Here is a 72,089-nt window from a genome sequence, read left to right as displayed (position 1 = left end):
ACGAAATTGGCTAGTATCTGTCCTTTCACATCACTTTTTGGTATGTAGCTGATGTCGTACTCACTTAGTTCAATTGACAATTTGATTAGCCATCCTGAGGTGTCTAGTTTCTGCAACACCTTTTCTAGAGGCGACAAAGTGATGACCTTTATTGGATGGGCTTGGAAATAAAGTCGTAAACGCCTCGCTGCTACTACTACGGCGAAGGCAACCAACTTAATCTTTGGATACCTAGCCTCTGCTCCTCTCAACGCCATGCTTACGTAATACACCGGCTTTTACTCCTTCCCTTCCTCTCGTATCAATGTAGCAAACACTACATCTGGAGTTACTACAAACTACAACGATAATGGCTCTCCTGACTTAGTGTGACTGAGCAATGGCGGCTTAACCAGATATTCTTTTAACTATGTAAATACTTTTTCGCACTTGGCATCTCACTCTTGTGCCTTCTTAAGCACTTGAAAGAAATGAAGATATTTATTCGTTGATTGGGATACAAACTTGTTCAGAGCTGCAATCTTGCCTGCCATTTTCTGTACTTCGTTCAAGTTTGTGGGCGACTTCATCTCTATTATTGCTCTGAGTTTCTCAGGATTTGCTTCGATTCCTCTCTTTGACACCATAAAACCTAGAGATTTTCCTGACTGCACTCCGAATGCGGATTTCATTGGGTTGAGTTTCATTTGGTGTCGACGTAAAACCTGAAAAGCCTCCCATAGGTCTTCTATGTGTTGGTCAAATTCCTTGCTTCCTACTAGTAGATCATCGACTTATACTTCCATGCTTCTTCTGATCTGGTCTTTAAACATTTTGTTTACCAACCTCTGGTAGGTTGCCCCAGCGTTCTTCAAGCCGAAAGGCTTCACCTTATAGTAGTATAGTCCTCGGTCAGTTATAAAAGTGGTTTTCTCTTGATCAGTCTTCTTCATCCTGATTTGATTGTATCTCGAGTAGGCATCTATAAAACTTAATATTTTATACTCTGTTGTTGTGTCTACTATCAGATCTATACTTGGCAATGGGAAACTGTCTTTCAAGCAAGACTTGTTGAGGTCGGTAAAATCCACACACATTCGCCACTTCCCGTTGGACTTTTTTTTATCAATACTATGTTAGACAACCACTTTGGATACTGTGCCTCTTTGATGAATCCAACTGCTAATAACCGATCCACTTCCTCTGCAATTGCTTCATACTTCTCGGTACTGAAGTTTCTCTTCTTTTCGTTTTATTGGACGTACCTTTGAGTCTACATTCAGCTTGTGTTCAATGATTTCCTCGCCTATCCCTGGCATATCCTTATGACTCCATGTGAATACTTCTTTATGGTCTAAAAGGAAGTCTATTAGTTGATGTCTCTCTTCCTGTGCTAATTTTGTCTCGGTCTTCACATGGCTTTAGGGATGATTCTACTCAAGGGTGACCAACTCTAAAAGTTCATCTGCCTCCCCGTGCTTCAGGGTATCTTCATTTCTAGTCTCTAACTCCGTCGCCATTACTTGTGGTCCTAGTGGGAGGACTGTTTGTTCCTCAGTATCCATGATATTGACCTCCTATTGCCCTTGTTTGAGCTCTTGCACATAAAATTCTCTGGCTAAGACCTGCTCGCCACGCACTTTGCCTATTCTTCTTGGTCTGCGCACCTCGCCTGTCAGGAACTTCATTTTTAGATGATAGGTTGAGGTAATGGCCTTTAATACATTCAACGTGGGCCGCCCAATGATTGCATTATATGCCAATTGAGTTCTCACTACTAAAAACTCAGTCATCGCCGTGGCGACATAAGGGTCTGTCCCTATAGATATTGGTAACGAAATGGACCCCATTGGTTGCACCGCATCCCCAGTGAACCCTTTCAACATAGTTGGTGCTGGTTTTAACTGTTCTTCGCCGATTCCCATTTTGGTGAAAGCATTCTAGAACAAAATATCTGCTGAATTTCCATTGTCAATCAATATCTTCCTAGTGGTAAAATTTGCCACCAACATTGTTACCACCAAAGCATTATCATGGGGATATACAACCCCTTGGCAATCTTCCTCTTCAAAAGATATCATGGGGGATCCTTGTACTTGGGGCTGTTTGACGGACCTCTCTACGTTATAGACTTCTTCATATCTTGCCCACCTTGCATAGGCCTTTCTTCCTGATGAAGTTGGGCCACCTCATGCATATCCGCTGGCGATAGTGTGTATCTCGCCCAGAAGTTGGTTTCTTTGGTTTTCATCTGCTCTCGTTCTTCGATCCCTAAGTTCATTTGACCTCCTCTCTCTTTTTGGTGATTCCCGTCACTTAGGCTCTTACTTCTTCATTTTTTGTGCTCATTCTTTCGTTGGCTTGTTCGTTGTGGGGGGTGATGTTCTGAGCGATCAATCGTTCCAACTAGTCATTGTTTCTCATTTCATCTAATTTTTGTTTTAAGTTGTAGCAGTCCTTAGTTCTATGTCCCCTTGTTTTATGATAAGTGCAGTACTTCTCGGTTTGCCGTCCATTCTCAGTTGATTCTTCTTCCTTTGTTTTATTCTGAATAGTGTACATAATCGCCACTATGCCTTCTTACATTACCATCCCACCTTGACTCTTGTTGGTCTCTCTTCGCCTTTTGATCTCCATCTCGGTCTTTCCTCTATACTCCTTTCGTTTCTCATTCACTCCTTCTTTTTGGTTGGGTGGTTAAGGCGATCAAGGTGTCTTCAGCATTAACAAAATCATCAGCCCTATCCATGAACTCTTGTAAGGTGGAAGGGGTTTTTCAAACCAACTCGATCATGAAGGGCTTCTCGGCCAAACACCTCCCAATAGTGCTGCTAGCATGATTTTCTCGTCTTGGTCATCGGTCGTCATTTTTTTCTTTATTGAAGTGTGTCAAATATGCTTTCAAACTTTCGTCCTCCTGTTGCTTGACAGTCAACAAATATGCGGTGGGTCTTTTGCTCTTTCTACTCACTGTGAATTGGGTCAAGAACTGTCGGCTCAGTTCTTCGAAACTTTCTATGGAGTTTGGTTGCAGCGCACCAAACCATCCTCTCGCTGATCCCTTTAAAGTCAAAGGGAAAGTTCTACACGCACTTTCCCCCGGGAAGCCGTGAAGCGACATATGGACTTTGAAAGTTTCAAGGTGCTCCACAGGATCTTTCGAGCTATCATATAGGTCCATTGATGGTACTTTAAATTTCGTGGGGTGGGGTATCGTCAGTATTTCTGTAGAAAACGGTAGATTTGTGCTAGACAACAACTGATTGATCGAAGAAGACGTTCCTATCTTTTTTGCCATCTCCTCATATTTATCCATCAAGTTACGTACGTGGTGGTGCAATTTCTTTGCTTCCTTGTTCTCTTGATGGTCTTTTCCTGCACTATTTGCTTCCATCTTTACCTTGTCGGCCTGACTGGGTGTCGCATCCTCGCCTGACGGCCCATTTCGTGACTTAAGAGTCTCATTTTCCTTACGCAGGAAATCCACCTCCGTGGAAAGCTACTTTATCATTTCCTCAATTTCTGCAATCTTCTCCTCCATATTTTGTGAAGTTTCTCCCTGATCTCTAGTTACCTGAGACCGATTAGTGATGGGTATGTGAAAAGCATGCAAAGTGTGAGACTTAACAAATCCCACAGACGGCACCAACTACTGTGGATGTGTTTCACTACCATTGCCTCATGGTCACCTACAACCAAAGTGTAAAGAGCACGGGGGTTCAAGGAAACGCCTCCGATACCGAAGTTAGTAATTTGAGGATAATAATAATAATAACAACCATTTGATCCATTTACTTACTTGGATTTTTCTCTTATATGGAGTTCCATGAGTTATCTTTCTTTTCCTCATTGGATAGTGGTTATCTTTTATTTGAATTCAAATTTAGAGATGATGATTCATCTTTTAGTAAATTTGAATTATAACCTCCTTTATTTTTTTTCATTGACTGGATAGTTATCCAGTCGGTATTAGCCATGGGCTGGGTTCCCCTTGTATTGGGCTGGGCCTCTCGATTATGATGTGGGCTTTAGTTATTAATAAGGGCCCAGGTCCATCTTAGGGGCCAACCGGTCAGGATGTCCCCTCCAATAAATATATCATGATATAACTCTTACCTATTACTCTTGAATGTAGAGTAAATCTAATTGTTAGTATTGATTATTAATAAATACTAATTCACTAGTGTCTAACTAAATGTTATTATGCTATAGTATTACAATTTATGTGTTATTAATTTATTATTCTAAACTTATTTCTATACTAATATCTAACTTATTTTTATATTATACTTTCACTATAGTGTCTAATTACATGTTATATGTTATTATACTATAGTATTACATGTTATTAACTCATGATAATATTTTATGCTAATGTCTAACTTATTCCTATTATAGACTTGTACTATAGAGTTCTATAGTACAAGTCTATAATAGGAATAAGTTAGACATTAGCATAAAATATGCTAAATTTATACATTAGTATTACATGTTATTATAAATTTATAGATTAGTATTTATACATTAGTATTAAATGTTATTATTATACATGAATATAACATGTTATTATTAGTGTTGCATGGTAGTAATAGTATGATGTTTATATATACTAAATTATTGTTAGTCAATTTAGTCTTTTCATATTATAGTATAAGTATGTTTATAATAATTAGCTTATACTACTATTGAGATGCAGCATTTGAGTTTGTTGAGCACCATTGAAGTCTTTTACTAAACCAACTATTTATCAAACGTCTAGGGGCCATCCCTGACCACTCTCTCTTTATCCTTAACATCATCAAATTCTGCAATCAAGAAATTGGAATCTGGATTTTGAATGCGCATCATCTTCACAGGACGCCAAATTCTTCGCAGCATCTCCTTCAATGCTTCTTTATTATAGTGTTTTAGTGTCAGCAATTGAATTATCAAACACCGTTCGCCCCGATAAACAGTATCTCAAACCACCTCTCCATCGATGAAAACTATTTCTTCCTTAGATTCCGTCAAGGACAGCCTACCATACAGACCTTCCAAATCATCAGCCATACGCCCCACAGATCACAAACATGAGAGAAACCTACAAGAGAAAAGAGAAAGAGACGACCGTAACTCGCAGTGGGCGAGAGAAAAAACCTCTACTCGCAGTGGGCGAGAGAGGACAACACTTTTGATGACTATTATTTCATTATTATTACGTGGCCATATCAATATGCTCATGAGTTGTAATTCAAAAATTAAATTACATAACACATGAGACATGTAAGGTTCGTAGCTAATATGTTAAGATTAGTAAGCATATTTATAGGATATACTCATAGATTATTAGTTAATTAGATTTTTAAATTGTACCTATATGATTAACAGATTATGAAAATTATCAAATTAATAACTATACTTACTGAAAGCATATTAACGAACAAATCTTTTTGGTAAAAATTATAATTATAATTATAAGTATATCATGATATAACTCTTACCTATTACCCTCGAATGTACACTAAATCTAATTGTTAGTATTGATTATATATTAATAAATACTAATTCACTAGTGTCTAACTAAATGCATGTTATTATGCTAGCTATAGTATTACAATTACCTGTTATTAACTTATTATTCTAAACTTATTTTATATTAATATCTAATTTATTTTTATACTAGACTTTCACTATAGTGTCTAATTACATGTTATTATACTATAGTATCATATATTATTTCTAGTGTCTAATTACATGTTACATGTTATTAACTCATTATAATATTTTATACTAATATCTAACTTATTCCTATTATAAACTTGTACTGTAGTGTTTAATTATATGTTATTATATTAGTTTCTAACTTATTTCTAACCTAATTATATACTAGACTTAGTATAATATGTTATTATACTAGTGTTATTATACATTAGTGTACATGTTATTATACATTAGTATTACTTGTTATTATAAATTTATACATTAGTGTTTATACATTAGTATTACATGTTATTATAAATTTTTATATTAGTGTTTATACATTAGTAGTAAATGTTATTATACATTAGTGTTTATACATGAATATAACATGTTATTATTAGTGTTACATGGTATTTAGTCATCATTAATGTATAATTTTGCCTCATTAATTGTTGTTGTCTTTTAAGATCTTTTATATTATCCATCAAGATTTGTAGATCCATTCTTAAATTATATTCTGTACATTTTAACTCATACAAATCGCGAAATCCAGTACTATGAGCATAATAAAAATCCATCGTAAATATCAGGAAAATAAGATAGAAATATCAATCTTGTTTATCTGTAAATCTAGATTTTTAAATTGGTTTTCAATATTACTAATTTCAGAGTCAGATATTACGGGTGAGTCTATTTTGCTTAATACATTAATATGTGGTTGTTTTGAGGTGGTGGCAGTGTTGCTAATAGTTAATTTTTCTAGTTTACTAGATATCTGTTCCAATAAATCATTTTTGTTTTTGGAAAATATTGATTTTAAATGGGATGGAATTTCGTGGGGAACAAATAAGGGAGTTTCTTCTATTTCTTTAATAGTGGGTTTTATAGGAGATATTTGGGTTTCAATCCTTTCTAATTGCTTACCCATGATTTTTAAATATAAATTAGTATAATTGTTTTGTTGTATTATATTATCAAGGTTTTTCTCAGTATTTGCAATATTATGTTTTTTTATTGGTGTAGCCAGAATTTGAGTATTCCTTTGATTGTACTTGATGGCTTCAAAAGGGGGATATTCTTCATAAATAATTTGGTTATTTTCTCCTTTAATCCATTGATTAGTAGTCCTGTTTATGGTAGATAATTGGTTTGATTTATATATCTCAAACCATGTAAAGAAAGGAATATTGATCTGTATTTTATCTAAATCTTCGTAATATCTTTCTTGAATATAATCTCTTTATATTTTTGTAAAGGTTGAGAAAAATGTTATTCTTTTGTGACTATTTTCTTTTTTCATATAATCTTGTTTGAGATATTCTTTGTTAATTTTAAATTCTTCTTTATTCAGGGTATATATTTGGGCATCATTTCCAACTACTTGAGAATACGTTGGAGAAGAGGGTTCTTTTTCAGGATTTTGGGAGGTAGATGCTCTATCAGGATTCCTAATAGCATATACTGGTGTATCAATAATGTTTCCAGGAATGATCCCTCGAATCTGGGTGTCAAGATTTTGGGATCTAGTATCAAAAGATCTGGTGTCAAAATTTTGACATTTATTTCTAGAAATTGATGTAAGAATAGATCTGGGTGTATGATAACTGGAAGGTGCTGGAGAGGAATAATGTGAAAAAGATCTTCTGAAAGGCTGAAAAGCTATTTGAACCGTCCCATCCGTTTTTTGATCTATATATTCGAGATTATCTTTAGAATTATTTTCTATTTTGGGTATTGGAGTGATATTTTCTAATTGCCATTCATTAGGAAGTGTGACTTGATTCCAATTGATTTGTTTAGGAATTTGTATACTAGAATTTTGTGTGCTAGATTGTAATAATAATGCATATCCTTTAGGGCTAGTAATTAAAGCTTGTGGTTCTAATGTTGTTTTCATTAATTTATAATGAATCCTGTAAACTACTGTTAAAGCATGTGACCCTTTCATCATTTGATAGCCATTTGTTTTAATATTTAGTATTAAGGCGTGTAAAATGTTACCATCAAATAATGATAAAGAGTAATTGGGATAACAGTTAAAATAGACCGGTCCTTGGAACAAGCTGGATTCTACCATTCCAAGTAATGAATCATGAAAGTTATAATGTCTTCCGTCTCTTAAACAAAGCAATACTGAGGTATTTAAGCCGTTTCGAGTGAGTGGCTTTATAGCTACTTGTACTAATCCAATATGGATGAAAGAATAATTCTTTTTGTGTTGATCAATAGCCTTTTTTGTTAAGAGATGTAATGATTCATAATCATTATTTAAATTAATAGTTTTCTCTACTGTTTTAATTGTGTAATTTGTAAGGAATGAAAATTTAGAAGAAAAAGTTGAGATTTTATATATTTAATTGTTTGGAACATCGGGAATTGTCCAATCTTGTAGATTTCTTTCTATATCTAATATACTATAATCTTCTTGATTAATATTATCAGATTCTATAGGGATGCTAGTGGTAGATTCATTAGGTTTGAATAAATAATTCATTGATTCAGATTTTCAACAAAAATTTCCTATTTCCAAAGAGAAATAAGTAGATTAAGAACTTGAGGGAACACCACCGGGACCACCCTGAGAGCCCTCTGGCTTAAATGGGCTGACCATCGGTTTTTCTTGGCTTACCAACACAAGCTTCCCAATATACATTTTTCTCTCTAGTTATGGGTTATCTTTGTAAAATTTGTATCAATGATTCCTTTACTCTTTTTTTTTTTTTTTTTTTTTTTTTTTATAAAGCAAGTATTTTTAGATGGTTTCTTATGGCATTAATTTCTTTTCTAAGGAAAGTGCAGTCAGCTTCATAGTATTCTATTGCAGACTGCCTACTTTGATATACATAGTATTTAGTCATCATTAATGTATAATTTTGCCTCATTAATTGTTGTTGTCTTTTAAGATCTTTTATATTATCCATCAAGATTTGTAGATCCATTCTTAAATTATATTCTGTACATTTTAACTCATACAAATCGCGAAATCCAGTACTATTAGCATAATAAAAATCCATCGTAAATATCAGGAAAATAAGATAGAAATATCAATAGCAATAAAATAAAATAGTAATAACAATACTATCACCAATGGCTCTGATACCAAAGGCGTATATCCCAGGTATAATATAATAGAACAACAATGTATTAATAGTAGTTAAAGGCGGTAAGACCGGCCATATGCATGATGGCAAAGTAGGCAGGCGGTATAACCGACCATATGCATGAGGAAATAAAAATTAAAGAAAAGAGATATGAAATAAACTTCTTCATTAAAAATATAATACTTACAAGGAGACTAATTCTCAAAGGAGTTGGGAGCTGAAGACATGAGAGAAGGACGATTAAAGATTTACAGAGAGAGGAGGACAGGACTAAGGAGGACAGGACTGGACTGGAGAGGTTTGGGCGAGAGAGGAAGGGATCAGATTAGAACTCTGAATGCCCTTCTTGCCTCGTGAACCCCTTTATATAGACACTAAAACAGTAACTTTAATAATACATGAACAGTGCCGGCCGTTATAAGAACAGTATTAGCAGACGCTAAAGACAAACACAGTACCGACCGACATTAAAGACAAGAATAGTGTCAGCCGACGCTAAAAACAAATATAGTACAGAACACGTAATCTAGTACAGAATTATTTGTCGCTTTGCTGGGCAATAATCTGTCGCGAATAACTTTTTAGAGGGATAATATCTGCATGTCATGCTGATTAATCAGATAATAATTTTTTGGAGTTACAAATTCTGAGGATCAAAATTTGCTAATTCCAGTTCAAACGGGTCTTGGGAATCCATCAGTTGTACCGGATGGTAAGGTGAATAATTTTGAGAAGGAGATGCAGCTTGGTTGCCTTGAGATTGAGAGGCCTGTTGAGAAGGAGAGGCTTGATGAGCTGGTGATAATGCGAGTTGCTGTGGTGGAGTTAATCTGGGTTGTGCTTCTTCTTCATCGTCACTGTCTGATATTTGTGACATTACTTCAGCTAATTTTTTCAAATCTTTTTTGTTTGTAATGGATGCCAATTGTGCTTGAAATCTGCTTTGCTGGACTAGGACTTCCGGAGCTTTGGTAACTTTTGAAAACATCTTCAGTACATGATCATAATTGTATTTTTCCCACCATTTGATTGAAACTTGGCGGGCTAGGAACATAATGGTTTTGAGAGAGGGATGAGGTTTGATAACGTATTCCCATTTCATAATCCAATTTAATTTTGTTTTGAGAAAGAAGAGCAAGAGGGGTGAGCAATGGTTTAATGCTGGTGGGCTGTCATTTTGTGAGATGAAATTTTGGAGACTTTCCTGAAGGGGAAGAGGAAGGAGAAGAGGTTCAGGTCCATAATATTCCCACCATAGTGAGAACCATTTTGGGAGTGTTTTAATTTCCTGTAGTTTATCAAAATGAAGGAACCATGAATGACGCAAATTTTTGTTTCGTTTTAAAAACATTTTTATCCATGCTTGCTGGTAATCGTAATAATCATAATAAGGAGGATCATAGGGATGAGAGAATTTTCTTGTCAAGTAGGGATTTTTTCCCCATTGTTCCAGGGTGAGAACTTGCTTAATAGTAACTTTATGAAAGGCAATAATTGGAGACGCTGGTGGAGAAGGTTGAGTTTGAAGGGAACAAGGAATTTCTGAGAGAATAATTGAGTCAGTATCTACTAATATAAATTCATAAAAATGCTGGGTTTTCTTAATGTTTTGTGGAACATAATGCCAGTCCGGTAGGAGAAAGGTATCAAGTAATTTCTGAGGGTCAGACAGATGTTGTATTTCAGATTCAATAGGAAAGACCGGATGCCAATGAGATTTGATAATAATAGGAGACGAAGAAGGTTGAGATAATAATGGAGGATTAATAATTTGGGAAGGAGAGGAGGAGAAACAGCTTTGGAATAGGTTGGTAATTTTGGAGAGGCTAATGGTGAAAATGGATTGTAAGAGGGTCTAATATTTTGTGGTAATGATCCCAATACCGTATAAGGTCTTGGAGTTGCAGAAGGACAAGGTGAAGGATAGGGAGGAGATGGCGGCCGTGCGTATGAAGATTTGGACTTTATTTTGGACTTTGAAGATGACATGATTTTCCCTGTAAGAATTCTCGGGATAGAAAATCAGGAAGAGAATTAGATTCTCCTTTAATATGCTCAATATCAAAATAAAAAATACTTGATCATGTTAATAACTTTTCGGCTAGAGATTCAAAACATCATGTCTCTATTACTTGTAATTGGTATCCCAGACCTACTCCACCGGATATGCAATTCGAGGAAAGAGAACATATAGTAAGATCAGCCTTCGCACCAGAAGTATTATACGAATGGAATATAGACGGATTATCTGAATACGAAATACTAAATCATTTTCAAGAAATGATTATGGTAGCCAACGTCTATAAAATTAACAGAAAAACTGATCATCAGGTAGCACACATTATTGTTACTGGATTTACTGGCCAACTAAAGGGTTGGTGGGATCATTATCTTTCATATGATGAAAGGTCACGTATATTAACAGCCTATAAATATGATGAAAACATGCAAATAATTAAAACGAAAAATGATTTACCCCTAGAAGATGCTGTCAATACATTAATATATGCATTAACCAAACACTTTGTAGGTGATCCCGTTCAATTTAAAGAAAGAACTAGTGATTTATTGATTAATCTTAAATGCCCTCAATTATCTGATTTCCGTTGGTATAAAGATGTATTTCTAACTAAAGTTATGATCAGAAATGATTGTCAACAGCCATACTGGAAGGAAAAGTTCATAGCCGGACTTCCATATTACTTCGCCCAAAAGGTACGAGAATCATTATTAAGATCAAACGGTACTATTGATTTTCATAATCTTACATATGGTGATATAATAAGTAAGATTAATAGAACTGGATTAACTATGTGCAATGATTTAAGATTAAAAAAGCAAATGGAAAAAGAAGAGAAGTTTGCTAGAAAAGAATTAGGTACTTTTTGTGAACAATTTGGTTACACTCCTTTATTAGCCCCCTCAAGAAGACACAAAAAGGAAAAAAGAGTTTATAACAATTATTCCAATAAAAAATGAAAATACAGAAAACCTTATAAAAAGACAAAAGATAAACAAATATATAATAAGCCACTAAAAAATCCCAAAAAGACTAATAAAAAGAAAAAGCAGATTGTTTGTTATAAATGGGAAAAACTTCCATGAAGAAAAACATAATATGGAACAGGGAGAATGTTCAACATTAGATGAAACAGACAATTTCATTAATATTCTTAATAAGATAAATTTTCAAAAATGGTATGTTGAAGTAACAGTTTCAATTAATCAAGAATTCTCTTTTACTACAATTGCCCTATTAGATACAGGAGCAGACTTAAATTGTATACAAGAGGGATTAATACCTTCTAAATATTTTGAAAAAACAAAAGAAACATTATCCCAAGCCAATGGAACAAAATTAAATATAAATTATAAATTATCCAATGCACATATATGCAATAATGGACTTTGCTTTAAAACAACATTCATCTTAGTAAAAAATATTAATACCAAAGTAATCTTAGGAAATCACTTTCTTGCACTACTTTACCCTTTCTCTGTAACAGAAGAAGGAATCTCTACTAAAATACTTGGACAAGAAATACAATTTAAGTTCATATTTCCCCCAGTACCAAAAGAAATTAACTCTTTAAAGAAAATTTCATTAACCAGAGAAATTAATTTCTTAACAAAAGATAAAATTAAAAGAAAGGAAAACCAAATGAACTTCTTAAAACAAGAATTAAAATATAAAAGAATTCGAGAACAGTTAAAAGACCCATTATTAACCCAAAAAATTGATAATTTCAAAATTACAATTGAAAACGAAATATGTGCTAACCTACCCAATGCCTTCTGGAATAGAAAACAACACATAGTAGAATTACCCTATGAAAAAGAATTTTCTGAGAAAAACATACCAACTAAGGCTAGACCTATCCAAATGAATAACGAATTACTAGAATATTGTAAAAAAGAAATTAATGATTTAAAAACAAAAGGATTAATAAGAAAAAGTAAATCACCATGGAGTTGTGCTGCCTTTTATGTCAAAAAACAGGCAGAATTAGAAAGAGGAGTTCCTCGTTTAGTAATAAATTATAAACCTTTAAATAAGGTATTACAATGGATTAGATACCCAATTCCTAATAAAAAAGATTTATTATCCCGATTATATAATGCTACAATATTTTCAAAATTCGACATGAAAAGTGGGTTTTGGCAAATCCAAATCGCTGAGAAAGATCGATATAAAACAGCTTTCACAGTCCCCTTTGGACATTTTGAATGGAATGTTATGCCCTTTGGATTAAAAAATGCCCCTAGTGAATTTCAAAATATTATGAATGAAATCTTTACTCCATTCACTTATTTTTCAATAGTGTATATAGATGATGTATTAATATTCTCTTCATCTATTGAACAACATTGGAAACATTTAAATATTTTTGTTCAAGTTATCAAACAAAATGGATTAGTTATCTCCTCATCGAAAATAAAACTATTCCAAGAGAAAATTAGATTCCTTGGACATGAAATTTATCAAGGAACTATTACACCAATTAGTAGAGCAATAGAATTTGCTGATAAATTTCCAGATGAAATAAAAGATAAAAATCAATTACAAAGATTTCTAGGAAGTCTCAACTATGTTGCAGATTTTTACCAATCTCTCAGACCATTATGCAAACCATTATTTAAAAGATTAAAAAAGAATCCACCTCCTTGGACAGAAAAACATACTAGTATTATAAAACAGATTAAAGCTCATATTAAGAAATTACCATGTTTAGGGCTTCCATCTCCTCATACTTTTAAAATTGTTGAAACAGATGCCTCTGATATAGGTTACGGAGGAATTATGAAACAAAAATTATCATCCAACTCGGAACAAATAGTTCGATTCCATTCAGGATGTTGGAATCCTACTCAAAAGAATTATAGTACTATTAAAAAAGAAATTTTAGCTATTGTATTATGTATTTCTAAATTTCAAGATGATTTGTTGAATCAAAAGTTTTTACTTAGAATAGATTGCAAATCAGCCAAGGAAGTTTTAATTAAAGATGTGAAAAACCTGGCTGCAAAACAAATATTTGCCAGATGGCAAGCTATATTAAGTATTTTTGATTTTGATATTGAGCATATTAAAGAAGAATCTAATCTTGTTTATCTTGATTTAGTGAATTAGTGTTTATACATGAATATAACATGTTATTATTAGTGTTACATGGTAGTAATAATATGATGTTTATATATACCAAATTATTGTTAGTCAATTTAGTCCTTTTATATTATAGTATAAGTATGTTTATAATAATTAGCTTATACTATTATTGAATTTAACTAATTTTATAAGTTAGTTATATAAAATATATATGATGAATGTATAGAAAAATACATATATTTTTATAACATATGTACAATATCAACGTTGGGTTCGGAGTCAGAGTTGGAGGGCAAAGTTAGAGTTGGTTCAACTCCACCACCGACTTTTTGGGAGAAAAAAGTTCCAACTCTGATTCCATAGTCAGAGTGAAGTCGGATTTTGAATTTTTGCTCAGCCCTAATACCAATTTGCTGAGTCATGGGGAACATATTGGAATTATTTCTTAAATAGTTTAGAGTATTTATTGAGTATGGTTCTTAATTTCTCATTTTTTTTTCAAATTCAATATTAAAAGATGAATTATTCTATTCTCAAGATAAATTATTTTAATTTAATTTGAAAGATAAATTTTAAAATTTAAATATTACGAATCAAATCTTACCTAATTATTGACTGTTATTGTTTCAAATTTAAATTTAACTTGAAAGATGCTTTGGGATCTGGGATGAAGCGTATATTTTACCTATCTATTTTATATTGATAGTATTTTTGAAAAATAAAGATATTTTCACTATTTTTTTTTACTAAGATACCTTCAATTTAAAATAGAATTAGAAAATAATAATAAAAGAGCGCTGTGTCTATATTGCTTTCCATTGGGACTATTAAAGCGGGCTCATTAATAAAATCTCATCTCATGCAAAATTAAGTACCCAATTCCATTTCTTAATAATTAACTACTCAAAGAACAAGAGGGAATTAAATCTAAGAGACAAAGGTGAAATTAAATTAAGAGGTATGCTTTCGAAAGAGAGTGGAAGCTGCCCATTGTGCAAAATAGTTAATTATTTATATACAATTGACTCTGATTTATTTGCATCAATTATGAATGAACGAGTCTTGTTAAGAAAAAAAAAATGCTCAAAGAAGAGGGGCCATAAAAGGAGCTTCTGTAAGTAAGCGTGGAATTAGTATCAATTAGCTACTCTTTGCAGATGATTGTATATATTTTTGTAAATCAAATATGAAGCAGTGGAGATCTTTCAAACAAGTTCTTGACATATATGAACATACTTCTGGGCAGAAGTTGAATATGCATAAAACTTCTATTTATTTTAGTACCAATAGTAGTCCAACTGTTAGAGATGAATTAGTACAAGACATTGGGGCAAGGGTCTATGACTATGTGGGGATGCTGAGAAATACCTAGATTATCTATGTTAAGGAAGAAGAGAAGGCTAATATACAATCTGTCAAAGCAGAGGAGAATAACTCCCATAGCAGAGAAGCACAGCAAAAAACTCTCACAGCAGAGAAGTCGAAAGCACAGTAGAGGCATAGTGATTCTTCTAGAATTAAATGTAAAGGACAGGTGTCATTTAGTCCTAGACTTGTGGAAATCTGTTAGAATAATACACTGTAATATTTGTCTATATATAGACTGTGAATAGTCGATAGAATGTAGAAAAAACACTGAATAGAAAAGACTGATTTTTCCTCTAAGCCTTGTCTCGAACAGTTGATATTCATCTTGAGAATAAATCTCTTTATGGTATCAAGAGCTCCTTAAGACCAACGTCTTCCTTATTATTTTTTTCTTTCTTCTTTAGATTCACAAAGTCTCATGGCTTCTGATGACTCGTCTCCTATTTCTACCACCCAGAATCCATCCCCCACTTTTACTCCTCCGGTTCTCAACTCTGCCAGTAGCTTTGTCACGATCAAGCTCACCATAGAGAACTTCCTCTTATGGAAGGCACAGATGGTTCCCTTTCTCAAGGGCCATCAGCTATTCGGTCATGTGGATGGTTCTATTCTCATATCATCCTCCATGATTGACAACAGTCCAAATCCAGAATACACAGAGTGGCTCCTTCGTGACCAACGTATTCTTTCAGCCATAAACTCGTCGCTATCTGAACTAGTACTCTCCCAGGTACTCGAATGCACCTCTGCTCGTGATCCCTGGGACACCTTGAATACATTATTTGATTCTCAGTCGGCTGCACATGTTATGCAGACCCAATACAAGTTAGCCACCTTAAAAAAACGTCTTGAGTCCATTACAGAGTATTTCAATAAAATTAAAACCCTCACTGCATCCTTGGGTGCGGCTGGTCAGTCGCTTTGTTCCTCCGAGTTTTCGGTATACTTGCTTGCAGGTTTGGGCACTGAATATGATGCCTTGGCAACCTTTCTCACTACCCGTGCTAATCCCCTTTCCCCACAACAAATCTACAGTTTTCTTCTAAATCATGAATCACGACTTGCACATCAGACCAGTAATCTTCTTAGTGGGACACCCCTCTTTGCAAATCTCACTACTTCCAAACTTCCTTCTCATTTTACTGGGTCTCGTGGTTCTAGTGGTAGGGGAGCTCGTGGTGTTCTGGGTCGACGTGGAGGAGGCAGGCTGAATCCCACCTTCTTCTCCACTCAATTTGATAACCGACCTCACTGTCAGGTTTACAACAAACCTGGGCACTCAGCCCTTTCGTGTTATCACAGGTTTGATCATAGTTACCAAACTGCCCCTCCTGCGTCATTATCTGCCAATTTCACCATCATCCCTTCTCCTCCACCGTATATCAATTCCTGGTTTCTTGATACTGCTGCCACACACCATTTCACTTCTGATTTTAGTAACCTTAACTTGGATTCTTCATCATATCAGGGCTCCGATCATGTGAGCATTGAAGATGGCTCAATCATGCCCATACAGAACATTGGCTCTGCAAATCTTCAAACACCTTCTGGCAATTTTCTACTTTCTAAACTCTTGCATGTTCCCTCCATCACAAAAAAATTATTATCTGTTCGTTAGTTTTGCCACGATAATTTGGTTTATTTTGAATTTTACTCTGATTGTTTTCTTGTGAAGGATTTACAAACTCGGGGGGTTCTACTTCAGGGCACCGTTAAAGATGGCTTGTATGTCCTACCTGCAAAGGCCACAATTTCATTGCCACAATCGGTTCCTCCTCAAGCCACGTCTTCATTTCAATGGCATCTTCGTCTTGGACATCCATTCCAACGTACCACTGCCTTCACTATCCGTAGTTTTAATCTCCCCACTAGTTCACATGTACCGATTCACACTTGCACAGTTTGTTTACAAGCCAAAACACTTGCACTTCCCCACCCCTTATCTCCTTCACGATCCTCGCAACCATTTGAATTACTTTTTCTAGATGTGTGGGGTCTGGCCCCAATTCTATCCACAAACAGTTGTAGGTTTTACTTTTCGATTGTTGATGATCATTCTAAATACATGTGGCTTTTTCCTATTCAATCAAAATATGATGTTTGCACGATTTTTATTGCCTTTCTAAGATATGTGAGTAATTATTTCTCTTCAAATGTAATGGTGATACAATCTGATTGGGGCAGTGAATTTCGACCGCTTAAAAAAAATTCTTCATTCTTTTGGTATTGTCGATTGCATTACATGTCCTTATTGTATTGTCGATTGCATTACATGTCCTTACTCACATGAACAAAATGGTACTATTGAGTGTCGCCACAGACATATAGTTGAAATCGGATTATCTCTTTTAACTCAAACATCAATGCCATCTCAATATTGGTTGGATGCTTTTCAAACATCTGTTTATCTCATAAATCGAATGCCTACACCTGTATTAAAAAATAAATCGCCATTTCAAATCCTTTTCAAAAAGATTATTGACTATAATTTTCTTCACACATTTGGTGCTGCTTGTTGGCCAAATTTAAGGCCTTATAATAAACATAAAATGGATCTGAGATCCACTCTCTGTGTGTTCATGGGCTACAGCCTAGATCACAAAGGCTATAAATGCCTTCATCTTCTATCGGGCCGAATTTACACATCTAGAGATGTAATTTTTAATGAATCTCATTTCCCTTTTTACTCTAAGCCCAACCCGGTCTCACAAAGTCCACCTGCATGTCCACCTACAATGTTACCATCTTTTATTACAACTGGGCTTGCTCCTCACAATAACCAACCTACTCCAGCCCACTTCAACATCCCGTCAACTCCAATTAGCCCTTCATCTCTATCTCAACACAACTTTCCTAATTCTAGGCCTACGTCCCCTACACATGCACTTCGGCCTCTTACCCACTCGCCCATTACTCTTCCCGAAACACAAATTTCCCTAAATCCAATCATCTCACAATCTCTAGAAACTCTTCATCCCGAGACTCATTCACTCTCAACGCCGTCTTCTCCCTCAATTGCTATAGCAGTGCCTTCACATCAAAACATTCATCCCATGGTAACTCGTGCGAAGGTAAACAATCCTAGACCTCTTGTTCGCACTGATGGCACTGTGCCATGGCCCTCACGAAGACACTCACTATCACTCACAGTTTCTACTCTCACATCTATTCCTGAGGAACTCACAAAAGCATCTAGGTTCTCTGAATGGCGTGAAGCCATGCAATCTGAGTTTCATGCACTTCTACACAATCACACATGGAACTTGGTTTCCCCAACACCTGCCTTCAATATTTTAGGACCTAAATGGATTTTTAAAACAAAAAGAAATGCTGATGGCACACTTGAAAGATTTAAGGCACGTCTAGTTGCTAAAGGATTCCATCAACAAGCTGGGGTTGACTACAATGAGACTTTCTCTCCTGTAGTCAAGCCCACTACCATTCAGATTTTACTCTCCCTAGCTGTGTCGCTATAGTGGTCACTGCAACAGTTAGACATACAGAATGCCTTCTTACATGGTGACCTGGAGAAAGTAGTTTATATGCTACAATCCCAAGGTTTTGTACATCCTGACTTTCCTTCTCATATATGTAAACTGAAAAAGGCCACTTATGGTCTAAAATAGGCCCCTAGGGCTTGGTTTTCCAAACTCAGTACCAAATTATTCTCAATGGGTTTCCGAGAGTCCAAATTAGATACTTCCCTGTTTATTTACCGTAATACATCTCATATTATTTTTGTTTTGATATATGTAGATGACATTATTGTAACTGGTTCCAGTTTTCAATTAATTTCTAAGTTAATTTCTGACCTTGGCATGTCATTTTCAGTAAAAAATTTAGGACAACTTCATTATTTTTTAGGGATTGAAATCACTAGAAATAATCAAGGTTTCTACCTCAATCAATCTAAATATGTGTTGGATGTGCATAAATGAGCAAACATGAACAATGCAAAGCCAATTTCTACACCTATGTCTTCATCTCTTAAGCTTTCAGCTTTTGAAGGAACTTCCTTGAGGATCCCCACCTGTATCGTAGCATAGTTGGTAGCTTGCAATATTTGTCTTTCACTCGTCCTAACATTTCGTTTGCTGTCAACAAAGTGTGTCAGTATATGCATAGTCCAAAACTTCCTCACTGGCATGCTGTCAAAAGAATTCTTAGATATCTTAGACACACTCCTACCTTTGGTCTACACTTCAGCCCATCTTCCAAACTCTCACTTTTTGCCTTTTCTGATGCTGATTGAGTCGGGTGTCCTGATGATAGAAAATCCATGGGTGGGTTTTGTGTATTTTTTGGGTCTCATCTTATTTCTTGTTGCTCCAAAAAGCAACCTACTTTTGCACAATCGTCTACTGAAGTAGAATATAAAGCTGTGGCCAATGCCACTTGTGAACTTTTACGGATTCAAAATCTATTAATGGAACTTGGCATTTTTTTGCAAACTCCTCCAACACTTTGGTGTGACAACTTGGGTGCAACATACTTATCAGTAAATCCAGTTCTACATGCTCGTACAAAACATGTAGAATTAGATTACTACTTTGTTCGGGATAGAGTAGTGGCCAAAACACTCACTGTTTCGTTTGTTTCCAGCAAAGATCAGTTGGCTGATATACTTACAAAACCATTGTCAACAGCTCGATTTTTATTGCTTCGATCAAGTCTCATTGTTTCACAAGTGCCGCTTGCATCGAGGGGGGCTGTTAAGGAAGAAGAGAAGGCTAATATACAATCTGTCAAAGCAGAGGAGAATAACTCCCACATCAGAGAAGCACAACAGAAAACTCTCGCAGCAGAGAAGTCGAAAGCACAACAGAGGCATAGTAATTCTTCTAGAATTAAATGTAAAGGACAGGTGTCATCTAGTTCTAGACTTCTGGAAATCTGTTAGAATAATACACTGTAATATTTGTCTATATATAGACTGTGAATAGTCGATAGAATGGAGAAAAAACACTGAATAGAAAAGACTGATTTTTCCTCTGAGCCTTGTCTCGAATAGTTGATATTCATCTTGAGAATATATCTCTTTAATCTACAATGGTTGGGAAGTTTAAATATAAATCTTTTAGAGGGATTAAAGAGAGAGTATGAGATAGGATAAACAGATGGAAGAATCATTCTTTATCCCAGCCTGGCAAAGAAATTCTTATAAAAATAGTAATACAAGCAATCCCTACTTATGCAATGAGTGTTTTCAAAATTCCTAAACAGTTGTGCAAGGAAATTTCAACATTTTTGGTGGAGACATGAATCAAGACATGAAGATTTAATGGAAGACATGGAGTAAAGTGGGACTTTCTAAGAGTGAAGGAGGGTTGGACTTCAGAGATGTTGAGAGTTTCAATCAGACTATGCTGGCAAAGCACTTCTGGAGGTTGCTAACAAATCCCAAGATTATGAAAGAAAAATATTTTAATCAAGGTAGTATTTTCAATGCTAAGCTTGGTTATAGTCTTTCGCAGATTTGGAGGAGTATAAGGGGGTTTGAGAATGTGATTAAAGAGAGTATGAGATGGAGGGTGGGGAATGGTCTAAAGATTAAAATATGGGGTAACAAGTGGTTGCCAACTCCTACTACTCATATGGTTCAATCACAAGTGAAACTCATGTTAAAGAGATGGAAAGCTTTCAGCAAGCACAAGTGATGCTTAGAGATCCAATACCAGTAGAGGTTTCGGTAAATAGGGCTATCAGGTGGAAAGAGCCAAGTATAAACTTCTAGAAATTGGAGTTATGTCTAGAAATTGGGTTAGAACATGTCATTTTTAAAGGAAATGCTCTTGCAATAATCAACGATGTACAAAAATCTAAAGAGAGCTGGTCTTGGTATGGTCAAATGATAGAAGAAATGAAGTTAGATAGAGATATGTGGAGTATACGGTATGCACGTAGAGAAGGCAATCATTCTGCACATCAAATGGCCAAGCTAAGCTCTATCTTGTGAAGAGGAGTTAATTTGGTTAAAAGATAATCGAGTAAGAATTGTATTCAGTTAGAAACAATGTAACAGATGATTTTGTTTCTAATGAATAAGGTTGTTCTGATTTTTAAAAAAAAAACTACTCAAAGGACCAAACGCGTCCAAGTTCACCAAGTATCAAAACATCCATAATCAAAATCATAAGAATATCCTTAAAATGGGCCATTCTCTAAAATAAAATGAAGTTCTTTATATGGAAAATTTCTCCATAGATATTGAAAATAAATCTCATTTCAAAATTCTCATCTTCTTTTCAAACATAATTTAAATATAAATACTTTCAAACTAATCATTACAATTTTTTCGAACTTTCAAACCAAAAATAAAAAACAATTCCATATTTTCAAATCTCTAAATAAAAATAATATATAACAATATTATAACTTTATAATATTTTTTATTTAATTTTTTTTCTCTCATTTCCTGAAATCCAAAAAATATTTAACTCAAACTATCTCATTACTATTCATAAATTTTTTTATTATTATTTACAAAATTCTCATATCATCTCACTTTTCAAATGAGTCCTAAACTAACTTAATTATGTGAGTGTTCTCTATTTCTTTTTGAATTGGATAAACTTCTGCCGGCTCGATCACGCAAGCAATTATATTTAAAAAAAAAAAAGTAATGAAATTTAAGAGTGATAATTTGTAAATTTGGTAGTTCATATTCTCTTAGGATGATCTGTAAATTTGATAGTATCAGCTCTTGTTGGGAATATCAAGAGAATCAAACAACATAAAATATATAAAAAAGAATTATTCTATTATCAAATGAGCATAGAAAACACATAATCTACATAATTGATGTAACACCATTTAATTTATAAGATTTAAATTTATATCTTTGTTTATAAATTAAATATTATCATATTTATAATATATAGTACTCCACACATGTCTATATATAGAAAGTTTCTACGAGAAAAAGTTGGCTTGATTACTAATGGGTGTAGGGTTGTGTGGGGACGGGGAGGGGGTTGGCAACTCCAATCAATTAAAGTGGCCGGTTAGTGTTCCTGTTCTCGTGGGGGAACTAATTAGTATACACCTTTTTGGTGGACCGGAAGCATATACCATTTCCGGTCCACCATTATTCACATTAAAATATCATATTCCTAATTATTCTATAAAAACCCTTAGTCTTCTTCCTTATGTTCTTTTTAAAAAAGTTATTTTTTTTTATTTTAAAATTTATTATTTTCAGTTATTAATATAAAATATTTTAAGTGTTTGTTAATTTAAATAAGAGTAATATATAGTACTTAATTGAGTGTGTAAGTTATACATACTTCATTTAAAAAAATAATTTTTTTTATGTAGATTCTAAATTTATCTATTTTTTTCAAATGGTATGCGCTGAATTTAAACATCTTAAAATTACAGATATATAAATTGATTTAAAATGTGTTATATAGTGTGTGATATTATAAAATTTAGGATGAAAGTATTGATAATGTTCATTATTCCCTCGTTGAGCACGTGCAGAATTGTTGTTGGTCTTCCACCCTGTGATTACAACATAAACAGAATTATTGTTTATGGTTTTCAAGTATCCCTGACCATGTCAATGTTTGCGACCTATACATAAGTCATGTTTGCATATTCGAGATTTTCCATAGAAGCTTCGTGTCGGCAATTATGTGCATGTTTGGTCTAGAATTTAGAGGTTTGGGACATTTTTTTTCTTTTTTTAAATCAAATCATAGCTTGCAGTCTTATTCCTAAGAATGGAATATTCATTACAAGCTTTCTCACTCATTAATGAGCAAAGAATTTATACAATCTGATCCAACAATTTAGTACCTAACTTGGCAAGTTTATGAGCAGCAAGTGAAATTGAGACTCGAACTTGGTCTTTCCCAAAGCATTCGTCTTCCATCGCAAATCAAAACACCATACTCTCTGCAGATTTCTTCACAACTAGTTGTAGCTTTAACTATAACCTGAACATCTCCTTCTAGAATTACGAGCACTAGTATTGATTTTTCTATATGTATATTTAAAATCATATTTTTTAAAGATTGATTTTGCATATAAAGAAAAATTCTCACATTAGATTATGCATATTTGAACAAATAATAATAAAATATTATTATTTTTAAATTTTTTTTCTTAAAATTATTTTTTTTTTATATTTTACAATTAGCATCATGTGCTGAAAAATACAAATTTCATATATCAAAATCATCTTAATACAAATTTCACAAAGTTGATTTTAATGGATAGGAGAGAGAAAAAACAAATTCTTCGTTTGGTACATAAATCTATCTCAACTCATCATTACAATTTTTTCAAATTTCAACACAAAATATAATAAACAATTCAACTATTTCAAATCCCAAAATAATAATAATATTAAAAAATAATATTCTAACAATATTTTATTATCTCAACTCAATTTAGTTTAACATCCAAACGCAACCTAAAAATAATGTTTGAAGAAGCACTATTCATATCTATGTAAAAATCTAGAGATGCATAAGTCAATATAGATGAATTTAAAGACATATTATGTAAGTATAAAGATGGAGATAAAGATGAATAAGCCATTGCTAGTGCTCTGGCAGTCCCAATTCTATGCATAGGATCATAGCTCTTCTGAGGGCACATGCTTAAGCAACAGTTGGCTTCATTATATGACTAAAGCTTGAACATAAAGATGCTAGAATATCATGACGTTCCGAATTTCTAATTATAATTCCTATTCCTACCTTCTTTTCATTGTTATCAACAACAGCATCCCAATTGACTTTTACACATGTTTCACATGGCTTCTTGCATCTTATATGTTGCCTTACTGCGTACTTGGTTGATGATCAAACTTCATATAGTTCTGGGCTGATTTGAAGTCTTGTAAATTTTGTTTAGCAGACTTGAATAATTATCTCGGATTCTCAAATCTCAATTAAAAAATAAGTGAATTTCTTCTTAATCATATCCTCTTCATAATATAAGCCACCACCTCAACATCTTCAACTTTTAATCTCTCAGCAGTTCTCTTCCACAGCTCCATAAAATCTACCTCTGCATTTGACCATTTTTTCACTGGACTATCAGTTTCAGACCATACATCTGTTGCTGCAGGGCAGCTCCAAATTGAATGAACTTCTCTTCTTCTCTTTCACATATTGGGCAAAGATATGTATTAATTATCTTCTTTTTGAATACAAATTTGCTTCTAGTATTAATTATCTCACTTACTCTTGCATCACTATCCAGAATTTTAACTTGTGATTGAACTTTGTTTGAAGTTTGTACAGGCAACCATTTATCATGCCATATCTTTATACTTCTACCATTGCTCACCCTCCATACCATATCTAAATTGATTAGTTCAAAAGATGAGCACAGTCTTCTCCATATCAGTAATGGTCTCGATCCCAAATTTGCTTCTAGTAATGCCCCTTTCTTGTAATACTTCTCCTTCAATATTGTAGCTACCAGAGAAGTGGGATTTTGTATCAACCTCCAACATTGTTTGGCAAGTAAGGCCTTGTTAAAACTTTCAAGATCTCTAAAGTCTAAACCTCCCATTTTCTTTGAATCACCCATCTTGTTCTAGCTTTTCCAGTGAATTTTAGTTCCATTGTTCTTAAACCCCCATTAGAACTTGGCCATCATGGATGTTATTTCTTTACAAAGCTTTTGAGGCAGCTTAAATACACTCATGGAATAAGTTGGCAAAGCTTGTATTACAGCTTTGATTAGAATCTCTTTCCCTGCTTGGGAGAGGAAGGTATTCTTCCAACTATTAATCTTAATCCACACCCTCTCCTTTAAGTGCCTAAAAGTATTATACTTAAATTTACCTACTAAGGATGATAAACCTAAGTATTTTTCATAACTTCCACATGCTGAAACTCCAACAACTTGCAAAATTTGTGTTCTAGTAGCAACTTGAGTATTGGAACTAAAGAATATAGTAGTTTATTTGCTCAAAAAATGCCCTGATGTCGATTCATACTTGTTCAACATATTTTGAATCTTTACCCATTCTGAAAGTTGAGCCCAAAGATGATACAATCATTAGCAAATACTTGATTCTCTTACCACCTCTTGTAATAGCAACTCCCTTTGTTTCTCCACAGTTTTCAGAGGCTTCTATTAATGAACTCAACCCTTTAGCACATAATATAAACATGTATAGAGATATAGGGCCCCCTTGCCTTCAGCCTCTTGATAGTTTAATTATTTCTGCAAGCTGATGATTCACCAATACAGAATATGTTACTGTGATAACACACTCCATAATTAAAGAAATCCATCTATCTCCAAATCCAAGCTTCCTCATGATAGCCTCCAAGAAACACCATTCAATTATGTCATAAGTTTTTGACATGCCGAGCTTGAGTGCCATACTGCCTATCTTTCCCTTCTGTCTACATTTCATAGGATGCAATGTTTCATATGCTACTATGATATTATTTGTTATAAGTCTTTCCGGGATGAAAGCGCTTTGGTTGTTCAAAATGATAGAGGACAACATCTTTTCAACCTGTTTGGTAGCACTTTTGCTACAAGTTTGTAAAATACATTGCATAAACTGATTGACCTAAACTTAGTTACAACATAATGACTATTAACTTTATCAATTAAAGCTAGATAAGAAAAGTTAATACCCAAATCTAACATTCCCTCATTTAAGAAACTCAAGATAGCTTACATACCTCCCCACCAATTGTGCTCTAGTAGGTTTCATAGAAACATGCCCCATTGCCATCAAGCCTTGGGGACTTAAGTGGTGAAATTTGCTTCAAAGTTGCCTCAATTTCTTCTGCTGTAAAGTCTTTTTCCAGTTCTTGATTCATAGACAATGTAATTTTTGGTGTAGCTGATTCTAAACGGGTAGCAATATTCTCTGTAGTGGGATTTGTAGATTTGAAAAGCTCTTTGAAAAAATGAGTGAAGGCACATTCTATTTTTGGTTGGTTAGTCATTGTCCTGCCCTGTGAATTAGTGATCTTCTTGATCCAATTCATTTTCCTTTTTTGACTAGCACATGCATAAAAAAACTTGGTATTCTTATCTCCCATTTGGTACTAATTTCTTTTTGCTCTTTGTTTCCACTTCAAGTCTTCTTGCTCGAGCAGTAGGCCTAATGTTTCTTGAAGAGTTTTAATACAAGCTGTATTATGAGGACCTTCAAGATTCTACTCTCTTTTAATTCTATTGGTTAACAAATCAATTTCCTTTTCTATTTCTTGTTTGTTTTGAGAGCTCCATCTCAACAATGCCCCTCTGTACCTTTTAAGTTTTTTTTCTACTAACTTAAAACAATCCTGTTCAACAACTGTCCTTCCCCAAACTTATTTTACAATAGACTCACCATTTTCCTCTAAAGACCCTTTTGCTTCATACCTAAATAACATTTTCTTTATTCTTATTGGTGTATTCTTCTCTCAAATCACTAATAAAAGTGGCTTATGGTGAGTACATCTTGAAGGTAATATCTCAACCTCACATTTTTTAACAGACTTGACCAAAGAGGGTTAGCCACTACCCTATCAAGCTTGTCCTTTGTAAAGGTGTCATCCTCATGCTTGTTACTCCTAGTATATTTCTCCCCCTTCATCCCATATCAAACAAATTATTACTCTCAAAGTGTAGCTTGAAATGCTTCCATTTATTGTTCTGGTCTTTGTGTGCCACCTATCTTCTAATCTATTTAACTATCTCATTAAAATTACCTAAAACACACCAAGCTTGGTCTGTGGGTGGTTTTAACAAAGATAGTAGATTTCAAGTTTCTTTTCTTCTATTCCATTCAGGGTGACCATACACTCTAATAAACCACCAATTGGAATTTTTATCTAGATAACACATTTTAGCATGAATGTGATGCTGAGAGTAATTTATAATCTCAATGTCAACTTCCTTTTCCCAAAGCAGTGCCAACCCTCCTTTCGTAGCTAGCCATTGAATCCACTATAAAACATCATTCAAACCTCAACTTACATTTTATTCCTTCAAATTTACTTGCAAGTAGTTTCCATTAGAAAAACTACTTGGGGTCTCTTTTTCTTTATCTAAAGATAAAGGTTTTGAACTGTTCACGGGTTTCCAAGGCCAATTCACCCTCAAGGAATTCATAATGATTGGTGGGGCTGTCATTTAGCCATGCCAATGATAAAGAATTTTGTACTTCATGTATCACTTCACTTCTTTTTCCTTTTATTTGGGTCCCTACTTCATTACTGACAGTTTCAACATTTTCTACTCTACGTTTGCCAACACTTCTCAATAAGGTTTCGATGATCTTACAATAATTGCATGCTCTTCTCTTCTATTTCCCCAAATTCAGATTTTTCCTTTCAGCTATGTTGTTCTTGTTGTCTTTTTGAACCAGATGAGCTTCTTCAGAGGCCTTGACAACATTGGTGAGCTTTCCTTTTTCATACGACATCACCTGCTGACCACAGATCTGGCTCATATCTCTCAGGCCCATGTATTTCAAAACTCTTAGGCCCAAATCATGTCTCTCTTCCAAGCCCATATTCCCATTATTTTTTTTTTTTTTTTTTTCATTTCCCCCTATCTATCTAACTCACTTTCCAGAACATGCTCACAATCTGAAACTTCAAGTACCTTCTCACCTCTTATTATCATCTCCTTATTTATAGGCCGTAACGAATTTTGATCAATCTCTTCCAAAGTTGGAATCTTTTCCACCAATCTCGCATCTTTCAAACAAAATTTTGAACTTCCAAAATTCTCGAATTCTGCTTCCCCCCCTCCCTGAGCTCCCGACTGTTCTCTGAACCTCTATTTATTGCTGGAGCCTCTTTCTTGCTTGGAACTCCATCATTCTCCATTGAACTTTGTTGTGAACCCCTATCATATTCTACGTTTCTTTCACAATGTTTAGCTCCCATTCAATCAAACATTTTCCTTCTCGTATTTGTGTCAGCACACAGCCATGTCTCATACTGAGTTTTTCTTGAATTTCTCTGTTTTGCCAAAGGCCCTATGACACTATAGCCTTGTACCCCATGTACCAATTTGCCACACTTAAAACATACTCAAGGCATTTTCTCATATTGCAGAGGAACCCAAATCTTCTTTCCTAGTAGATTAACAGTTCTACCTATAGAATGGCTCTCCGCAAGTCGATTTCTATACAGAATCTGAGGTAATTTCCCCATCCAATTCTGTCTTCCTTAACATCCACTGCCTTCACCAACCCAATGGTTTTACCAATTTGTGTTCCTATCTCTCTGGTCATGCACATCAGTAGGAGATTATGCATTTGGATCCAGAATTTCCCAGAGTCAAAATTCATCAGCTTCGACAGTGTCAGTCCATCAAAGGGTTTGAAAATAAAAAGACTATTATCAAATAGCTAAGGTTTCCCAGCAAGTACTCTATCTCAATCCATATGCTCTTTGAAGGTTATGGAAGATAGATTTGGGCTAATATATTGGAACACAAAAGCCTTTCTTATTCTCCATATTTTCCATGATTGATCTCACTATCTCCTTCCCAACCACGCAGTTAGAAAATAATTTCCCTACCAAACTAGAAATTCAATGGGTGAATTTCTTTAGACTTTAGGAAGGTCATGAAAACCCGTAAAGGTTTAACGATTCAAGCAATTGTTTAGGTTTTAGTCTAACAGCATAGTCAATTTCTTACTTGTTACGGTGACAAAAATACTAATTTATTTATTTGAGATAATTAGGATTATTAGATTGAGAAACAATTTGCATCATTAGTCTTAGATGAATATTTAAGATTTTACAACACAATAATACAATTTTCATTTTCCAGATGATAACTGCTTGGAAATGCTATTTCATTTCTTCAAGGCACTTAAGAGTCAAATTTTACAAAATGAATTGCACCACTACATTCGTATAATTATTTATGACTTCATGGTGCAATGTTTATTTTTACAATTTTCGAAGTGAATATTAACATTTGTGATATAGCCATGTGGCACCCAGTTTAGTCGATTTTCAAATCGCAGTGTGGATTGTCCAAATTAGTTTAGAGAAATTTTATTTGGACAATTGGCAAGATATTAACCACACTTGATGAATAGTGTATCACACTTGGCATTAAGAGAAACCATAAGATGGAAAGTGAAGGAAAGGAAGGAAAATCAAGCATTGTGATCTTGCCATCTAAGCCAAACATTATTCCATCCAACCAAATACTTTGTGTCAAACGAAAAAGGATTTCAACCCTAGTGAAACCTATAACCATTGAAATACTAAAACTTTGATGAAAGCCAAAACCCTAAATGGTTTTTCAAACCCTATTTTTGGCTGGTTTTAGCTTAGTGATTAATCACTGGATTAAATCACTTTCATATGCTATTAACAAGCAAACTCATTCCATTACACTCTCATTTATTATTTTATATTTTGATAATTTCATTGGGCCAAGAGAATTTAGATTTGGGTTTTTTGGAACCGAAATCCCAAACCAAACCATCTTTAAACTCTAAGTGAGGCCCCATCGGCTTAGGCCAATTAAGGCCTACCGAAAAGTGCCATCAAGCCAAACCTTCTTGAGGAGGTCTTCCATCACTACCCTAGATATACTATTGCTGCTAGTTTCAGCCCGCAAAGTGGATGATGAGAGGCCAAACCACCACCCAAAACCACCATGTCACACGACAACTTCAAGGCTGAATACCATGGGTTGTTGCTCACGGTTTTCTCCCTAATTTTGGCTGGAAAAAAATCTCATCAAATGGTCATCCTCATATCCTCCAACATCCCTCTAGTCTTATATAAGTCGTCCATGCTAGCCCCTTCAAGTTTTGGTTGCTTTCATTTCACTTTCTTGGAAGAAACTTGAGTGAAAGTTTCTACCAGTGTTTTTGGCCGATTTGGCTTGAATTGTTCTAAGAATCTTTAGGTATATTTTCACGAAAATGACTTCATATTAATTGTTCCTATTTGAGTCTAATTTCTATTGATGTATTTTTTTTTGTGATTTTTATTGGATTATTGATTTGTAAAAAGTTAGTTGGAACACACAGAGATCATATTGGGCAACAGTTTGGATGATGTTGTGAGATTTTGGTGTTTTGATGAACTTTGTGTTAAAGTTAGGGCTTGATATTGATATGATGAAATTGTAACTCTTTTTTATACATGTTATGAGTTGATCCAATGCATGCTAGAATCTTTACTTAGGAGTTATGTATATTTTCTTTGAAGTTGAAATAGGAACGTACAAAACAGTTTCTGTTTCAAGGTTTTGATGATTTTTAGTTCTTAAAACCTAGTCCAATGGCTATGAAATTCTTATATGATGATTTTAAGACTTTCATTTAGATGTTAAGAGTTCGTTTTTTAAGATTGTTGGTTTGAATAATTATTGGAAGTATATTTTGCATGAAAAGTCTCAGTTATAGCTAAATCCATATGATTTTTGATTTAATGCTAGGATCATGTTTAGGACAAGATTATTAAGTATAAATTTTTTTTCTTTAAGGTTTACATGATGGATATTTCGGTTTTAATGTGTTTGTTTTAAGTCAAGAACACATGATACTTGGTTTGGACCTTATGAGCATGCCGAGTAGTTTAAGTATTGCTTTTGTGTTTTTGGTTGATATTCAAGCATGATTGCCACTTAGGTAAGATTTATTAGCATGTAAAGAGGGAGTTTATGGACTTTTTGAGTCCTTAGAGTTTATTGGAAAAATGTTAGGTCAAGTGCGTTAAGGAGTATTCTATTTGTCTAAAATTTAGTGTCTTGACGCTTTCTTGGCATGAGGAGATTTTGATTTTTGTAGAGTGCATATTTTGTGATCTTAGTATGCTTTGGAAAAAAAAAAAAAAAAAGATGTGTTTTTTACATGTTGCGTGAATCGGTTTGAGCATGATAGTTGAAATTTGAAAGAATTGCAACAAAAATAAAGAATTTTGCCTTAAGTATGTTTTGGCCATTGCTTAGTTTATATGGTTGTGATTTGTTTAAAATTTTTCTGATTACATATTTATAATTAGGAAAAAATTTACTTGATGAATGTAAATCTTGGTAGAATTTAGAGTTAGTATGCAAAACTCTTAATTTAGGGGGCAAAAGTGTCATTTCTCACAAGTAGAGGGTAAAGGGTAATTTTTCTATAAGTTAGTAAATTTTTTATGTTTCTAAGTGTTTAGTGAGATATTCTGACCCTTAGAAATATCTTGTTTTCATTTTATGCATTTTCACGCAACTTTATACGTCGTGTGTAATCATTATAAGTTAGCGTATAACTTACTTTTCAGGATTTTTGTATATGTGTGGTGGTAAGAAAACTATCATTTATGTCTATTATGCTTCTTATTAAGGTGATGTTATGCCATGCCATGATTTACTTCCAATTATATATTTATTTGTTACACGTTATGTCATGACATACCATTTGTCACACATACATGTCACGTCTTGTTTTGCGATGTCATCTATTGCACAATCATTTACTTCATGTCACATCATGTCACAAGCATAAAATATATCATGTAAAACAATATTTTCAAGTTAGTAGTCTTTTATGTTTATCACGACCCCAAGTGTTAGGATGAGGCATTATCCTACTAGAACTCCATTGTTCAAGCTGGAGTGTTTGATTTGGTATGAAATTTTTTGGATTGACAAAGTACTGTCAACATGCTTCGAATGGAACCTAAGTAACTGGTTGCCAGAACGGAGTAAGGCACCAGCGTTGGTGGTGCCAACCAAGGTTCAATTACATGTTATACATACTCAAAGCAGGTGTAAATACCTGTTATGAGATTCATATATTACATAGTCACAATAGGTGCAGATACTTGTGGTGTGATGTGTATGTTAACGTACTCACAACAGGTGCAGGTATTTGTGATGTGATGCGGTACCGACAAGGGCACATAACTTAAAGGGACCTGTGTAGTATTTACATTTCATGTTTATATCAGTTTGTTATTAAACAAGATTCCAAACTCATGTTCAGTTCAAGTCAGCTCATGTTAAGTTCATATCAGTTCAATTCATGTCACTCTCATTCATGTTCACGTTATCATTCATTTATTTTTACTATCATGCATGAATATGTATACTGCTAGTTTAAATTAGTTGTTAACTTACTGCGATTTTTAATCAAATCTCACTTGGTAGTCCCAACTACCATTCCCTAAAATAGTAGATCATGTGCCAGGATGTGGAAAGTCAGTAGAGGATCACTTGGAGGAGGTCGATTAGGCCACGATGCGACGATGAGGAGTTTATTACTTTAGTGCTCCAATTTTTAGACAGAATCGTGGCTATCTTAGTCAAGTTGTGTAAGCGACTCATCGAGCTAGCTTAGTAGTTATGTTCTTTTTATTACTGTACTTAAGGAGCATTATCTCCTGTACTTTTGTTGTTATAGACTTTTTCGACAAGCACTATAATTTTTGGATGCCTGTTATCATATGATTATGAAGTATGCTTATGTTATTTTGGATCATGTTATATCTAGTACATATAATTGCTAAAAAAAAAAGAGTTATCTGTTGCGAATATTGCATATTGCTATATATATGCTAGGTGCATTGCATCTTTATATATCATGAATGGGGTAGGTAACCTTATGTTGCATGTCCCGACACTTAATGCTTGGCCAAATCCCAAGCGGAGCCTGGGGGCGTCACAGAGTGGTATCAGAGCAATACATCTTTGGGTTAAACCCACATGTCCATAAGAATTGTACCAGAATATAAGATTGAGATTTTAGTCTTTCTTTAGGATTGAATTTCCTAAGTTTAAGAGTTAGTACCTGAAGTTGTTACACGTAAACATATGTTTTAGGAAGTAACACATGACGTGTAGTAAAATGCCCAGAAATCTTGGAAGAGAGAACTACCAGGAAGAATAGAATCCTCCAATGGGCGAAGAGGAAGGATTGGCTAAAGTTGTACGTTTGTTGACTGACATACTTAGACATCAGTAACAATAGCAAGTGCACGTACCTAGATCAGAAGTTAGGGGTTGTTCCTACAAAAAGTTTCTAGTTCATCATTATCCAAACTTTTCTAGTAACAAAGGGCCCCTGAGGGCAGAAAAGTGGATTAATGATCTCGAAAGGACATATGAGATTTGTGGATGCATGGAGGGCCAGGAGGTACTATACGCTGGGTACATTTTTCAAGGAGAAGTTGCATTTGGTGGAATACATGGAGGCAACTCCTAATGAGGGAGCTAGGAATCCTAGTTGCTTTGACTTGGAGAAGATTGAAAGAGGAGTTTTACAACAAATTCTGTCAAACAACAGAAGATGCAGGAGTTTGCGTCTCTGTCACAAGGTAGCTTAACTATGGAACAGTACACTATCAGATTCACGGCGTTAGGGAGGTTCGCACCTCACCTGATTTCTACGAAAATGATGCAAGCACAGAAGTTCCAGGGAGAACTTCAACCAAGGATTCATAGCCAAGTGGCTTGTCTTAAGATTGAGAACTACCAAGAGTTGGTAAACGTTACTGCGATAGTAGAGGCAGAGTAGAGAGGTTTGGCTGCTTAGATCAATTTTGAACGACAGAAGGTCATGTCATTTTCTACAAGTAGTAGTGCTGAGTAGAAGAGGCCTTTTTCTAGTCTAGCTAAGGGTAAAGGAGTAGCGATGGGAAGGTAGATGCCGTCTTCCAACCCGCAGTGCGTGAAGTGTGGCACACTTCACGCCAGAGAATGTCATTACTGATATGGAGTCTGTTTCAGATGCGGATAACCTGAACACATGATCAAATAGTGTCCCAACATGATCAAAGATGGGATGCGTACATTACGTACTCACAGTAGGCTTGGGACTTCACCGCCCCCGCCTCGCTACTTATATATATATTTTATATAAATATATTTATATTTATAAATATATGTTATTAGTTTTTAAATTATAGTCATATTTACAAAATTAAATTTATAATTTGGATCTAAAAATATATTTTGGTCACTTTTGGACCCAGGGGTTCAACCCCACCCATGCGTGGGCGGGTAGCACCCCTCATTCATATATCTATATTTGGCAGAATATTTAATAGTTACTCATTTAATATCTATATTTTTCATATTGCAACGTTTTGGACATTGGGAATTTGAGAGTAATATATCTTATTTTAATAATTTAGGAAAGAAAATATAAAAAGATGAGAAATAGAAAATCAAAAGCTTATATATTATTCTCCAAAACTTGAATTTCAGGTCGGTAGAAAGAAAACAGAATCACATAGTTAGAAGGAAAAGAGAAATGATATTTGAAGTTTTAGAAGGAGTGAGTCCACACATTTTTTTCTAAAAGATAGAATAAATTTGAGACTCATATAAAAAACTATTTTTTTAATAATAGTCTTTCCTTTTTTTCAAAAGAAATTGCGAGCTTTCCATACCTAACTGCATACAGTATTAATCCATGAAAAAAGCAATCCCAACTCTAGTAGCTGAATTGCTGGCTGACACTGATGGGGTCATCAACTTCATCAGCAATAGTCAGCGTCTCCTTGCCAAGGAAAAGTTCTTGCAGGTTGTACGGCCCCACAGCAGAAGAGGGTCCATTCCAGAGAGCCTTTGCAAATTCTTCATGGATCTTCTCTGTTGGATGGAAAGAATCCCACCACACGTAATCTCCTACATTGTCGCATAAGTCGTAATGTGGGACATCCTTTGTGCCTCCACAGGTGAAGATGCCTCCATATGGTCCGGTTCCACAGCAAGCATTCACTCCATCCTTGAAACCTTCACATATATATCAAAAGCTTGTGACAATTTTCATTGGATGTTTGATCTCTTATACTACTCTTTTCAGTTTTTGTGCATGGCGCACTATACATTTAAGAGGATCATCATGTGAGGACAAACATGAGCTATTCATGAGTTGTGCATGATTACTTGATGGCAAATTTCATGATCCATTCCTGAGATAAAAGAGAAATTTTGTTCTTCATTTTATATTTTGTCACGAGATATGATAGAATTACTACTGTATAACAACTTACTTACGACTTTCACAATCATACATGTTGATGTGACACAGTAAGTTATCGTTCATTTAAGATGTATCGTATCAATAAGTGCCATTAAAATTGATAAAATTTAAGGTAAAAAGTATCATTGCTAGAGATGGAAACGACCATGCAAATTTTTTATGCTCTTATGATGTTTGTATTTTTTAATGAATCAGTCCTGCTGTTGGGAAGGTACAACACACTAACCATATTTTGAGGGGTTAATTATTCTATCATGAAGCCAATCATAGAAGTTGGAGTTGCAGTACTTGAATCCTTTCAGTAGATGTTCAAGTCTTGTCAGAACAGTTTTTAAAGCATTATTATGTGCTTGTGCAAGTGCACATGCTTCTTCAAAGCATCCACCCTCGCTGGCCTTTGGGTTCAGAGCTCTAAGTGCTGGTAAGCAACCTAGTGGAGACAAGCTCAGAAACCCAAATTTTCTTGCTCCTTTCTCATACAGCACCTGAATGATTCACGGATATATGCAGTAAGAAACCTCAAATCAGTTAGAAAACAAAGGACACTACAGCTGCTGCTGCCTTAAAATCTTCCTGAAGGAAAAAAGGCTCACTTGGATTGCCTGAGTCAAGTTCCCAATGACCATCCCAATATATTGTTCTGGGTTATAATTTTCCTGCATTTTTGGATTGCCTAGATAGCCACCCATGTAATCATTGCTTCCAATACTAACGAAATAAACAGCTTCTGAGACAATCTCCCTTGCTCTGGCATCTCCTAACTTTTCTGTCAATGATTTTTGAACCTCCTCGAAAAATTTCACCTGTGTCTGAAGATCTATCACCTAATAACAACATAAATTATAAGGAACAGAACCTCACCTAAAATTTCCACTGACTTAGGAAGTCCATGGATGACAATGATCTCTCACATATAATATAAGGAACAGAACCCAGATTTTTGCTAACAATACAAATAAACAAAAAAAGAAGGCACTAGAATGAATTTGTTACCAGTCCTTTATTGGTTTCTGGGAGGACTCCAGCCCCACCAGAGGCAAAGTTAACACCGTTGAAGAATTCAGCTGAGGGTTTGCAAAAATGGAGGAATGCTTGGCAACCTTGCATATTCAGCTGTATTAGGAAGGATAACTAAGCATGTTAGCTTATCTGTAAATAAAATATTGAGAAAAAAAGGGTCGAAAGTTCTTGGAGAACCATGTTGTCTTTATCCACTACAAGATGGTCTAGTAGTCATTTCATTTATTTTGATCCTTTCTTTTCTTGGACAGGAATCATTAAAACATAGGAAATCCAGGCTTGTGGGGAGTTGAAGATAAAGCTAGAGTGGTTGGAGATGAAGTACTGAATGGGAATGCTAGCTTCTAGTGACATTATTGGAAGCAGCCCATTAAATTGGCTTAATGGGCAGCATTTCGACAATATATATATATATACATATATATATGTATGTATGTATGTAAATATCAATGAAGCGAAGAGAATCACGATTACCTATGAAATCTACAATAACACGGCCATCAGAAAAACGCCCTGTAGGTTCTGCAAAGTGGCCATTCTGTCCGTATGGCTTGTAATTTGCTCGGTTCTCAGGAATGGTGTTGATGTGGTTATTGTTGCCAGGATCCACAGTGGAGTCTCCGAATATGAAGAGGGGACTGCTCTTCTTCTCCACTAGACTACCATATGCCTTGCAGCAGCCAATTGAGAATGCTAGAATTACAAAGATGATGGAGTGATCCAAGTGGGAGATGAGCCTTGCCATGCAGGTAGCTAGAATGCAGGCTATCACTTCCTTTTCTTTTATTTTTTTGCTTTTCCCAAGAGGACTATACCCAGATTATTTTTCCAGGAATGCAGGCTATCACATATTTGTACTTCTACTTAGAACCTTTCTTAAATAGCTTCTATGGCATCTGCTTTTTGTGGAGAAAAATTCTAAACATAAGCCACACACTCTTGTACACCACTTAAAAACAAGTGATTTTATCATTTTATCCTCATATTACGAGAATAAAAAAGTAAAATCACATATTTTTAAATGGTGTGCAAAGTGTGGGGACTGCGGCAAGATTTTTGGAGGGAGACACATGACCCTCAACGGGCTGGACATCCGGGGATTGAACGAATGCTGGCATTGTTGACAATCTTGTCTTACTGTGTAGCACGACTCGTGGTGGACCATTTCTCTCAAGAAAAAGACAATTGCATGTTGTTTAAGATAATTTTGGATGAAGCATGTCAATTCTTCGAAAACTTGGAACAATAATCACACATTACCTACCTTGTAATCATCAGCTAGAGAAGTGTCTGTTAGTAACACATTACATAGTAATCATCGAGTAGAAATCTTGGCTTTACTATCTTTATTTATTGATTAAGATTATGTTTAACCCCAATGATTTGACATATTATTATATGTTTTGATTCCAAGAGAGAAGAATATTCTAGGTATAAGTAACCATGATAATTTCACTAATCGTTGTAACTACTCCATCCAATCTCTTTCATATCTTCATTTATTAATGGAAATATATCTCTTTGTCACACACATGACTAATACCATATATACTGATCCCCTAAAGATTTTAGATTGTATGAGGTTGCAAATCACTAATATCTAAGATTAGGGGTGTAAATTTAAACCGAGAAATCGGAAAATTAGACCGGACCGAACTGGACTGGACCAGTTGGTCCGGTTTTGAACCGGTCCGGTGTGAAACTGGTTCCTATATTATGAAAACCGGCCAGAACCGGTCAGGTTTTGATTCCGTAGTTTTCGGAACCGGACCAGACCGAACCGGACCGGTTGGAAAAAATATATATATGAAAATTAATTTTATATATTATACAAAAAATATATATATAATATAATTATATATTAAATTTTTATATATAATATATAATTATATATCATATATGAAATAATTTCATATTATAATTTATAAATTATAACATAAAATGTTAATCTTAAATATGAATATTTATAATTTATTTGATCATATGTTATTAATATAATTATATATAAGATAATGTTATTATAATTTATAAAATAAAAGTTTAATCTTAAAGATGAAAATTTAATTGATCATATGCTTTAAACATAATATATATATATTAAATTATTAACAACATTTTATCATAAGAAGTAACACTTTATTATATGTATTTTACATTTTAAAAAAAACCGAAAAACTGAACCGGACCGGACCGGAAACCGGTAAAACCGGATTTACCGGTTTAGGAAGGTAACCGGGGCGTAATCGGTTTTGAAAAAATCAAAAACTGGTACATACTGATTCGGTCTTAGATTTTATCCAAAACCGGATCGGTTACACCCTTATCTAAGGTTACAAATCATAGGGCTGCAGATGAATAAACTATTCATGAACTATTACTCTTGCTCTAATGGTATAAGCTCAGCGCATTTAATAAATAAGATATCCGTAAATACTAAATTTAGCTTGAATATTGAATAAGCCAAACTTGCACTAACTCAACTAGACTTTATTTTGGCTCTTAACCAAATCATATATATTCAACTCAACTCATTGAGCAACTTATGTAACGCCCTAGTATCGGAAGTCCAGAGAGTTAGCTCTTATTACTTAATATCAACTTCAATATCACAACTATAAAATTATAAAATTCAGAAAACTCCATAAAATATTAATTCATCTGCTCACCCAAATATCCATATTCCTTCATAGGGACAACAAAGATATTCTCAAAAAAATAAATTAAAAACTCTCCAAAGACTCAAAAATATCATTAACTCATCATACTAAAATAAACGAAAATAATCAATTTACTAATTATAACTCTTAAATAAGTACTTGTACCCTCGAGCACTTATTCCTCTACGATCATTAGACTTTATTAAAACTTCATACTCTTGTTCTCCAGTTGAATCATCAAAATTATCTGAAAAATATTGTAGAGATAAGGGTAAGTTATCAACAACTCAGTAAGTAAAGAACATATACTAGTATGCAAACATGAACATTTACAGAATTCTGAATGCAGAACAAAACACTTTTCATTTTCAAAATGTAGAGTCAGAATATGTTATAAAAAATATCAGAGTGAAAGTTCAAAAATATTCTTATTCAAAATTCCTTTGACATAGCATAAACTGAAACATCACATCACATCTTATCTTATCATATCAGAATAGAAACCATGTTTAACTCCCGTGGTAAGGTTGTGCAAATCCCGACAGCCAACCGAGTAGAAAGAGAAAGTGAATCTTCCCCTTATTATTCTCGAAGCCCCGAGTGTGCACATAAGAAAGACCACGCAGAAAACTACTCTGCTTCCAAATTGAGTGTACTGGAAATAGAGAAGTTGGTACCAACCCAAACAGAGGCCACAATTTTACAATCGTGGTAAGGTCAGAACGGAACAAAAATAAAAACAGAATGTTATGCCAAAAGTTTTCAGAAATCACATCATATCATATCAGACTACAGAACATCTTCAGAACAGAACATAATCAAATCACAAAAATATAATTTATGCACAAAATTTCATATCGCTCTCTTTTGCACAATTCAGAAACAAAATGCCAAAATAGCTCATGTCTACACTAGTCATGCCATGAAATACTTTATTCTTAAACAAAATCTCATGAGTAATGTAGAATAAATAGCTGAGGTAGTTCAAATATCTTTTCATAACAAAACATGCATATTTTTAAAAAATCAACTTTAGTCCATTTTATTTTTATGCAAAGTCTAGCATAGAGACCTCGCTTACTTGAACTTCTTAACCTTTCAAAATTTCTCATTAGTAGTACTGAACAAAAATCAATCATCACCTATAAAATAGTCACGTACTCCTATAAATTTCCAATCGAACAGGTATATCAATGCTTAAGCCTGAAATACTACGTACCCTAATTTTCCTTACAAAAACAATCTACAACTCTTATAATCCTAAAATGTAATCACTTCCCAAATTACCTCGATATCAATTAACACTTCTGACTTATACATTAATTCTAAAATATTTCTGTAAAAATATAATTTTTGTACTATAGCAAGTGAGACTAGGCCCACTTAAAAATATAATACTTACTTTCTACAACCAAACTGAGGCCCACGATAATTTCATGCCCAACATGAAAAATATAAAAGTTCAAACTTTGGTTTGTAAAACTCAGAGGGCATAATTGTACTTTCATAGAAAAATTCTATGTTCAACTATACGGGACAATATAACTTCTTCCTATTTTGGAATCCAAAACCGAACTAGCAGAGGGTGGTACAGTTGGGACTTACTGAGAGGAGCAACAAGCAGCAGTGTTAGGCGAGTGGAAGATGGTGTTGAGGGCAGTAGAAGGTCATTAAGAGAGAGAGAGAGAGAGAGAGAGAGAGATGAGGGAGAGAGAGATAGAGAGAGACGGTCAAGAGAGAGTAAGCCGAGAGAGGGACAAATGGAGAGGGTGTCGCTGGCTTACTGAGAGGGATGCGGCAGACTTGGAGCAAAGCGGAGTGCCCGTCGAAGTCTTTTGTGCCGGTGGTAACGACGTGGAATGCTGACACCGTGTGGTGGCTTTGAACTAAAAGAGCACTAGGTTGTTGCTCTATTTTTGGGGGTTAAAACAGTGGACAACGGGTTGACGGGTTGCAGTGGTGTTGCCTCATGTGTGGGTGGCTACGGCTTCCTGTGGGCTGGGAAGTGGGCTAACACAAGGTGGTGAGGCGGCAGTGAGAAACCGAGAGGAAAGGGAGAAAAAAAATGAAGTGGCTACTCTAGCTTTTGGTTGAGGATGAAGAACGTGGGGGTTAAGGAGCAAAGATGGCTACTGCGGCATTGGGTCAAACTCTTCAGAGGCAACTCCTTGTGCAACAGTATATCTTTGCATGAGTAAAGAAAGTATGGTACCCTAGGGTAGAGAAAGAAAACCACCGAGTGATCTTGTGTTTGAGAGGCAAGACAAGTGTTGATGAACATGTAAATATATATATAGGAAACAGATAAAACTCTAGATAAAATAGGAAGGAGAGACGTGCATGAAGAGGGAAACAACGTGAAACTGTGCAAGTCGTGGAGTCTATAAAACATATCACGGGCTTGGGCTTCTTAGCCTATTCCAAGCATTTGGGCCACGTCTAATCCTTAAAAGAAAAATACATGTTCCACAAACTCCTCGGCCCATACTAGGATTCCATCCAAACCAAAAAAATATTTAATGATTTTAATTAACATAGTAAGCTCAAAAAAATTTGACATCCGCCAAAAAAACATCTTAGGCCCATACTCTCTTTCAAAAATTTTACTCCATAAAACTTAAGTGGGTTTTTCATACATATTAACCCAAAATAATTTATAGAACGCAGCTTGGCTTAGACTTGGTGTTGGGTTTGGGTGTTACAACTTAAAGCTTGTAACATAATGTATATGTTATATATTATTTGATGTTACTTATCATACTCTCACTGCCCATCAACTTTTATTTTATTTTATTTTATTTTATTTTTTGATATCATTAAAGTGAGAGTATGGTATAGAGAATTTTTTAATTATTTTATAAATATATATTATTGTACATTATATTATTAATCATGGATAAAATATGGTTTAATATGTGTTTTATGTCATTTTTGAATTGTCCTATGATATATATGTTTTTGGTATATGTCATACATACTATATATATATATATATATATATATATATATATGTAACATCTGTGTTATATGTAGTTTTGCTTCTTTCCTAAGCAAGATCTAACATTGTTAAATTTTTCGTATGTCGTATGTTGAGATAATTCTCTACCAACCGGAGACCACATTGATCTCTTCCACGTACAATCTACAGGCAAAGGAAAGGGGCACCAGGATCCTAATGGGGATGCTTCCGATGGCTTAGAAGTACTATTAATTTCAAAATTTTAACTTTTTTATATAATCATTACCTAATTATTACTTAAATACAAAAAATTAATACAACTTTTACAAACTTTAAAATAAAAATAAAATTAAAAAAGTATATTCAAAGTTCAAACAACTATTTTTACCATTACCTATTCGCTTTTACAAGATTCAATAAAATACTTATTTAAAAATATATTTTTATTTAAATTTTCTCTCATTTTTTAAAATCAATAAGACATCTTTACTCAAACAATTTCACTACATTTTACAAAATTCTAAGATATTCTAAGTATCACAAATATGCTCTAAGAGTAGTGCTACATGTACATACAATATTATATGTACTGAGTGGCAGTCTTATTTTACTAGTATTTTCTTTTTTTATCTGAATTTTAGATTTTGAATTTTAAAATTTTCAGCACTACCAAAACCTAACACATTAACACATATGATTATGTAAGTAAACTTTTAAGTAAAGATAGAGATAGTATAATAGAAATATTCTTTTTCCAATAGCTAAAGAGCAACTTTTACTAATGAAAAAAATTATATTCATAAACTAGTGTGGACTACATACACTGCATAATGTTGATGTTGCAACATTTAATTTGTATGAAAAATTTATAGATTTGAATCTTACAAATCAATTCGTACCTTTTTGGTTTCTATATTTTGTTTTCCTAGATTTTCAGTATAGATTTTTTCGTTTGCAAAAAGTTGTGTTACTTTGAAACTAATTAAAATCATGTGTTTGTTAAGAGGCTTACATGTGACTCCCTCAAATTGTCTTTTACTCCTACTAATTCAGTCCTATCATTTCGGACTCTGATATATGTTTTGTTTTTAAATTGAGACTGTAAGAGTACTAGTAGTTGACTCAACAAAGTTAAATTTTGATTAAGGAATAGCTAATGTGCAAAATAAAGTGCAACAATGGACTCAACAAATGAACAATGATTTTAGTCACATATTATATCACTGGCCAAATTTGTTGAGACCAAGGGGCTGGCCAAATATTATTTTTGGACTAAAAAATTATCTTCCTACCTCTCTCCCACTACCTGCTTCTCTTTTGCACAGTTTGGGAGCATTGTGCTTTGAAAAAACTAGGCCAACGATTCAAATTCAGGTTCTGAAATTTCACCACACTTTCCCATAAATTTTAATACAACACTTTAATACAACTTTAAACTTTAATACAACCACATATCAGTTGAAAAAATATTACCGTTGTAAAAAAAATCATTAGAAAATTTTATCTGTTGGAATAATATGAACGTTAGAAAATTAATGTGTAGTATTTTAATAACGAATAAATATTCAAATTACAATTAGAATTAAAATAAATGAAAAGTTCAAAATCAATATTTTAAATAGAATAGTGATAGATTTGTTAAGCCTGTTATTTGATGTTGTTGAAAAGTGGCTAGTTAAATTTGTAAAAGTGAATTTTTTAATCAAATTTTGGCCAAAGTTTGTTGAGGTCATTACTAGTACTCTAATATTTTAATTTTATTAAGAAACAACCTTATACTATTTAAGAACAAGGCAGTTCAACTTCAAAAATTTGTTGAATACAACTAGGATAATTCTCAACCAAAATACTAACAGACAATAACTAAAGAGTAGATTTTGCTAATGAAAAAAATTATATTTATAAGCCAGTATGGAGTAAAAACACTGCATGTTGTTAATTGTAAAATGTAAATCTTAGCAAAATATAAAGGGGCGAAAGCATAGCACGACAAGAGATGAAACCCTAGCAAAGTAAAAGTCGAGACAGAGAAGCTTCTGGAGGAAAAAGAATAAAATGCTGAAAATGAATTGTTATATTACATCTGTGTACAGTGATCAGTATTTATAGTAGTACATGAAGAAATAAAAATACATATGACTAACATGTGATACAAAGATGAATAAAATAATAAAATAATTAAAAGAATAACTTTAATTGGTGATACCCCTTCAAGATGGAGAGTATATAGACTGGAATCCCATCTTGGAAACTTTAAGTGATGAAATTGTTGAAAACCAAGATGTTTGATTAACGCATCAGTAAGTTGATGAGTAAAAGCTAAGTGAAAAGTCTTGATAACTCCAGCTTCAATTTTTTCCCAAATAAAATGACAATCTAGCTCAATGTGCTTTGTTCTTTCATAGAAGACTGGATTAGCAGCAATGTGTAAGGCAGCCAGACTATCACAAAAAAGTTGAGCACTATGAGTATGACAGATACCAAAATCAAATAAGAGAGTGAGAAACCAAATGATTTCACAAGTGGTACAAGCCATGGATCTATACTCAGCCTCTGCAGAAGATCTAGAAACAATGGTTTGTTTCTTTGTCTTCAAGAAAACGAAAGAATCTCCAAGAAAAAATACAATAACTACTTGTAGATCTTCTACCGTCAGGACAAGAGGCCCAATCAGAATCAACAAAAGTTTTGAGAGATAATGTATTGGCAGTTGGGAAGAAAAGACCATGACCAGGACTGCCTTAATATATTGTAAAATTCTGTAGGCTGCTTGTAAATGGGGCTGTCTAAGCTGAGCCATGTATTGGCTAAGCCTATTGGCAGAATAACATAAGTCTGGCCGAGTTAATGTGAGGTAAAGAAGTCGATATACAAGTCTTCTATAAACTGTAGGGTCAAGCAACAAGTCTCCCACATCCTTACTCAACTTAATATTTTGTTCCATAGGAAAGGCAACGGGTTTAGAAGCAAGTAAACCAGCATCTTGAAGAATCTTCAAAGAATATTTCTGACACAGAAATACCAACAGGAGACCGAGCCACTTCCAAACCAAGGAAATATTTGAACTTACCAACGTCCTTAAGCTTAAACTTCTCACCAAGCAAGGACTTCCAAAGCTCAACAAATTTCATATCATTATTAGCAATGAGAATATTATCAACATAGACAAGAAGGGCAATAAAAGATGAACCCCCAGTCTTAGTAAAAAGAGAATAATCAGCTTTAGATTTCTGAAAACCCATACTGAGTATAGAAGTTGAAAACTTGGAGAACCACTATCGTGAGGCCTGTTTCAAACTATAGAGTGATTTATTCAACTTGCAAACTTGGGACCCCCCTTTAATGTGAAAGCCAGGAGGTAAAACCATGTACACTTCTCTAGATAAGTCCCCATGCAAAAAAAAGAAAAAAAAAAATTTACATCGTAAGCCATTTTAGCAACACGTGAAAAAGTTTTAGAATAATCCAATCCTTCAGTTTGGGTCTAACCCTTGGCAACCAACCTTGCCTTATATCTCTCAATTGAACCATTAGCACGATACTTAATCTTATAAACCCATTTGCAGCCTATAGGCTTCTTACCAGGAGGTAAAGAAGTAACAGTCTATGTATTATTAATTTCCAAGGTTATAATCTTAGCTAACGTGGCATCTCTCTAATGAAAGTGCTTGACAGTTTGATGATAGAACTCAAGTTTAGTATCGACAAAAATGGATATGACAAAGGATTTATGTGAATGAGAAAGATTAGTACAAGATAGAAAACTGAAAATATCATATTTATGAGATGAAGACAAAGGGGAAGAAGAACCTGATGCATCAAAAATTGTTGAAGGATCTGATGTGGAGTGTGCAGAAGAGGAATTGCAATGAAAATTCTTCAAATAACCAGGTACCTTTCTGATTCTAGAAGATCTTCTAGGGTGATCAGAAGGCAATGATACAATGACAGAAATTGGGGAAGAAGGTTGGATAGAAGAATTATTTAAATGAGAAGGTGAAGAGGAGTTAGGAGATGAATTAGCAGAAGGTGATGTTGAAGGCACAATTAAAGAATCTAAAGTTGAACATTCAACTAGAATAATAAAAGGTACAATAGAAGAAAAATCAATGGTGTTTTGAAAAGTAAAAGGAAAAATATGTTCATGAAAAACAACATTTCTTGAGATAAAAGATTCATTAGTTTTTAAATCAAGAAGTTTGTAACCTTTTATCTCACTAGGACAACCAAGAAAAATACAAGTTTGAGCTTAAGGATCAAATTTGGTTCGAGATCTTTGTAGAGTTGAAGCAAAACAAAGATAACCATAGGTTCTTAATGAGCATAAGAGGGAGAAGTTTTAAACAAAAGCTCAAAAGGAGAATTTTGTTTTAAAAGAAGAGTAGGAAGCCTATTAATGAGGTAAGTTGTTGTTAAAAAAAATCACCCCAAAAATTAATAGGCAGATTAGACTGAATCATCATCGTTTCTAGCTATATTAAGAATGTGCTGATATTTTCTCTCTACAACAGTGTTTTGTTGAAGAGTCTCAACACAACTATGGTGATGTATGATGCCTTTAGAATGGAAAAAAGGAGCAATTCAATGCCATGATCAGTGCGAAGTGATTTTATTTTTAAATGGAATTGTGTTTTAAGCATTTTATAAAAAATATAAAAATATGTGAAACTTCAAATTTGTGCTTAAGAAGATAAAGCCATGTAGCACGAGTTGAATCATCAACAATAGTTAAAAAATATTTGTAACCTTAACCAGTAGGTACAACATATGGTCCCCAAATATCACAATCAACAAGATTAAAAGGAGCTGCAAACAAATGAACATTATTAGGAAAATGTAATTTCCTTTGTTTAGCTAAAGGACAAATCATACAAGAATTGCATGGAACAGTCAATTTAGGAATAAAATTATTCACAAACAACATTCTGGAATTAGAAGAATGACCAAGTCTATTGTGCCAAAACTCATAATTAGAGCATTTGGAAGAAATGGAGCAAGCATGTGAGGATATTGTTACAGGTAAATAAGTAGCATATGTACTAGAAAAAAAAAAGTAGGTTTAGAAATAGAAAGGCCTGACTGTTGCACTATATAAAGGCTTCCTTGCAATCTACCCACTCTAATCAGTCTCCAATGAATTAGGTCCTATATTAGACAAATGTCAGAGGAAAACAAAAAGCAGCAAATTAGTGATTGTGTTAACTTGCTAATGGAAATCAATTTGAGTTTAAAAAATGGAAATGGAACACACAGAACATCATGTAAAACAAGATGTTCAGAAATAGAAACAAAGTCAATATGTGTAACAGACACAGATTGACCATTAGGAAGCTTTACAGAAATATTAACAGAACTGGTAATAGAAGTAAAACAATCAATAAAAGGAATCATATGATCAGTGGCTCCAGTATCAAGAATCCAAGAATTTGAATTAAATATAGTAGACTAAGCAACAGAAAAAAAGAATTAGTATTATTTCAAAAAAAATAATAATACCAAAAAAATTATTTGAAACAACTGCATTGACAGCAAAAGGAACTTAATCAACAGATCTAGAAGGATGAAGCAGATTTAGAAGTTGCTGATACTGAGCCTCCGTCAAGGAAAAAGGAGAAACAACTAAGGAATTGCTATCACTAAGGACAACATTATTAGCCATAGATTGTTGCCTCCGTTTCGGTTTGTAGGCTAGGGAAAAGCCATGTAACTTGTAACATTTTTCAATCACATGAACAGTAATTCCATAGTGTTTACAAAATGGTCTATCCTTCTTAGAAAAGGATTTAACAAATCTAGTTCCATCATTTTGAGAAACAAAAACATGTGAATCAACAAGGGGTAGAGAAACAAAAGAGATTTCTCGTTGTTGTTCCTTTTGCAAAACAAGAGAAAAAACTTTATTAAGAGGAGGCAGAGACTCCACAAGTAGAATCTATGCACGAGCAGGTGCAAAGGATTCATTCATTGCCATCAAAAATTGTAAAACACATTCCTGTTGAACATAGGAGTTCAACGTTCGTGTAGCTCCACAAGAACAAGCAGAAACAAACTTGAAATTAGTAAGTTCATCCCAAAGGCCCTTAAGATGAGTAAAATAATTACTCACTGAAAGAGAACCCTGAGAAAGAGAGAAAATCGATTTCTACAGCTGAAAAATGCGAGGCCCATTTTTCTAAGAAAATCGTTCCTTAAGATCTAACCAGATCTCACAAGTAGTTGTAATATACCAAATATTAAAAGAAATTTTAGGAGAAACAGAGTTTAAGATCCAAGATATCACCATATTATTACATCGGAGCCATGGAGAAAGGAGGGAATCTGAGCCATAGACATCAAACGGGACCAAGCATGATAGTTCTCACCGAGAAGAGGCTGTGTGACCAAAAGAACACCAAGACTATCACTGGGATGAAGAAAATAAGGAGAAATGGGATCCTCAGAGACGGATTTGTGCGACGGTGCCAGGGAAGCAATAAAAAAAGGACATTTGATACCCTCTAAAATATAAACCCAAGCTTAATACAAAGGGGTGAAAGCATAGCACGACAATGGATGAAACCCTAGCAGAGCAAAAGTCGAGACATAGAAGCTTTTGGAGGAAAAAGAATAAAAGGCTGAAAATGAATTGTTATATTAAATTTGTGTCCAATGACCGGCATTTAAAGTAGTACATGAAGAAATAAAAATAGATGTGACTAACATGTGATACAAAGATGAATAAAAGAATAAAAGAATTAAAAGAATAACTTTAATTCATTATATTAATGATGAAGGATTTAATTTGTAAGAGAAATTTACATATTTGAATCTTGTATCTCAAACCAAAATAGAGGTGCTTCTAGCATCCTCTCTCTCACTCAAAAAAAAAAAAAACCTTCAAATCTGAGTTTCGTCGGAGGAGAAGGCCTCAGGGCCTCCTCCTCCCCCTTCTCATTCCCTCCTTTCTCCTTTCTCCTCCTCCTCCTCCTTCTCCCTCTTCTTCCCTCAGTTTAGTTTTCATCCTTCGAGATCGAAAAGTTTAGATCTACATTTTTTTGGCAACTCTCGAGATCATGGATGCAAGTTTCTCTTGATGAATGAATGAATGATAAAATTTCCCTTAAAAAAACCAAAACAAAGGTGGAGAGCAACACACAGTAGAAGCATAAAACTTTAGTACAACAACAACAATTGCGACAAACAATAGTAATGTAGTTGATAGTGCAGCTGTTTGTTCAGCCTTTCACCACTTAATTTTCCTTCTCTTAAAAAATAGTTAGTTACTCCATCCAAGATATTTTGTAAATGAATTATTAAGCTGTCATAAAAGCTTTACATGATAAGCATAGAAGCAGCCCAAATTGTAGGTGAGAGCAACATATAAACAATAGGGATCTACTGCAACTACCACAATAGTCCTATCTCTTGGCCTCTTTCTACTATGCTTCATCTTCCTATACGCTCACTTTTGTATCTCCATGAAGGGCAAAAAAGCCCATCTTTGAAGCAAATAGAAGCAGTGGAAAAGCAAACCTATACAATTGAGTTGAAAGCAAAGCAATGAGGCAGCATCTTTCAATCTCGATTTCTAGAAGTTCCTTTCAATTTCTACTTCATGATCTCCATTTTTAGGTTCAACTCTAAATGTCCTAATTTCTTACGCCTTAAAAACACTCTATGAGGTCTATGTTAGTAGTGGAAACTAAAAAAAAAGTAACCCCAAAGTGGTCATGACTGCAGTGACATAATGACAATAACAATAGGAAATGGCAAAAGATGTGATCTGTCCCAGTCCCTTAAACTTTCGGATTTCACTTCTCTAAGCCTTACCAAACCCACGCATCAAAATTTCTTGTAGAAGCGTCAACCAACATCATTAGAAGTGTCAAATAGAAATTCTAATATAGAAAATCGCCAACTGTAACACCCGAGCCTAGCACCAAGTTTTTTTTTATTATATATTTTGGGTTAAGAATGTGAAAATTCCAGTTCAATTTTTTTTAAAATACTATTTTATGGGCCGAGAAAATTTAAGGAAGAGCCCATTTTTTTTTTTTTTTTGTATTCACTACAATTTTTTTTTTGGACCATAAAGCCCAAGTCCGTGTTACCTTAGTTTCAGACTCCACGATTCTACACAGTTTTACGTCGGTTTTATCCCTTTACATGCACACCCACGTCTCCCTCTTTTCTCTAGGGTTTTTCGTATCACCCTTTGATATATATTTAAGCACTTATCATCACATGCACGTACGCCTCTATATTCTCCTCATTTTGTGTTTGTTTTGGTTTCAAACATCTATTTATTCACACGGCAACTTCACAGTTCATTGGATAGCCCCACAATTTTCTCGTCGTGCATGACTTCATCTAGTGTGTTTTACTCGTCCGTTTCTCCATGGCATGAATGTCCCTATCCCTACATCATTCACGGCAACAGTTGTGTAATAGATATACATATATATACTCACGTTTAGTTGTTCATCAATTTGATAAACTAGGGTTGCCGCTTACGCTTTTCTTTCCCCAACCTCCATGCTGCTACTGCCTCTTGTTACTTGCTAGCACAACCACTCCACACCCAGCACCTCCTCTTTGCAAATAGCCCAACCCGGTCCTCATCCACTCGGAAAACACCCCGCGTGTAGCAATCGCAGCCGCCTTCTCGATGAACTTGGTCTACACCTCCATAAGCCGTCGTGACCCACTCAACCATCAGCCCTTCAAACCTCCACCCTTCACCTCCGTGCCCAGCCCACGCGAGATCGGCAGCCACCGGCATTGAGAACCGAAGACCTCTGTTTTTGCTCATCAAAACATAGCACTTCGTTTTGGCCATCGTGAGTTCGTCTTTACCACCCAGCTGCCGACGTTGCCACTATCCATCTCTTAGCTCTTTACATAACTCCTTCCCGCACGTTCGAATCTACTGGGACAGCCATCTTCACCTCCGCACCTTATGCAGCTCCTCCTTCGCCGTCAGTTTCCATTCCCTCGTTCTCTGTCTCTCCCTCACTATCCGTTTCCCTCACCGTATTGCTCTCTCTCTCTCAGTGCTCCGCCAACTTCACCACCTCCCATCGCACACTGCGCCGTCGCACGTTACCTTCTCGGTGAGTCCCTGCCGCCGCTGCACTCTATTATTAATATGTGTATGTTCATCGTTAGTTTTCTTCATAAGGGTGTATATATATATATATATATATATATATATATGTACGTATATATATAAGTAAAGTTTTAACTTGGGTACTTACTAGTTTTAACCTAATGTTTTTGGGTGAGGGGTTTTTTTTTGGGGGGGGTTTATGTTTAAATGGGTTTTGCTTTAAGTCTCATTAAATAATATATTTGTATTTTAATAATATTGTTAATTAAAGGAAGTAAACCTACTTTTTTTTAAGAGAGGAGTTTTTCATGACTTATTTTATGGAAATTTTAGTAACCAATGTATTCTATTTATTTATAAAATATTGTTGGTATTTTAGATATTTTGAATATTAATTTTTATTGAGTTCTATAATTATCATAATACTTATTCGATAAATTTTCTTTTTCTGTACGAATTCGATTAAGTAGGTATTGATGGTCTTAGAAAATGATGGTATTTTAGGTGTTATGAGAATTTTAGGTTTTGAGGTTTTAAAAATAGGTTCTTTTAGCATTTTAAGTTTAAATATCGAAATACGTGATTGATTGTAAATTTATGAGAGTTACGTGACTTTTATAGGTGACAATTAATAATTGTTCAGCATTTTGAGGAAATTTTCGAAAAGCTAGGAAATCCAGGTAAGCGGGGTTCCTATGCTAGACTTTGCATTAAAATAAAATGAGCTGAGGTTATTCTTGAAAAATATACATTATTGATTATGAAAAGAAATTTGAACTACCTCAGTTATTTGTTCTGCATTATTCGTGAGATTCTGTTTAAGAAGAAATTATTTTTTGTCATGACTGGTGTAGACATGAGCTTATTTTTGACATTATGTTTCTGAACTTTGAAAAAGAGAGCGAATATGAAATTTGTGCATAAATTATATTGTGATATGATTTTGTTCTGTTCTGAAGATTTTCTGTACTCTGATGTGATTTTCTAAAAAACCTCTAGCATAACATTATGTTCCTTTTTTACCTTACCATTGGTGTAAAATTGTGGCCTTTGTTCGGGTTGATACCAACTTTTCTATTTCTGGTGCACCCACTTTGGAAACAAAGTGGTTTTCTGCGTAGTCTTTCCTATGTGCACACTCGGAGCTCCGATAATGAATAAGGGGAAGATTCACATTCTGTTTATGCTCGGTTAGCTACCGGGGTTTGCACAACCCTACCATAATGGTTAAACATGGTATTTGTTCAGATATGATAAGATAAGATGTGATGTTTCAGTTTATGCCATGCCAAAGGGATTTTGATTATGAATATTTTCGAATTTTCGCTCTGATATTTTTGATAACATGTTTTGACGCTGTATTTTGAAAACACTATTCTGATTCTGCATTCTGAAAGAAAATATTTTGTTCTGCATTCTGAACTCTGTAAATGCTCATATTTACACACTAGTATATGTCCTCTGGTTACTGAGTTGTTGATAACTCACCCCTTATCTCCAATTATTTTTCAGATAATTTTGATGGTTTAGCTGGAGAACAAGAGTAAGAAGTTTAGCAAGGTATGATGATCGTAGTGGAATAAGTGCCTGAGGGTACAAGTGCTTATTTGAGAGTCGTAGTTAGTAAACTGATTTATTTTTCGGGTATTTTGATTTAATGAGTTGAGGATATTTTCGAGTTTTTGGAGAATTTCTAATTTGTGTTATTGAGAATTTCTTTATTGTCTCCATTGAGGAATTTAGATATTTGGATTGATTAAATTGATTAATATTTTATGGGATTTTCTGGATTTTATAGTTTTGTTATTTAAGTTGATTTTAGGTAATAAGAGCTAACTCTCCGGACCTCTGAGAATGGGGCGTTATACCAACAATCCAGTCATTATGAAGTAATTCACAACAATAGCTTTCAACCCTCTAGTTCCTCAATGATTATTTTAATTTCTACCATTTCTTCCTCATTTTTAGCCTCTGGTACGTGTGTCCTAACTTCTTAAACCAAGTAGCATCACCTACTTTCCAACATACTTGGTTATAACAAATTTGAATTCTAATTAGAAGCCTAAACAATAGTCGTAGCAGCCAATGCCCAACTTCTCAAGTTACCATATCTTAAGCCCCTTTCTTCTTAAATAGTACAAACATCACTCTTACAGCTTTCATTCATCTGTTTTTACTCCTCCACGGTCAAGTCAAGTTGGTTTCACCAAGAATAAGGTATAGACAGAAATAGCAAAGAGGAAATAGAACATAGAAATATCAGCAAGTAAGGTCAACCATTTACAAAAGTTTAAACTTTAGCCCCCATTGAATCACTCCTCTACACAATGAAAAATCACCATGAATGGCCGCTGCTATATGCTTTTGACCATTTACCCAACCATTTTTCAATACTTGGATTCTAGTCTCTCTCTTGGTATAACTTCTATTCTTTTCTCTTCATTTTACACATATTAAAATGATGGTTAGATGAATGTGAATGGAGCTTAATTATGTACAATGTTGAAGTGTTGGGATCAATGTATGCTGGGTCTTGAATTGTGCTATGTGGGTTGAATGATACATGTATGGAGGAAGGGTATTGAGCATTTTGTAGTTGAATTGAATGGATGCAAATGGTATGATGGGATATGAATTTAGATGCAATGTTTGAATGGTGACTTCAAGGGGTCACAAGCTATGACTTTGAAATTAAGAAAAAGATGGTAAAGGAATGTATGTAGGGTCGATTGTATAATTGAATGGGTTTAAGTGTGATTCTCCTAAATAAATTTGAATGGAAAGAATCTCTTTTATTTTATACATTGAATATGCCATGAAAACTTAGGATAAACTCATGGACTAAGAACTAGTTAGGTTTTAGATTGTTAGCATAGTCGACTTATGATCCAATAAGGGAACGAAATTTCTTTTGAAATTTTTTTAGGAATTTAGGATCATAATTAGAAAAAATGGATTGTAACATTGGATTCATATGAATTTTTAAGATTTTATGGTGTAATAAAAATTTTTATGATTTTCGGGTGCCAAAAGGGCCAATTGGAGAGCACCACGCGGTGTCTAGCATGCCAAGTCATCAACCAGCTACCACCTCTCCATGTAGGACACCTAAGTCATCCTAGAAATGATAAAGAACCTATTTGAAACATGGCATCATCACCACCCTCCATTTGGACCTCATTTACGCACGTCAAACCTAGTACACGTGTAAAGAGATTGAATGTGAAGCAAGTCAAACCCATGCCTTCTTACAAAGCCTGTGACGCCCCTAGATTTCGCTTGGAATTGGACAAACATCTGAAGCATTGGTACAAGAAACACAAGGTTACCTGCCCCCATTCATGACAATTAAATATGCATGCGTGCATCTAACATTAAGCAATATTCACAGTGGATAATTTTTTCTTTGAGCAATACTATGCACCAACTAAAGATTTCCTAAATACTTAAAACATAATCCATACATATTGGAATACTAAACATCCATGATTAAAGTACGAGTCTCAAAAGGACTGTAATCTCAAAAGTGTGGTAGACAGAACTCTATAAGTACGTCGCTTTGCGTCGGCGTCACTTAATCAACCTCTTCCAGTCGACCGGGCTTCGTTCCCTCTCTTGGTCCTGACACATTGCCTACCATTTGGGGGGAATGAAGTTGGGACTACCACGGTAAGATTTGAGTACAAATCTAAGCAAATTAACAGAGAACTTTCACACAAGTTAATTATGCATACATGCAAGTAAATGCATGAATGCAAAATCAAAGTCATAAGCAGACATAAAATAACTTAACATGTAACAAGGTATAATCTGACATGACTTGAAATGGAACGTGAACTGAACTTGAAACCTAACATGACGTGAACTTTAACCATGACTGAATGTGAACTTGAAACATGACTGAACGTGAACTTGAAATACATGAACTTGAAATCTTGTTCAATAACCATGATAAATAAACGTGAACATATGGGTGCAACACGGTTTCCCCTTGAACCATGTGTCCCTACCGATTACAGCATCACAATAGAGGTATCTGTACCAGCTGTGAGTGCATTAACATAGGTGCCAGTTCACAAGTATCTGCACCTGCTGTGGAAACACGTAATGTATGTATCCTATGTCAGGCATCTGTATCAGCATGAGTACGTATAACATGAAATTGAAATGTGAGTGACACCATCGACGTTAACACCTGACTTCGCTTAGGTGACCAGTTAATTAAGCCTCATTCGAAACCTGTTGATCTTTACTTTGTTAACCCAAGAAATTTCAAACTAGATTAGACATTCTAGCATGAACAAAGAAGTTTAAACTAGGATATTACCCATCCAAGCATTTAGGGTCGTGTAAACGAAAACATACTTGACTAGAAAGGTTGTTCTCGAGGTACAAAAATTGTACTCGGACAAAACATGATGTGAGACGAAAGGATAGAAACCCTGACGTAACTTGACATGACATGAATGTGAGATGAAAGATATGACGTAATATCAGATAGAGAGCATTTCGTAGCATAACATAACATGTAACAGATAACATTTCATAACATGACATACACATAACAGATAGAATTACGTGACATGATATACGTGTAACAGATAGCATTACATGACATTACATACGTGTAACAGATTGCATTACATGACAGAATAAATTATATAACAAATAAGTATTTCATGACAGAGTGTAATATGTAACAGACATACATGAGGTGAGATGACATAACAAGGCATATAAGATAACATAAATACATAAACAATAGTTCTCTTACCCATCACACATACACAGTAATCTGACAGTAAGTTAATAGTTAACTTACAGTGATTGTCGCGGTACAGAAGATTAAGCACGAAATATAAGAAACTGTAAGTAGGGATTAGAAACTTTATCACTAATAACTTAGTAACATGAAAAATTCTAATTTGGAGTAAAATTACCATTTTATTCTCTACATGTGAGAAAATGACCATTTTACCCTCTAACTTATGGATTCACATCCTAACTCTAAAAATCATTAAAATTTACATTTCTCATGTAATATTTTTTCTAAACTCAAATATCAACTTAGAAAAATTTAAAATAATTCACAACCATAAAAATCTCACCAAGGCCGAAACACCCTTAGGCCATTTAACACTCGTACTTAAACCAAAATATCCAACTTCGACACTCATACTTAAACCAAAATATTACAATATAGATCATCACATCCAATACTTAGAAGAATGCTTAAAACAACCAACAAAATCTACTTCACATAAACACAAAAAATTTTAATAAAAAAATCTAAACTTTTTAACTAGAATACAAACCCTTAGAAATATATGCTAAAGTAGATCCAAGCATTAAACTTAAAATCATAGAGTTAAAAATAAACCAAAATATGGATCTAGCCGAAATAATCAAACCTTTTACCCAATCGAGTATTTTCTTGCATAAAATCATCTTTTTACAAATAAACTCCTAAAATATTCAAACCAACATTCTAACATGCAGATCAAAGCCTTAGGATCATAAAATAAAAATATTAAAGTCATTGGAGTAAGATTAAACTACAAAAGATCCAAAATTTCTTAAAACGTAAATTGATTTTCTCATTCCAATTTCAAAGTTTCTAGATCTAAGAAAATATTTCATCAAAAGATTTTATGAAGCAACAAATCCTTAAAAATCATTCATATAAACATGTAAAATACACTCTATAAAAATTTTGGACTAAGATCTGTCCATTAGCTTGGTAAAAACTCCAAAATATAACATACTATCTAGTTTATTGCCCAGACAGACATTTCCATGGTTAAAACAATTTTTGACCAATCAGAAGACCATGAAATCAAATACAAACTGGAGAAAACTTCATTAGATAATACTTGCAAAGACTTCAAAAAGCGTAAGCAAGAAAGCTCAAAAAATTGCCTGAGAGAAAGCTCTAAGTGTTCTCTCCAAGAACGTGAGTGAAAGGAATGAAATGAGGAAGGGAATGGTTGCACTCTTCTTACACAAACTGAAGGGTGAACTGAGGTCTTGATTGATGGAAGTCTTGGCCAAAACAAGGGGCAAATTGCCCATGGTATGGGCTGCCTTAAGGTGTTGTGTAGGTGGTGGTGGTGAGGTGGCTTTTGCCTTCCCATCCAGGACTATTTGAGGGTTTTCATGAGTAGTGGGTGGTCAGCCTTCGGTGGGTAGAAACTTCCTCAAGAAACTTTGCCAATGTGGCCAAAATTCGTGGGCCTAATGGGCATTAACAGGATGGGCTTCATTTTTAGGTTTAAAGAGGGTATAGTTAGGGTTTGAGATGCTATCAAGCTCAAATCTAATTTTTCTTGACCCAATTAAATTTCTAAGATTTAAAAGGTTGAATAATGATATCATAACATGAATTTGAAAGATTAATAGCATGTGGAAGTAATTAAACACAAAGCTAAAATCGGATCCATTAGGGTTTTGAAATCAAGTTTGGTGTTTGGGGTTTGGGATTTCAATTGAATACCATGTAGGGTTTCACTAGGGTTGAAACCCCATTTGGTTTGGCACAAATGGATGATTGGATGGAATAGTGTTTTGTTTAGGTGGCATGATCTCATACCTTGATTTCCTTCATATTTTCATCTCAAGGTTCCTCTTGGTGCCAAGTTTCCAATACTATTCACGAAGTGTAGTTAAGATCTTTTCAAGTTTCCAAACAAAACTTCTCTAACCTAATTTAGACATTCTGCACTGTGATTTTAAAAACATTATATTGGTACTACTATCGAGGTTACTATTCACTCTGAGTAAAGTAAAAATAAAATTTACACTGTAAAATCTTAAATATACATACTAACCTAATAGTGCAAATACTTAACGAAACTCAACTCTGAAGTGCCTTAAAATAATCAAAACACATTTTCAAACAAGCGTTTCGTCCGAAAACTGAAAATAGGTTTATTACGTCATAACATCTTAAATAATCAACCGAGTCCAATGGCACAAATCATAACTCATTCTGACACTTCTAACTAACTCAAATAAATAAAATCACATTATTAGCCCTACAGTGAGTGGCAATAGTGACTACGTTGACAAATCGAAACCTATATGGTTAGTTGATTCCTGAAAATTTATGGATTTTTCACGAGGTTCCTAAAGCCTATAGAAATTCTACAATTGAATTTCTAACAGGCTGTTAAAAAGCCTTACATCAAAATACCCTTCCACTTACACCCTTGTACCACCCTTGACCAGTCCACTCTTTGGTCTAATTTCAAACCCCAAACTTGGCCCCTCCACTCCATTGGTTGACAATTTCTCTTCCCACTTGAGTTGAATCTTTTTGCAAGCAACCAACACACCCCTTTTGTATCACCTACACAGCCCCATGTTGTGCCCAAGGACTAGCTTTTCAACCCCTAAAATTACCCCCACACTAAAGCAAAAACAGTCCCTCCCTTTTCCCATGTAATCGGTCAAGTCCCAACCACTCAACCTCTTGTACAAGCCCACAAGTAACCTCCTTTCAGCCCCATGCCCAACCATAACCGACCCTCACTCCCTCTCTTTTCACCTCCATTTGTTCCACACATCCCCCTATAGTCCTCTTCACTTGCACACAAGCAAACCTTTCACACCTTACACTTTGAAGAGAAAACCAAGTGAGTGAGAAAGGAGCAATAAGAGAGCTAGGCAATCCTCTTGGTGTTAGCTTGGTATGCTTACTTGCTTCAACCTCTCCTTTATATTTTGTGTTACTCTAAGTTAGGTACATGATAATTTGGATGTTTGAGTATTTTTCTTAAGTTAAATGGTTGAATCTTGGTGATGTTGGGGTATGATAAATTCAGCTAGCATGATGTTGGTTGTTTTGTAATTTTGATTTGAAGTGCCATTTAGTCTAAGGCTTTACTTGATGGTTTCGATTTTTATGGAGTTTGATGACATATAGCGTGTATCAAAGCTTGGTTTGGGTTGTAACACAATTGCTTTCATTCAAAAGTTGCACGAACCTATTAAGGTTGGTATAGTCAAAATACTAGTATTAGTTCTCTTTGGAGAGTTGGCTCTTTTGAACTCTGAAGTGTGGTTTGATGAGTAGATCTTCAAAACTCCTTTTTAAAGGGAGTTATACCTATATGTTAAATTTTGTTCTGAACCATGAAACTAGAGTTTAAGTTGAGTTTTTGATGAATACTTCTGGATGCATGATTTAGGTGTGAACTTTGAGATTCTTGCCTAGTTGCTTGTTTTAATCTTGAAGTTTGGTTATGACATGATTAAAATAGAGTTAAAACCTAGTTAGGGTTTGACTATGATGATCATGGGGGAGTTATTTCAAGAAGATTAACATATTACATGAGGATCTAGTCAAATTAATCTAGATTAAAACTCATACATCTTTCGGTTTTAGGGTTTGTAGCATGATTTGTATTCTCTCTCTCTCTTGATATCATGAACAAATTGCTTATGGTTGTTTAATACCATGTATAAATGAGTATTTAGCATGTTAGAAGTTAGGATGGGTGATTCTTTGAAGTTCTTGATGTTCATTTACAAAAGAAATGCTAAAGAAAACCATGCTAGTTTCGGGTCATGAAGCTTGATGTTGTGGTTGTGTTGGTTAATTCATATGGTGAACATATGGTCCAGAAGGATATGAATCTAGTGACTTAACTTGTTACTAATTTCAGGTTTAGAATATGATTAAGTGCTAAATTCATATTAAGTCTCCAATGGTATGCAAATAGGCCTAAAATCACCCTTGGTGAAACTTGGTTTTAAGCGTTTCAGTCATGATAGGTTTATTATATTAGATGCATGGTTTCTTAATTTATAAGTTCAAAAATGGATTTAGAATAGGAAATACATGATTTTTGTAAAGTTTGGTGAAGTTTGGGGCCCAGTTGTAATTATTGAAAGTTTAGGGGCTTATTTATAAATTCTAAAGAGTTAAGGGGAAATTTCGCAAATAATGCTCTAGGAGGATTATATTTTGATTTTGCTTAGTTAAATGAGATTTCCTAAGCTTAGTATATCTCTTGTTTCAGCCTACTCGATTATTAAATGCGAGGATTTTTGTAAGTTAGCTTCTATCTTATTCTCGGTATATACTAGTATGCTAGATAATAATTTTCATGCAAAGTGATCCGTGTTTTATATAAACTCCCTTTAAGATTTGAGATAATTATGTTATGACATGATGTCATTATTATAAGCATGAATACCTGTTACATATCATAAGCATCTATCATGAAGCATGCAAGTCTTCACGAATTTTGAGTCAAGCATGGAAATTATGATTTTATCACGATCCCAAATGAGAGGATGGAAGATTATCCTAATGGAACTCTCTTATCTAATCTGAAGTGAATAAATTTGAATGAAATTTTCTAAGTTGACGAAGAACAGTCAACGGACTTCAAATGAGACCAAAAGATTTTCTGAGCAAAGTCAAAAGGTATCTAACGCTGATAGGTGCCACTAGTATCAAGGATATTTATATTTCGAGTGGTGCTAGGGCCTCCGAGACTATGAGGATATTTAAGAGGCATGGCTTGTCAACAAGCAATACTAGCAATTAAGGTTTTTAACAGGATATATCTTGTTAATTTTGCATAGGAGGCAAGCCAGACCCATGTTGGGATATACCTCCTTGCTCGGTATCTTCTCATAGCCAAATCTATGTTGCGTTGTCTAGACTAATGACATCAAATTAAGTTAAAATTATAGTCAGACCAACTTCGATTGATAGTTCTAAAAACAATTCTACCAAAAATATTGTTTTTATCAAAGTTCTTGAGCTTTTTGACTTGTTTTTCATTCTCAGGCTAGACCGCATAGCTTTTATCAATCTTTATAAATAAATCGATTCTAATTCCACTGTCAGTAAGCATTGTGGATTTGGATGTTTGTTGTTCCTCTTAAAATAGTTATCTCTCTATTTAAGCTTAATGTACCAGATGTGATTGCTATTAGAATAAACGTCCAGTCGGCTAAGGTGGTGCAAGCAAACAATGGCACCCCATGATCTAAGTTGTAACACTTTCTTTTGTTATCACTAGAATCTACAAGTTGATTATACCACAAGATAACCTATCAAAACTTCCAATTTTCTTTATTGCATTTTGAGCCCCATGTCACTTACAATGTAGCAATAGTGAACATTATAGTTAGCGTGCTTGTCATTGTAGCTACAAGATTAAGGGTTGCTTCACATAATGGTGTGCTTTTGCCTAAATATCTTGATTTTACAAGTCACTTGTTCACATGTGTAAACTTATTATACCTATCTCTTTATCAACAAGCTATCAAGCTTGTTTCTCATCAATCTAGAATGTCCGGGCCCGCCCCAATTTTGGATAGCTCTTCCTTAGTGGCCTTGCATTCTCAATGTGTTAAACATCCAACCATTGATCTAAAAGCCCTAGGACTATTGGATATTAATTTGGTTAAGCCGTCAACCCTTAGGATCATAACATTCCACCACGCCTCCGAATCTGACATCCACAGCGACCCACTCTATCTGCACTGATCTGGTGGTAGCCATTTTCCTTTTAGCAGCTTCACTCTTCTATTAGTATTCAACGACTTAACACCATGCCCAACCATAGTACTAAGACATTTTAATTCAGACTATAGGCCGCTCCTTCCGTGACTTGAACTCATGATGTGGTTTCTGCTCTAATACCAATTGTTAAAGACCCAACTATTGATCCAAAAGTCCTACGACGACTATTGAATACTAATTTGGTTAAGCTTTTAACCCTCAAGATCATCATGAGGGAGTTGAGACCATCTTGAATCTGGTTTAGGCGGGTTCTTTCTACCATGGATGCTCACTTGGGATCTGTCTCTGGTACAAATAGTAGCTGCAACAAGGATACAAAGCTAGAAAAAATAAAGAAAGCTTACTTCGAGGGTGAGGTCCTCCAAAAAATGTAAAAGGGAAGAGAGAGAAAAGTGGGATTGTAGAGAGAGAATAACATAATTCTATATTTATGAAAATACTCGTCTCAGTGACAGGTGCAAGAATGAAATAGGAAAGTGGCAGAAAAAGCAAATTACCTAATAGACTAAAGGAACATAACTTAGGCTCGCAGGCCCATGGACTCTTAACATAAGAAACGGGCTTGCATGCCTTCTTGACTTAACACCTAAAAGACCCATTAAAACATAAGAAAAAGAACAAGTCTTTCTCGTAAGGGTTAGCACTTAGCAGCCCAGGCCCACTGGCCTTCATCTACTCAGCTCTTATCGATCTCCATCCTCTAGATTCTATCTTCTGGTTCTTCCTTGCTCCTACACTCAACGGCTGAGGAATGTGAAACAATGTTGAAACCCTAACTATAGAGAAGCTCGAGACTCCTATATCTTTGGACCTGTTGATGTGGACAATTCCGCTCAACAGGCCGAAAGAGGAGAATGAGTCATTCCTGGCCCACTGGGTGACTTGGGCCTCATTCGGTGTTGTTTGAAGCCCCCGTAGTGTTCTGGTGAGGTTGTACGGTGGCGATGCGTACGTCTATAGCTGTGAATGGAAGACATAAATGTAGAGAAATAAAAGAGATGAACACATGGATTTACATGGTTCGGTTTAATGCCTTCGTCCACGGGCGTTTGGGGAGGAGAAATCTATTATAATATTCTTATTTACAATCTCTTATGGTCTCTCATATCTCACTGTGCAATAGTGATGTTGTATATAAATTTACTGAAGGAGAGACAATTGCTGGAGCTCTATGTTTTTTGGTTATATGAGAGGTCGAAGAGGAAGAAGAATTGAAGACGAAGCATAAGCTCTCCCGGAAGAAGACCCTCATCCTCTATTTATCTTAATCCCATTTCCCGTATGCGCCAGCCAACCCCGTTTTGCATGTCTGACTGCGCCCCCTCCACTAGCCCTTGCAGGTATGGCCAAACCTTTTGACTGCATGTCCCTTGACATGCCCCTACTGTCCCCTACTGTCGCCTAGCCCTTGCTTTTAGCACTCTCCGCGTGCCTCCCTGCCCCATTGTCCCCTACTGGGCCCAAGGCCAATATCTTTATTTTTACTCCCTCACGGTACCCCGCGATTCTTAAGGGTAGGTAAGGACCTTGAGAATCTTTAGAGGTAAAATGTTGTTGACTTGATCTACCTGGGTATGTAGGGAAATAAATTACAGAGGCGGGTTCCTATTCATTTGTTCCTTTGGTGCAAACAATAAATATTTCCTAACTCAGGGTTTGACTGTGTAGAGTGCGAGCGCGTGGCTCATCTAAAGCGGGAGATGGACTCGACGGCGTAGAGTGTGAGCGTGAAGCTCGGCTAAGGTGGGGGAGATGGACTCGACTGCTTATGGTTCGAGAGAGAAGCTCGGATAAGGCGGGGAGCTCAACTGCACATGACACGAGCACGGAGCTCGGATGCGGCAGGAGGCTGGCTCCACTACATATGGCGTAAGCGCGGAGCTCGAATGGGGCAGGAGGCTGGCTCGATTGCATATGGCGTAAGCAATGAGCTAGGATGTGGCGGGAGATGAACTCAACTGCGTATGGTGTGAGCGCGAAGCTCAAATGTTTATTTGTAAAGTGTATGTTCATTTGATGCCTTCGTTTTAGTGTTAGTGTTGGAGTTTGTGCAAAGTAACCCACGCAAAGTGGTTAGAGGGCTTGTCGACCCCCTGGGTCCACCTTAGGTGGTTGCCAAGCCCGTCGGCTCATTCCTGAAGGCAACCCGCACATGGTGGTTGTAGAGCTAGGTGGCCCGTTAACTCCGTACGCTCATTCCCAAAGGTAACCCACTGGTAGTGGTTATGGCTCAAGCATGGCACTCGGCACAAGTCAAGGGTCCTGTCTTCTTACGAGTGTAAGGACTCGACTTTGTTGGATGGGGGATCAGTACCCAGTTCGGAGACTTGGGACCTTACCCCGCAGTGGGTCAAGGGGTCCGCCTTCTTGCGAGTATAAGGACTCGACTTATCGAGTCAAAGGACACGTCTTCTTGCAAGTGTACTCAACTTTTATCGAGTCAAGTGACCCGTCTTCTTGCGAGTGTTCTCAACTTTTATCGAGTTAAGGGACCCATCTTCTTGTGAGTGTAAGGACTCAGCTTTGTTGGACGGAGGATTGGTGCCAAGTCTAGGGACTTGGGACCTTACCCCGTAGCGAGTCAAGTTACTCATCTTCTTGCGAGTATAAGGACTCAGCTTATCGGACGGGGGCGCTAGTCCGTGCCAAATTTCTTCACCGGAGTGCAGGGCCACATGGCCTGTGTTTTCGCACTATAAGAAGTAATTTACTTAGTAGAAATAAATTCACAAGAATTTTGTGTGATAATACCAAGAAGTTTCTAGTTACTGTAGTTAGTTCTTGCTTGGCCGAAAATTGTTCGTAGCTGTCTGTCACTTTGCCCCTCCTTTTCCCTTTCGTTCTCTCTCCTTTTTTTTTTTTTTTATTTGGAAGCATGCCGAGTCTTCTCACTGGTCTGAACCGAATTGTGTTGAGCCCTGTGTAGGCGAGGCGTTGTCCAAGCCTTTCAAATGACGAATTGCCAAGTCCCACATAACTGAGCAATGCATGGCCCCTGGAGGAGGTGCACGGATTCAAGATTCTCGAGCTGTGGGGAGTCCATGCATGTTGGTTTCCCGAGCGGTGTCTTATGAGCCTTGTCTTTGGAGCCTTGCATGCTGCGGACAAATCTGAGCCGCGCATGCCAAGTCTTCCAGAGTCGTGCATGTGAGGAGTCCATGCATGTTAGTTTCCCGAGCTATATCTTCCGAGTTGGTGGCCTCCGAGCCGTGCATGCCAAGTCTTCCCGAGCCATGCATGTGAGGAGTCCATGCATGTTGGTTTCCTGAGCTGTGTTTTTTCGTGCTCACCTTGTCCTCCAAGCTGGTGATTTCTGGGCCCACGCAGGTGAGTTGCTGAGTTGAGGATCTCCAATGGTGGACTGTGGAGAAAGGCTCAGTGGCTGAGTTCCCAAGCTGTGCATGGTGTTAGCTTCCTGAGTCATGAATGCAATTACGATTTCCAAAGCTGTGTTTTCCCGTGCTCACCTTGTCCTCCGAGTTGGTGACTTCCGGGCCTATGCAGGTGAGCTGCCGAGTTAGGGGCTCCAATGGTGGACCGTGGAGGAGGGCATAGTGGCTGAGTTCCCGAGCTGTGAATGGTGTCCAAGTCCCATGTAGTGATGTTTACGTCTCATGTAATGGGGGACTACCCGAGCCGAGGAGAGCTTCTGTGGAAAAGAGCTGCCAAGTCCCTTGTCGTTGGTGAGCTGTCCAATGGCCTCAAGTTGGGTGTCCGAGTGGTGATGGTGTCTGGGCTTTGTGTCCAACCTGGGTGTCCGTGTCGTGGCCAAGCGGTAGTGCGAGTTGAATGGCTTCCGGGCTAAGGAGATTTCATGCGATGCTCACGAGCACCGAGCTATGTTCCTTAACCGATGACCTCCATGTGGGCACAGTACCGCCGCAGCACTCCCATGTACATGACGAGGTACACACGGAGTAGGCAGCGAACTACCCCCGTGGACGGGGGCCGTAACGGTTGGGCAGAGAGAGCCGACGGTTCATGTAGTGACCATCGGGTGGGCAGCTGGAGGCCATGAGCTCTTCGTCGTGTGCATGGCGACATTCGCCTAGGTGCACGGGCGTTAGGCACCGCGTGCTAGCAACTGGTGTTGGGGACACCACCAGGGTGGCCAGAGCGTTGGTGGACCACGGGGGTCTTTGTCGGCACCCCTCAGTCCGTGACACAGCTGGGCCATGCCCTGGCCCAACGCACGAGGGGATACGGTCCGTGCAGGACCATGCCGTAGGGGAGCGGGTGGTCAAAGACCGGCCCAGAAGAATCAGACAGCGCCGACGATCGTCATGGTTGATGTCGAAGCTGCATCCGGGTTGTGCCACGGCTGGGCCATGGCACCATCAGGGGTGTTGCGGGCGTGGTTCGCGTGGAACCACATAGTGGGAGTGGGGTGGTTAGCGACCACCCCGGGCGGTTCAAATGGCGCCGACAATCTGTTTGGTGGCCGCCGGCCCCATCTCTCGTTGTGCCACCGCGGGTTGCAGTGGCAATGGGTGCACGGCGTGCACCCAGTTGGTACATACCTTGTGCATGGCACTATTTGTGCCATGCATGGGGATGTGTGGGTCTACTGTGCATGCGTGCAGAGTAGACGTGCTTGGCACTGTGCACTTAATTGCACAGTGCCACCGTGTACTATTCCCATCTTTGGGTGTCCCCACATTGAATCTAGTGTCTCGAGTGCTATGCATAAATCAAACTCCCAGAGTTGGAAGATAGGCAACCTGGCCAGTATGCTATTCACCGTTCGCCCATTTTTCATAAATGTAAACGTTAAAAGAAATTGAGAATACTCATCTGGGAGGGTGTCATTTGTCCATCCAGTGATTTATTTAGTGTACCGAAAAATCGTCCCTCTCCCACCTCCGACGAAGAAAGGAAATCAGATCCCACAAACGGCGCCACAGTTGATACGGACAATTCCGCTCAACAGGCCGAAATGGGAGAAAGAGTCATTCCCAACCCACTGGGTGACTTGTGCCTCCTTCGGTGTTGTTTGGAGCTCCCGATAGTGTTCCGGTGCGGCTATATGGTGGCAGTGCGTACGTCCATGGTGGTGAATGGAAAACATAAATACAGAAAAATAAAGGAGATGAACACATAGATTTATGTGGTTCGGCTTAATGCCTACGTCCACTAGGGGTGTAAATTTAAACTGAAAAACTAGCCCAAACGAGACTGACCCAGACTGGTTGGTCTGATTTTGAACCAATCCAGTCCGGAACCCGTTCCTATATTAAGAAAAGCCGAATCCAGTCCAATTTCGGTTCCGTAGTTTCCGGGACCGGACCGGTTGGAAAAAATATATATATAAATTAATTTTATATATTATACTAAATATTTATATATATATATAAGTTTTATATATAATATATAATTATATATTAAATTTTTTTATAATATATATAATTATATATCATATATGAAATAATTTCATATTATAATTTATAAATTATAACATAAAATGTTAATTTTAAATATTAACATTTGTAATTTGTTTGATTATATGTTATTAATATAATTATATATAAGATAATGCTATTATAATTTATAAAATAAAAGTTTAATCTTAAAGATGAAAATTTAATTGATCATATGCTTTAAACATAATATATATATATATATTAAATTATTAATAACATTTTATCATAAGAAGTAACACTTTATTATATAATTTTTACATTTTAAAAACATAGGAAAACCGGACCGGACCTGATTGGAAATTGGTAAAACCGGAGGTACCAATTTAGGAGGATAACCGGGGCGTAATCGGTTTTGAAAAATGCAAAACCGATACATACCGGTTATACCCCTAACGTCCACGGGTATTTGGAAAGGAGAAATCCACTATAATATTCTTATTTGCAGTCTCTCATGGTCTTTCATATCTCACTGTATAATAGTGATGCTGTATATAAATTTACTGAAAGAGAGACATTCGTTGGAGCTCTATGTTCTCTGGTTAGAGTAGAGGTCGAAGAGAAAGAAGAACTGAAGACGAAGAAGAAGCTCTCCCGAAAGAAGACCCTCCTCCTCTATTTATCTTAATCACTTTTCCCGCGTGCGCCTGCCAAGCCCGTTTTGCATGTCCGACTGCACCCCCTCTACCAACCCCTACAGGTACGGCCAAACCTTCTAACCGTGTGTCGCCGTTGTTGTCCCCTACTGTCACCTAGCCCTTGTTTTTAGCACTCTCCGCGTGCTTTTCTGCCCCCGTGTCCCCTACTATGCCCAATGCCAATATCTTTATTTTTACTCCCTCACAGGACCCATAATGCTAAATTTAAAGCCCTAGCTTCAATTAGGCTAGGATCAGGAAGCAAATAATTTGCAATTCGAAATCAAAATGACTTCTTCAAAGAAACATTACAAGGAGAAAGCTGTTTGTCGCAAGTAAGTTCATATGACTCGATCTTCTTTCATCTGTTTCAAAAACCTTGTAGGTAATCTTTGCTCTACTTTAATTATGCGATTAATAGGCTCGCTCTATTGGTAATTTGTGATTGGTTTTGGTTTTAGGTAAAGGCATTTCCATATAATTGCAATTATACACACACACGCATCTATAATGGCTAGGGACTATGCAGGAAGGAGAAAGCAGAAGAACCAGAAGTACCAAAGTACAGAGATCGTGCAAAGTAGCGTAGGGAAGACCAAAATCCTGACTATGAATCTACCGAATTGGGTTCTTTTCATGCTGTTGCTCGTGCTTGAACTGTTGTTATCCGCTCAGCTGATGCACACAAGTTATCTATTATAGAGAAGAGCAAGTACCTTGGAGGTTCGGCTTATCCTCATAAAGAGATTCTCCGTTTATGTGGTTTTTACTAGTTCCTGTATCTGGGTTTTCGATTTGATGATTGTATCTATGTTCTCGATATATATCAGTTTAATATTTAAAGAAAGATTAATATATTAAACGAACCAAATTCATATTGACTGTAGTCTGAACTGAGGCTCATTTTTAGCACTAGGGAACATTAGCCTAAAACTACTCATATTAATAATCAGAGCTGCTTGGCGACATTGCTTCTCATGTGACTAAAGATTGATGGTTCTGTAACTTTGTCCCAATTGGCAGTACCACAGTCATGGGAGCAAGTACAATGATAAAAAAAAATATCCATATTGACATTTTAAAGTATCATAGGTCACTTTTAAGGCATGTTTGGACACTAAAATTATATGAAAAGTTTTTTAATAGTAATGAAATTGTGTATATCAAATAATTTGAGTTAAGATATTTTATTAGATTTTGAAAAATGATTGAAAAAAAGTTAAATAAAAATATTGTAGAGTTAAAAAAAATTATTTTAATATAATGTTTATTTTAAAATTTTAAAAAAAATGTATTGTTTGTATTAATTTGATAATTTAAAAAATTTATAATAATTAAGTAATAATTAAATAAAAAAATTGAAAACTAATAAAATTAAAAAATATTTTATGTTTGATTGAAATTTGTGAAGAAAATTTGTAAGAAATCTCGAAATGAGATGTTCATTTTTCGAACATGACCTAACTCTAAATGTGAGATGCCACATCAATTGACTGTTGATCGACTGAACATGACACGCCACGTCTGTCAATCCACAAGCAACTGCGCCCATTATTTAAAAACAATTCTTCTAGGTACAAGCGATCCTACGTACCGATTGCGTACCGATTATCGACGTGGCTTTCATATTTAAAAAAAAAAACAGAAAAAGAACAAACGAAATCGATTTCACAGAGGAGTTTTGGCCCCAACCATTTTCATCCAAAATACGAATTTGCAGAGGAGTTTTCACCCCAACCATTTTCATCCAAAATACGAATTCGCGGTGGAGAAAGCCCCAAACTTCGTCTCTTTCTGCTACCTCAAACTATCATTTGTGCTCTTCTACTGCTGCCCAGATTATACGCTGAGCAAGGTCGTCTCTTTGTGCTCTTCTACTGCCAACCCACAAAGGAACCCTAATCGATCTACGAATTCACTATCAAGGTCGTCTCTTGCTTCTATTGTCATAAAGATTTTGCTTTTATCATTAGGATCGAACCACGTAAATTCTTCCTTGTTCTTTACATTTCTTTTATGTGCTGTTTACAAGTTCTTTATAATTTCATGACAAATATTGGCATCTGAGTTGGAGGCATTAACACAGTAAGCAACTCAGAATTACAACAAGTGGTATCAAGAGCTGAGGTTGAGATGGGAAATGCCAAGTTCGATGTAGAGAAGTTCAATGGAAAAAATGATTTTGGGTTATGGAGGATCAAGATGAGAGCTCTTCTAGTTCAGCAAGGCCTTCAGGATGCACTTCTTGGTGAAAAGAACGAGTTCTTTGTCTGAAAAAGTAAAAACTGAGATCTTGCAGAAGGCCCACAGCACTCTAATTCTTTCCCTTGGTGACAAAGTCTTGAGAAAGGTTGCCAAGGAAGAGACAGCTGCAAGGGTTTGACTAAAGTTGGAAAGCCTCTATATGACCAAATCCTTGGCAAATCGACTCCATAAGAAGACCAAGCTTTACAGCTTTAAAATGACCCCAGGTATGTCTATGGAAGAACATTTTGATGAGTTTAACAAGATCATCTTGGATCTTGCAAACATAGACATTAAAATTGATGATGAAGATCAAGCTATTCTGCTACTAAGTTCTTTAGACACCTCGCATGCAAATCTTAAAGAGACTATAAATGTATGGTAGAGAAAGCTTGACCTTAGATGAAGTGCAGTCTATCTTGCACTCACGAGAATTACAAAACAAGACTGACACAAAAACAGAAACTAGGGAAGGTCTGACAGTAAGGGGTAGAGCAGAAAAACAAAGTCACAAGGGAAGGAATAACAAATCAAGGTCAAAATCAAAAGGGAAACAACTCAAGTGTTTTGTATGCCACAAAGAAGGGCACTTTAAAAGAGACTGCCCCGGGAGGAAACAAAATTCTGGAAACAAACCTAAGGGAGAAGGAAATGCTGATGTTGTATTAGATGGATATGATAGTGCTGAAGTGTTGAATGTCTCTGAGGTAGATTCTGGCAAGGAATGGATCTTAGACTCAGGGTGTTCATTTCACATGTGCCCCTCGAAATTAAGGTTTGAAACTTTCACTGAAATAGATGGAGGGCAGGTGATCCTTGGAAACAACAAGACCTGCAAGATTCTAGGAATAGGGTCAGTCAGATTGAAGCTACATGATGGTATGGAGAGGCTACTGAAAGAAGTAAGGTACATACCAGAGTTAAAGAGAAATTTAATTTCTCTTGGGATGCTTGATCATTCTGGTTGCACCTTCAAGTCAGAATTAGGGGTATTAAAGGTGACGAGGGGATCTTTAGTAATAATGAAAGGTATCGTAAAAAATGGCCTCTATACACTAATAGGGAAAACAATATGTGGGGAGGCATCATCTGTTCATATAAAAATGGATGACATGGCTGCATTGTGGCACAAGAGACTGGGGCATGTCAGTGAAAGGGTCTTCAAGAGCTTCAGAAGCAAGGCTTGTTAGGTGAGAGAAAATTGGGAGAACTACCATTTTGTGAAGATTGCATACTTGGAAAATCCACAAGGACCAATTTCAAGCCTGCAGTCCATCACACCAAACATGTTCTGGACTATATCCATTCAGACTTGTGGGGACCTGCAAGGGTTAGCTCTCATGGTGGAGGAAACTATTTTTTATTCATCATAGATGACTACTCGAGAAAGGTATGGATTTATATTCTTAAAAACAAAAGTGATACATTTGTTAAGTTTAAGGAATGGAAAGCTTTTGTTGAAAACCAAGTGGGAAGGAAGGTCAAAAAACTCAGAACTGATAATGGACTAGAGTTCTTATCAAAGGAGTTTAACACTTTCGGTCAAAAGGAGGGGCTGGCTAGGCACCAAACAGTGAGAGAGACCCCTCAACAAAATGGTCTAGCTGAAAGAATGAACAGGACCATTTTGGAGAGGGTAAGGTGCCTGCTATCAAACTCAGGCCTGCCAAAATCATTTCGGGTAGAAGCTGCTGCTACAGCAGTATATTTGATAAATAGAAGTCCCTCATTAGCAATTGATTTCAAGACTCCTCAAGAAATGTGGTCAGGAAAACCCTCAAGGTATGAATACTTGAGAGTATTTGGTTGTGTTGCCTATGCTCATTCAAGAACAGACAAGCTTGAACCTCGAGCACTCAAGTGTATCTTTGTGGGATATCCAGAAGGGGTCAAAGGCTACAAATTATGGGTTGATGAACCTGGGAAAATAAGTGTATGATTAGTAGGGATGTGACCTTCAATGAACAACAAATGGCTCGAGTACAAAAAGAAACAACCGAAATAACACATAACCTTGTTTCTGACAGTATGCAACTTGAGGTGGAGCAAGGAGAAACCACACCAGTTCAGCTGGATGATCAAGTTGGAAAAATTGAAGAATCAAACTCAGATGACAAAAATCAAGGTGGAGTAAATTCTTATAACCTGGTAAGGGACAGGCAAAAGAGAGTCATCAAGCCACCTCAAAGATATGGCCATGCTGAGTTGACTGCATTTGCTTTGACAGTTGCTGAAGAGGTAGTGGAATTAGATCCAAGATCCTATCAAGAAGCCATGGGGAGTAAGGAGACTGATAAATGGTTACTTGCAATGCAAGAGGAAATGGAGTCTCTGAACAAAAAAAAAACATGGGTAC

General features: G+C 35.7%; 1 pseudogene; it reads right to left on the bottom strand.

The window, feature by feature from the left end:
- Positions 1-34,531: 34,531 nt before the first annotated feature.
- On the bottom strand, positions 34,532-37,040 carry LOC121250421 (annotated as a pseudogene).
- Positions 37,041-72,089: the final 35,049 nt, after the last annotated feature.

This window comes from Juglans microcarpa x Juglans regia, chromosome 2D, assembly GCF_004785595.1.
Source record: "Juglans microcarpa x Juglans regia isolate MS1-56 chromosome 2D, Jm3101_v1.0, whole genome shotgun sequence".
Lineage (NCBI taxonomy): Eukaryota > Viridiplantae > Streptophyta > Magnoliopsida > Fagales > Juglandaceae > Juglans > Juglans microcarpa x Juglans regia.
Note: the sequence above shows the minus strand (reverse complement) of the source record. Positions and strands in the feature narration are given on the sequence as shown.